The sequence below is a fragment of the Micromys minutus genome (genome assembly GCF_963924665.1).
Source record: "Micromys minutus genome assembly, chromosome: 14".
Taxonomy (NCBI): domain Eukaryota; kingdom Metazoa; phylum Chordata; class Mammalia; order Rodentia; family Muridae; genus Micromys; species Micromys minutus.
The window spans coordinates 27029990-27102078 of NC_137983.1; the positions used below are offsets into that span (position 1 = coordinate 27029990).

Genomic DNA, 72089 nt, shown 5'->3' on the forward strand with positions numbered 1-72089 from the left:
CTGTCTGTCTGTCTGTCTATCTATCTATCTATCTATCTATCTATCTATCTATCTATCTATCTATCAACGTATCTCATTTGCCAGCCAAGGTTTCATTCAGCCCAAGTTATTCTGAAATTCTATATGTAGCTGAGGATAATCTTGAATTTCTGATCCTCCAAAGGGCTAGGATAACAGGCTTTGTTGAGTATGGAGACTAAACCCAAGACACATACTATGTAGCAACTCTGCCGACTTGACTACATTCTTAACCCTCACCATACATTTACATAATTGTATTTTCTATTAATAAGCTTTCCTCAAAATATAAATAGCTCATTATTATTTGTTTCCTTCTAAAGTACCCCAGATTCCTCGGCCATTAACGCATGCAATTATAAAGACAAATTTATTGATATTCTATTCTTACCACAAGAATTATGTTTACAATTGCTACAAATTAATATTTGTAATAACCATTATTTTTTTCCTTTTAGACTATAAGTACAAATAGATTGAATGCTTGGATATTCAACATATAGCTGATATAGCAGAAAATAATTTACTCAATTAAATTAATATGTTTACATAAAGTATATACATTTAATATAATATAAATATTTATCATTCAATTAAATTATATAATATAATTTGCATAGCTATAACTGCTTACTATTGACTAATCTATCCTTTTCAAATTTTAAGAACTGATTTTTATTTTATATAAAAATTATTTCAGTTTACTTGAATATTTACTGTACATGAACTTACTGGATCCTTGGGCTGTAATATTGACTAAGTGCAAATAATATTGAGATCAACTTTTTAATTCCTCATATTCTATGTACATTGGATTACATCATTCAAAACTATACACTGAAGCCAACACATATATCAGCAGTAGACTAGCAGGTATGGACTCAGTCAGAGAAGATGTACGTAGCCCTCAAGAGACTGGAAGCCCCAAGGAGTGGGAGGTGTGGTGGGGTGGAGTGTGGGCGATGAGGACATTCTTATAGAGATGGGGGGAGTAGGTATGGGACATGGACAGTCAGAAGTTAGACTGAGAAGGGGGTGAAATTTGGACTGTAAAAGAAACATTAAATAAGAAAGAAAGAGAGAGGGGCAGAGAGAGAGGGAGGGAGGGAGGGAAAAGAAAGAAAGAAAGAAAGAAAGAAAGAAAGAAAGAAAGAAAGAAAGAAAGAAAGAGAGAGAGAAAGAAAGAAAGAAATCCATAACTACAGTCCTTCATAAAGGAACCTTATGTTGACATGGTGTGTCTACAGGTTTCTGTTGCTGGGATGAAATGCCATGACTGAAAGAACTTGTGAAGTAAAGAGTTTATTTTATCTTACAACTCTCAGGTCACACCATCACTGATCAGAGTCAGGAAACTAGAAGCAAGAATTGTAGCAGATTCCATGATTCCACTGCTTGCTTAGTGACTTATTTATTCCTCATGGCTTGCTCAGCATGCTTTCTTATACAACCCCAAGACAACCTATCCAAGAATGACACTATCTACAGAGAGGGTCTCACTCATCGAGAAAAAGCTCGACAGTGTTGCTATAGGTCAGTCTTATAGAACCATTTTCTAAAGTGAATTCTTCCCAAACAAATGACTATGGCTTCTGTCAAGTTGACATAAAACTAACCAACATATGGTGTCATTATATGTAATCAAATAAGATAATGTTAGCTTAGAGCAGCTTTTCTCAACCTGTGGGTTTCAGCCCCTCAGGTGTCAGACAACCCTTTCACAGGAGTCAAACATCAGATCTTCTGCATATCATATAATTACATTATTATTCATAACTAGTAAAACAACTAGCAACAAAAGTAATTGTATGGTGGGGGGTCACCACAACATGAGGAAGAATATTACAGGATTTCAGCATTAGGAATGTTGAGAACCACTGACCTAGAGACTGAGTCCTGAATCCAATACAGCAAGTGTGAGAGAAGGAAAGAGGGTAAGGATGAAGTACATACAGAGCAGCAGGAGAAGTCAGTGTTGTGTGACAATGAGTTTCATCTGTAAGAGAAGACTGTCGAAGGCTAGGGTCCTTTGCCTCAAAACATCCTTCCTGGGCTCCTTCAGAGGTATCGTGATCCTGTTGGATCTTGGACTTCTGGATTCTAAAACTGTGACAAAAAAAACCAAATGCTTTCCTATACCACCCAGTTTTTTACTTTGTGGCAACGGCCTAAGATTCAAATACTTATATACTATTCAATGCTAGACTCCGTTAAGATTATCTGAGTAAAAGAAGTACCTTGCTTAGCCCTAACCCTATATCAAGCACACGCTGTGATTCTCACCATGCTGGATGTCAAGTTATGGAGACATAGCATTGAAAAAGCAGTTTACTAGGATTGCATGAAGTTTTTATTTCAAGAAATCACACAATACCAATCACACACAATTTTACCTTTTCAAGAACTCCACATCATTGTTTGAATTGAATCAAATGTTTACTGAGTGTCCTTTTCCTTTTCTTTGTTCGTTCTCTCTCTGTGTGTCTCTCTGTCTTCTCTCTCTCTGTGTGTGTCTCTCTCTCTGTCTCTCACTGTCTGTCTCTCTCTCTCTCCCTCTCTCTCTGTGCAGGTGCATGTGTGTGTATGCATGTGCATGTGTATGTATGTGTGTGTACATGTGTATATGTGTATGTATGTGAGTGCATGCATGTGTGTGTGTGTGTGTATGTGTGTGTGTGTGTGTGTGTGTGTGTGTGTGTGTGTGTGTGTGTGTGTGTACTGAATGTGTGCCTGGTGTCCATGGAAGCCAGATTCCATGAAGCAACAGATCCCCTGCAACTAGAGTTCCGCACAACTGTGAGCCTTGTTGGTGCTTATGACTAAACCCAAGTCTTTTACAAAACAGCAAGTTTCTTATCAATGATCCAACTTTCCAGTTCCTGCGCTTTTATTTACCCAACTTGAAACCCTCCAAGGGGATACTCAGCAAGACCCCATTTTCATGGACACAGGAGTGTCCTACTAAGTCAATACTTCTCAGAATGTTTTCCCTGAGACAAATGCTTAATAGGCGCTGACCTAAGAAGGAACCAATGAAGTTGTACCAGCTCTTAAGTCCCGCGATGCTGTAAGATGTCCGAGGGAACTATAGCTAATGGCAAAACCCCTCAGGAAATGGAACATGGAAGAAAATAAATCATCCTTGTATGTCCCTCATGACTTGTTTAATAATCTAATAGAAATGCACTTATTTTTATTGTTGTTTGATTTTTTAAGACAGGATTTCTCTGTGTAGCTTTGGCTATGTTGGAATATGCGCTGTAGACCTGGCTGGCCATGAATACACAGAGACCCACCTGACTTTGCTTCCTGAGTGCTAGGACAAAAGGCTAGTACCAGTACTCCCTGCAAGAAATACACTTTAAAACACAGATTTTTTTTTAACAAGAATGTGGTAAAGAATAATATAAGAAACAGTGTTTGCTTTCTGTTTACTACTAAAAGGTGCTCACAAAATTTTTGAAGCGGAAATGAATATTTATTTAAAGAACACCAAAGCAAGTTGTAGCAAATCTTCCTGGCAGTAATCCTTAAGAACAGATGATTTGCCAACCCTCATTTTATGTTTGTGATAGAAATAGGAATGATGGAAAGGCTCATCTTTAGATGAATTCAGAAAGACTCCAAAAACCATGGGAGGAAAATGGATTTGGCAGACAGTGAGTTGAGAAGCCCCCAGATAAATTAGACTCAGGATAATTAATAGAAGATGTAAATTACTCAAAGAAAATGAGACAAGGAAGATTAAGTTCTCAGTAGAAAAGATGCACAGTAACATGGTAGATGGAAATCATAAGTTGATAATGATCTTGAAAAGCCTGAACAAGATTATCAACCCCAGAGATAGAACCACTTCTCCCAATTGCAGAATTCAGTATCCAGGCTTTAATTAATTGTTAACATTATATCCAAATCTTAGTTACTGTGGTTCCAAACAATAACAGAACTTTTTATCAGTACAGGAGCAAATCCAAGGAAAGTCACTAATGCTAGGGAAGGTCCATTGAAGTCCTATCAGTTCTTATCTCAATGGTGGACATACTGTTGTACTAAAACATAAATTCCAAAGTGCATTTTCTGTTGGGATTCTACAATACTGAAGCTGATGAATAAATAATGCCAATCAATAAAAGGGAATGCCAGGGAAAGTGTGAAGCTAGAAGAGAGCTGTTTTCAAAATAACTGTGGGATAAGTCTGGTAGTGTACTTCTGTTATTCAAAGTACTTGGGAGCTAGGGACAGGATAATGAGGAATCTGAAGCCAACCAGAGCTACAAAGTGAATCTGAGACCAGCCTGAGTAACATGAATCCATATCAAAAAGAAAAAATAGGGCTGGAGAGATGGCTCAGTGGATAAGAGCACTGACTGCTCTTCCAGAGGTCCTGAGTTCAAGTCCCAGCAACCACATGGTGACTCAAAAACAAAAAATAAAAATGCAAAGAAAAGTTGGATACTATGGCACATAACCAAATTGGAAATACTATGGCACGTACATTTTTACTACTGTACACTTTAAGTATAGTGGAAATGTAAGGGTCCCATGCCCAGTAACACTATACTAATAGTATACATATAATTTACTAATAGTAAACATATCCCAGACTATACTGCTCAAAACTACGGCATCTACATGGAGACAGAGACATGGAAAAGTCAAGGAGAATCAATATGTTTATTATAAAGAAGAGCATTAGAAGCAGAGGAGATCTGGGTGTGGAACTCAGCTGTAGTGCGCTTACACAGCGCGAAATAAGAACAAGGTCTCAAAACCCACAATCCCAGCACTCTACAGTGAGACGTGCAAGGTCACCTTCATCTCCTAGTGAGTTTGAAGTTAGCCAGGGACATGCAAGATCAGAAAAGAAATTTTAACATAGTAATAATAATAAGCTTCCACCATGGTTGGTAAACTCTAATTTCCACCAAAAGAGTAAAGGAATGAAGTAGAGGCCGCCATACTGTGGCCTCTCTTACACAGCCTTCTATACACTCACAAGGACACGGTTGCTTTCCTTCATGCTAGCAGAGGTTACAAACAGTTCCTCTCTTGCCTTAATGCTCATTTTACTAAAGCTACAGCCACAGATTTTCAAGATACCAAAGAAGGAAAATGTTAACACAGGTGTGAAAGTGTGAACACTGATCACAGTGCTTTTAGGAGGAAAGGCTGATCATATGATCAGATATTTTAATGCATATTTTTACTATCACCTGCCATAAGCTGCCTTTATCAGAGAACTGAAATATTACCAAAGCTGATCCAGAATTTATCAGAGAATTGTTCTTTTTCAGTATTTGGCTTGGGAATCCTTCATGGCTGGAAGCTGTGGAAGGAAGAAAAACAGGAACAAATAAAAACATTCAGCCTAAAAAAAAATGAAAAAGAAACACACACATACACACATGTGCATAAACACACAAAAGGTTTGTCTGAAGAGCATATAATGAGCAATAATGAACAGTTAATGATCATAAACAGAAACAAAGCCAAAGAGTAACTTAAGTTTAAAAAAAGAAATGAGTGCTGAAAATAAGTGTCTTTCGAATGCTCAGTCCTGTACAAGACATCCCGCAAGGATCAGGGAACATTTCAGAAGAGGTGGATAAAAAGAATCTAAGAGCTGGAGGAGGTGGATAAAAAGAATCTAAGAGCTAGAGGTTTTCCTGAACTTACACAACTAACAATTACCTGCACAAGATTAGACTGTCCTGCAATGAAGGGGGTGGGGCTCATGTGGCCCCTCCCCTCTCTGAGCATTATGGGTAGTTAATAATGTATTTGTGTGAAGTGGCTCGTGCTTCTGTAATCAACCCTTTACCCATGCTTCTGTAAGCAACCCTAACTAAACTCATTGCATCACAAAATGCAAAAAGATGAACGTAAACTGGGAACTAGTTGGGAGAGGAAGGGGATCAGGTGATGGGAGGGCACAAGAGAGTGTAATGTAGGGATGAATATGGTAAATATCATGATGAGATCCACAAGTATAAATATTTAACTTGAGTCATATGTGGTAGCACCCATCCATAATTCCAGAACTCTTGGTGGATGATACAGAAGAATGTTGAGACAAAGGAAAACCTAAGCTAATAGTGAATTCCACACCAGACTGAATAATATAGCAGTACCACCCAAAAAAGGAAAGAAAAATAGACAGGGTGCCAATTTGAGATGCAGAAGTAAAGTTGCTATGATGTCTGAGCCAATGTTTAGTAACCAGATTGGAGGATGTCAGAGTTTTGAGAAGATATTTCTGTATGTTGGAATAGTGTAGGTTTAAGAAAGGGGCCTGGGCAAAGTATTTCCTTATGGCAGTGCTTCTTAAACTGCCTAATACTGTGATTCTTTAATACTGTTCCTCACGTTTTGATGACTCACAGCCATAAATATATTTTCATTCCTACTTCATAACTAATTTTGCTACTGTTTGGGTTGTTGGGAGGGGGGTTCCAGAAAGGGTTCCTCTGTGTTAACAGGTCCTGAAATTTGCTCAAACTGAGAGAAATCTGTGTGCCCCTGAGTCCCAAGTGCTAGGATTAAAGGCGAACACCACCATCACACAAGACACATTTTACTACTGCTATAGATTGTAATGTAACTATCTGCTATGCAGGATATCTGATGTGCAGTCTCTGAACACACTAAAAATCATTCACTTTTGCATTCCCAGGAGACAGTAAAGAGGCTACCGAATTTTTTTTTTTAATTCTTGATTCTAATGTGCATCTTTTCAATACTCGGTTCAACAAAAGCAATTCACCCAAAGTTTCTAAAAAGAAACTATGCAAATCTGCCTTTGCCTTCGCTGCAATTCTAAAAGCAGTCTGGGCTCTTGTCTTTTCGCATGCTCATACCATGACATATGTACTGCAGGTGTTCATGTATATGCATTTATGTGAGCTCCTTTTTGAGAAAATTAAATATTACAAATGTCAATGAGAATTCCTGGGCATCTGCAGATTGCCCAGTTTGAAACTCAATATTATGGAGAGGAGGTTGGAATATTACAAGCCTAGAGCCAAATTAGCTTATTGCAGGCTAGCGTTAGCCCACTGTATAGCCATCCCTTGTCCACCTCTGTAGTAGAAATAACATTCTGTGATTAATAGATTAAGAAACTTTTGGAATCTATTAACTTAGCAGGCCACTAGCTTCCACCAACCGAAAGTCTAAAAATGTCAGGAGTAATAGCTTCAACCTATAAGAGAGATCCCCCCATCTCTGTAACTGCCTCTCTGGTGCACTTTTAAGTTGCCTTGATTTAAGACGTCCTTCGATCTGTAAAATTATAAAACTTGATGAAACTGCTTCCACATTGAAATATGAAATTTGGGGCAACCTAGATCCCTTTCTTAGTCAAGATCACTCAAATTTTGTCCCATAATATTTTTTTTATTTCCTTTAAGTTAAGAGCTATGGATCTTTTGTTTGTTAGCTTTCATTTTTGTATCAATAGAAGCATTTTGTGGATTTCAAAAGATTAATATTCATGCTTCCATTCTTTCCACAGGACAGGTACTTCCTACAGCCCTAGAGTGCCATCAGTGGGCAAACTGGAATGGGGAAAGCCTGCAATCTTGTTTCATCTTTCACTCTTCTCCAGAGCCCACAGCTAAACTCTCCAGCCCTTTGGATATGAAATGAGGCCAAGAGTAGAAGAGAAACGTCTGGTATGGGATGAGGAAGGAGCCTGTTAGCCTGTTAGGGATTTCTCGTCCCTCCCCGATGCCAGCTAATCTTGGAAATTGTCCTTGTGTGGGGGAGGTAAGCAATTTCTGTGAGGAGCTGCTGCCTACAAAATTAGCCAGTGATATCTCTGCACAATAAGGTCCCTAGATTGTTATGTATGCTGGACATATTAACCTCAGTCCCTATAAACAGAAGGGGCTGCCGCAAGACAATAGGTCAACCTGTCAATGCTGAACCCTTCTCTATTACAGTTCATTCCTTCCTGGTATGACTGTTTTGGTGACTCACCGTATAAACAAAAGCCATGCAGGAGACTTCGGGAAAGTGATTGCTTTCATACTTTATGGTTATGACCTAAGCGATATCAGTGCGGTGACACATTCACCCTTCCACATGTACACTTCTCACTCTAGTGGGGAGTTTCTGCTATTCATTACACCCCAGTGCAGAGCCAACAAGATGGCCTGACAATGAAGGCATTTGCCACCAAGTCTGAGAACCTGGGTTCAAGTCGAAGGACCAATGTGGTAGAGGAGGGTACAGACTCCCTCAAGTTTTTCTCTAACCTCTACATGAGCACATGAATGCTGTGGTATGTGGTATGTGATTATACACAGCACACACACATACACACACTACACTGTGATGTTTGCTTGGTTGGTGTTCTAGTGATAGAGATCAGAAGGAAGTCGGAGCTTTGTACATGGTCAACAAATGCCTTAACACTATGCTCCAGCCCCAGACCCACAAAAATGAGCTCAGAGAATGGTTTAATATGATGATTTTATTAAGGAAGTAAGGGAGCATTATTGTGACATTTTAAGTCATTTTTAATAGATAATGTTTCTACTCTGTGAGCTGGGCCTGTGTTTAGTGAGATAAAACACTCAGTTCACTGTGCCGCTGTCTCCTCTTCTGTTTTGTGTGAGCTCCATTTCTGCAGATATGATAAAGGGTCTTTCTGCATCAGATAAGATCTTAACTATAACTTTTTTAAAACCTCTGGGTTTGTTGAGTTCAGACTGTAAAGATGCACAGGAAGAATGGAAAAGCCCAGCCATTGTTTAATCACTCAGATTATCAGCGTGTCTATAAAAAGCTTTAAATGGCAAGAAGATAAAACGTTAAGTGTGAGCAGTAATTACTTCCCTTTATCTTGTGCACCAGGTTGCAAACCTTGCCATATGGGTGTTTGTGCAAGGTTAAATAGCTATCCAAACGTGTAATGAGATACAGGTACTAAAGTGGACAAAGGGTGTAGACAGCATCCAATAGGCCAGGCTGGATTAATCCTGCAGAATAGAACAAAATAGAGGTGATTGACATATCTTCATGGTTCTAATACATATCTTTTGAGAGCCTTTTAATAAATTTAAATGCCATTTATTTGTTTCTATGTATGGCAAAATATGAGGGAAGGAAAAATGGGGAGAGGGATAGACTGCTATCTAAAATATCAATAAAATTGAGAGAATGGAGCTGGAGAGATGGCTCAGCAGATGAAAGTGCTGCATGCAGACTCATTATGAATTACATCCCCAGAGTCCATGATGAAACCAGCTCCCAAAAGTTGTCTGCCATCACATCAGCACAGTCTAACATGTGTGTATATACATATAATCATATATCACAGTCATATATATATGAATCCCCCATGGTATACACATGCTTGCTGATGCATGTGCCAACACGCGTGCGCGCGCACGCGCACACACACACACACACACACTCACACACACACAATTTTACAATATAACCTGCATTAATACTTGATTTGCTGAGATTCTCCGTTCTTGTATTTTAAAATGTCACAATTAGTTTAATAAATTGTCAGATCACTCTTTCTGAAGTTCTTTTATAGCTGTCATCAAAGACACTACAAAATCAAATGCCCAAGACTTATTTCCACAAAACGTCAATAAAGATGACTTCCAGAAAGATGCTTAAGGAGAACAAATACAAATGTCAAAGAGGGCCATTGTAAGCTATGAGTGGTGGGAAGAAAGGTTGGGAAAACATAAGCCACACTGTAAAGAATGGAAGAGTATGTGTGCACATATCTGCACATCTCAGCACAGTGGCTTGTAAACATTTGGCACAAGACAAGAAAACAGAGCAAGAGGGGACTGGAGAGAGAGTGGCACATAAGAACTTGTACTGCACCTATAGAGAGCTGGGATTCTACTCCCAACACACACACTGGGTAGCTCACAACCTCTGAGCATGACTACAGAGAATGCAACAATCTGTTCTCCTTAGGTACCTGCACATATACCCGTAGACAGTCAGACAGACAGATAGACATACAGACAGACACAATTTTTAAATAAAATAAATCTTTAGTAAGAAACCAGAGCACCCTCGGATTTGGTTATTTGGTGCAGGATCTGTTCTCCCTTACCTCCAACCCATAGACTATGTCGACTGCCATATATAGCAAGATTATTTTAAATTAAATTGAAATGTATATGTATCCTAGCAGCAAACTTTGAACTCTTCATAGGAAACAGAAGAAATGTCTGCAGTATATTATTAAATACCAAGACTGTGCAGCAAATTGTAAGACTGCAGTTTTTGAAGCATGTTCAATATTTTAACATACTTGGAAGCAGTCAGACTAGATACTAAACAATTATTAATAATATTGGAAGGTTCTTATTTATGTTAAATGTGATTATATACTTACTGCAGCATTTGTGTCTGTTCCTTTCTAGCATAATAGAGGCTTCATTTTTAATACTGTATCCTTATTTTATATGCTTTGTTGTTTTGTCTGAATGTACATCTGTGTGAGGGTGTCAAATCTTAGAGTAATAGACAGTTGTGAGCTGCTATGTGGGTGCTGAGAATTGAACCCTGATCATCTAGAATGCTTTTAATTGTTAATGCACTTAATTGCTGAGCCATCTTTCCAGCCCCAGGTAGGTTTCTTGTTTGTTTGTTCATTTGTTTGTGTTTGCTTTTGAGACAAGGTTTCTCTGTGTAACTGCACTGGGTGTCCAGTAACTCTCTTTGTAGACCAGGTTGACCTGGAATTTACAGAGATCTGCCTCCCAAGTGCTGTGATTAAAGGTATGAGCCACCACCATCCTGCCTGAGGTTTCTTTATTAGTGAGTACACTGAAAATACTAAACATGGAGCCCAAGGCTAGTGATTTAGTTAATGAAGTCAGTTAATAACATTTGTGTCCCACCAGCATAATGACTGGAGTCCAATCCCCAGTACTCACATGAAAAAGCCAGGCACACTGGTCCAGAACTGGAATTCCAGCACTGGAAACAAAGAGGCAGGAAGATCTCTGGGGCTTTATGAACCCTCCAGGTTCAGTGAGAAACTGTATCTCAAAAAACAAGGTGGATGATTTACTCCCTGGGAAACGGGATAACATTTGAGATGTAAATAAATAAATTATCCAGTAAAAAGAACATCAAGGTGGAGTGTTACTGAGGAAGATTCCCAATGTGGCTCTCTACCCTCCGGGCACAAATGAATAGAACAAGTGCGCACACACAAAAACACTAATCAGTTAACTGACTGATGGATTCATTTTAAAAAGAAAATGTAGAGCCTAGGCAGAGTTCCATGACTCATATTCACCATGTATTAAAAGGTCCAGCACAGTAGGCAGGAGGACAAAGGGAAGGATGGGTCTCGGCTATAGCTAAAGTTAATCATTTGGAGTTGTCATACAATCATCAGGAGTTTTTCTTTTATTTCTGCAATGGAAGACATTCTTTGAAAAATGAATAAATAAATAAATAATGTTTTTATTTATTCTTTGAGAATTTAGCAGATAATGTATTGTGATCATATTCACACGCCCAACTCCTCAGTCCTCCCACACATAACCCCAAATTCATGTTCATGTTCTTTCTTCCTTCACTACTCCCTCCCTTTGTCCTTCCTCCCCTTTCCTTCCTGTCTGCCTGCGTGTTTTCTCTCTCACTCTCTCTCTTCCTTCCTTTCTTTTTTCCATCTTTTTTTCTTTTTTCTTTCTTCCTTTCCTTCCTTCCTTTCTTTTTTCCTTTTTTTCCATCTACATTCCTTTAATAACAACACACTGGGTATAATCTGCAACACTCATATGTTCATAGCTGTCACAATATCCGCTAGAGCAGTGGTTCTCCACCTGTGGGTTATGACCCCTCTGGGGGTCAAAGAACCCTCTCACAGGGGTTACATATCAGATATTTACATTATAACTTATATCAAAATGAAATTACAGTTGTGAAGTAACAACAAAAATAATTTTCTGTTTGAGGGTGGGGTCACCACCACATGAAGAACTATATTACAGGGTCACAGCATCAGGAAGGTTGAGAACCACTGTAGTAGAGAATGAGCCAATCAACAGGGACCACACCCTATAGAAATCTTCCCCTGGTCTTCATCGGCTATCAATAACTATATGGTTAGGATTGAGAAGTTATCTGTCTCTCCCTGTCCAAGCTGAAATATTCGCTGTCTCAGTCTTCTGCAGACCTTGTGAAGGTCTTGTGTAGGTAACCAAAACTGCTCTGAACTCATGGGTATAACAGTCCTGTCTTGTTCAGAATACATTTTGCTGCCTTAGTCCTCTCTGATCTCTGGCTCTTACAGTCTGTCCATAGCCTTTTCTAATAAGCTTTGGGTCAAGAGTATGTAATACAGATGTCCAATGTATGGCTGAGCACTCCACAGACACATATTCTGTGCGTTTCTGCCAGGAATGAGTCTGCATTGACTGTGGTCCACTTATACGTAAGCTTCTCTGCTAGCGCTGGGAGCTGCACTAATCTACAGGCACAGATATACAGATTTAGAAGGCAGTTTCATACTATGTCCATTTAGCTGAGGAATAGCAGTGAGCTCTCCCAAGGGCCTATGTCCTTCCCTAACCACAGTAGCACAAGGCATGTGTATCCTCCTGTAAAAGCACCCTTAAATCCCATCAGAATTCTATTGGTTACACAACATGGATGCTGGGAACCCAACTTGGGTATTCTACAGAAGCAATATGAACTCCTACCCACTAAGCGGTCTTGCCAGCCCCCACATATTTTATTTTTACTTTCTCCTAATCTTCATTCCCCCAAAGAGCGACCAACGGCACCAAACAATCAAAGGGTCAATGGTAAGAAATAATTACCTGAGGCATATTTATCTTTAAGTCAGAGTCATTAATGCAAAATATTGATATGTATAATAAAAAACATATGGCAGATTTTTTTGCGGGGGGGGGGGCAAAGGGTCTCGCTACATGTTGTTGACTATTGTGGAACTCACTATGTAAACCAGGCTGGTCTTGAACTCACAGAAATCTGCTTGCCTCTGCCTCCTGCATTCTAGGATTAAAGGCATGCATCACCATGCCAGCTTTTGACGCAGTGTTATAGGCAGCCAAAACAAAACCCTTTCTCAAAAACAAAAACCAAAAAGGAAGCCCAGGTCCTTAATTTCAAATGTCCTCTCTTATCTTTTTGACTAAATCTCCCACACCCCTGCCTTTCCACCTTTTCAAGGGTGGCCAGCCCGCACTTCCTTCTGAGGCTACACCTGCTCCTCTCACGTCCTAAAGTTTTCTTCTTCTAATAGTGAGTCGGCAAATGTTTCCTCCTGAACATTTGGCCCAAATAACACCATCTCTAACCTTGGCCAATTTAAAACTGCTACTCACTTTAATCTTCATTCTGCTTACACGTCCTGCCTCTTTCTTCTTATGTAGCATTTATCATCCAATCATCTTTCAATTGGCTGTTCCAGCTGCAGGCATCAGGATTCCTCTTTACCCATGGGAGTAGATATCCATTAGCATGAAGACTTCCAGAGGACAGGATGTTTGTAGAAATACGCTAAGTAGACAAGTGTCTAACTCTAAGTTCATAGATTGTGTCTGCTGCCCTTTAGACACTCACTATTATTTATAACTTCTAATTGTCATCACTATTATTTATTGACTTTAGTGAAAGCTACACTAAGTTAGTCATACATTACTTTATAAAGTTCCCTTCCGTCACTCAGAGATTTAGCCACTGGTCACTCCTAAAGCAGTGTTTTGTCATTTCCCATACAGATACCCTTCAAAATACATCCAAGCCAGTCACAGTGATACAAACCTGTAATCCCAGCTTAGAGGAAGCTGAGGCAGGAGGATTGTCAGTGTGCTGGTAACCTTGGTGCACAGTAAGTCCATGCCTTAAGTATATAAGAAAAATTGGGGGAAAAGTGCACATTTCACTCTAGCATATTATGTGGCACATCTAAACCCATTATTCTAGGATAACTTTGGGAGTCAGGTTGGAGTTGAGATCAGATTGCTTTATTATCCTATTTAGAATTTCCATAGCAGTAAGTTGGTTCTTAAAAGTAACCTCTAAATATGTCTCACACTTTTGCTGCTTAAATGTGTCTTGGCTCCTTTCTGCTTCAAGCTGAAGCTAATAGTCCTTGACATGGTGTGCTCAGAAATTCTTTCCTGAGCACATTTCTGCCTGGTATCTCAGTTCTTCCTCTGACAGCCTTCCCTCTCACTAGAACTGTAAAAACCTACATGATTTTTTTTGTTATTTTTTTCATGTTTGCTCTAAGTATTGAGCAATTTGGCCTAAATCAATTCATGCTAATACACACACCGACATTTGATCCTATTCTAAAGCAATTTTTCTTCCTCCAAAGCCAGGCATAGGTTTTCCGGGTTCTCCTAAGTTCTTGCATAAACCTCATTCTAACACGGTCCCTCCAACTAATGCATTGCTGGGATATAACCAGCTCTAAATAAATCCTTCCTGAATAAATTTAAAACAAAAAACAGAACACACTGGTGGGTCTGAGTTTGCAACTTAGCTCTTGGTAATTCTTTTTGCTCCAGTGACTTCGTGAAACACCGAATGTTTCAATGGTTGGAAGATCCTGCTCTCCTGTGAGGGCTATCTCACAACATAGCATGTGCACATATTCTGCACCCTGACACTTTTATTACTGCTTTTGAAGGGGAGTGAGCAGGGAAGTGCCTTGATTCTGTGGAATGGCTGACATCTCATAGATATTTTTGACAAATACTTAAGCCAGAGATGATCTTGATTCTATTTTATGGATTTCCTGATCCTTTATATATGACATTTTATTTCTTTATGAGCTTATTTTACTCCATCTTCAGTCCTCAAATTCAGTGACCAAAGAGCTATAATGGTACGAGCATAGAATACGAGCTCCTGTGTGGAAGAAGTCCGTTTCCACTCCATATACTTACAGCACTTGGTGGAATGTGAGACAGCTCCCTGACTCTGTATCAACCGACAAAGTGATTCTGAGACCTCTTTCTTTTTTTTTCTTTTTTCTTTTTTTTTTTTTTTTTTTTATTTTTTTTATTTTCTGAATGGCTTTTTCTTGAATTTTTATTTGTGCCCTATGATTTAATTAGTATAATTAGCCTTGGACACACAATAGACAGCAAGAAACAAAAAGAGCTCACAAAATTCTACCTCAAAAGCCTGACTCTCTTTCACATCCTCCGAGAGTCTAAGTGTTCAGCTGTCTTCAGAGCTCATAACCTTTAGTCCCCACATCAATCTCCGTGTTCTATCCAATTCCAGCTGCTGTCTACTGAAGAGCAGCGAAGGTTGGGGAGAGTTGTGGGAACGTGGTCGTCACCCCATTCATTTTCATTAGTCAGCTCGGGAGACACAGATTTCCCTAACATTGCCAAGAGTGCTCCTGCATTGTCGGGATGATTTATTGTTAGACATCATACTGCTCCTCAAAACGTGGCTAAGAGAACTGAGAAAAATCATGTGCACGTTTCATCTTAACATTATGTAATCTTATCACCTGTACCCCGAAGTTAGTGACTAACATACAGAGGATAGACTAACACGGGGTGCTTTTCCTTCCTGGGGAAGGAGCCAGCCTTTTTCACAGTAGTGTCGCCATGAAATTATGTCCATGTTCTTAAAAGTAACTCCTCCTTTATTTTCATGTAAGCAACACTGCAATCATCAGGACAGATAGGAACACACAGTAGAAGGGGGACAGTGTTAGAAAGAGAAAGTTAAAAGGCAGGGGCAGGGGGCTGTTACCGAGTCGCCGTGAGGCCAGCACACTGATGTAAATGCGAAGGCCTATCCCCTCGCAGATGCCCACCTCACCAATAAGCTCCGGCTTTGTTCAACAGTGGTGCGACTACAAGCAGCTTCGGAAAGGGGCCAAGAAAGCCACCAAAACCCTTTTCATCCTGCACCTCCTTTTGCTGTGAAGAATGTCCCCTACGTATTTGTACGTTCCAAGCAGGCTTTAAGATGGGCTTGTGGAGTTCCCAGGCCGGGCATTGCCTTGTCTGTTACCATCAAAGAAGGCTCTCAAGCAAAGCAGCAGATCCAGTCCATTCAGCAGTCTATTGAAAGGCTCTTGGTGAAAGCTTTGGCCTCTGCCCTCTCCTGCCTACTCCTACCCTGTTTGTGTATCATATTGTCTGTTAGCATGTACAGTTTCTATTATATTGTAGTACACCGGGCTGTGGGGGGAAGCAGAAGAGAGGGAATAAGACATGATCATGAGGGCTGGAGAGATAGCTCAGTGGTTAGAAACACTGACTGCTCTTCCAGAGGTTCTGAGTTCAATTCCCAGCAACCACATGGTGGCTCATGGGATCTGATGCCCTCTTCTGGTATATCTGAAGACAGCTACAGTGTAGTCATATACATAAAGTAAAAAAATAAATCTATTTTTTAAAAAAGAAAGAAATGATCATGGAATAAAATATGATCAAAATACATCATACACATGTATGATATATGAAAAACAACATACAAATCCATTATAATATATAATGAATATAGGCCAATATTAACCTCAGAAAAGGGTTTTCTGCTGGGCTGTGGTGACACGTGCCTTTAATCCCCACACTCTAGAGACGGGGGCAGGCAGGTCCCTGAATTTGAAGCCAGCCTGGTGGTCTACAGAGTGAATTCTATGAAAAACAACATACAAATCCATTATAATATATAATGAATATAGGCCAATATTAACCTCAGAAAAGGGTTTTCTGCTGGGCTGTGGTGACACGTGCCTTTAATCCCCACACTCTAGAGACGGGGGCAGGCAGGTCCCTGAATTTGAAGCCAGCCTGGTGGTCTACAGAGTGAATTCTAGCTCTGCCAAAACCGCACAGAGAAGCACTGTCTCAAAAAAACCAATACTAAACTGACTAAATAAATAATAAAATAAAACAAAGAGATTGTTTCTTTAAAAATCAAGTTAAAAAGATGTAAACTTTTAAGGTACTTCACCAGCATCAATGTGGAAATGGTAAATTTATAAAAGCAATTGACAAAATTATTAGATGAAATGATCCATCCCCTGCGCCTCAGGAAACCTGAGGGACTAGTTTTCTAAGAACACTATTGAAGACTTCTTGCACCTGGGCCAACCAGACCTCTCATGCCTCATTACCCACAATGCCACTCTGCACTTCACACTTGAGGAACAAGGCAGCAGGCCACTATACCTTAGGATCACCTCCGAAGCTTTTAGAAGTTATCTAGAGAACAGCTCAGTCTCATGAAAGGACCTCTAGTTTCCAAGTGGTCCACACCCGCCCACCCAGCCAATGTCACAAGCTGGCCTCGGCCTCACCGTACAGTCAAAAATAACTTAGAATTTCTGATCTTCCTAGCTCCTGCTCCCTAGTGTTGAGATGGCAGGCATATCCAGACTCAAACCTGAGGCCTCCTGCCTGCTAAGCAAACACTATACCAAACAGTCTACAGCCTCAGCCCTCCTTGTGTTTGCCCTGTGCAAGATATGTGGAGATCTGTGTCTTCTTCAGTGAACTCTTTCTGTCCTCTACCTCTGTCTCCCTCAGTCTGGCTTTATAGTGCCTTTCAGTTTGTTCCCCATGCTTAACTTCAACAGGGCTCTCTTGTAAACATGCCTGTAGGCTTTCCATATTTTCTGAAATCCTCTCCAAGACAGGTAAGTGAGCTGAGAACCAGGCACCAAGCCTCACTGTGCCTGACCTTGTGCAGAGCTGTCCTGATGTGTCAACTTTGGCTACCAAGAGTCTAATGGATTGATCTGTTTCTTTCTTTCGATAGTTCTCACTAATAATGAAGGACATGAAGAATATCCTATCACTGTTTGATCTTCGTGGTAAATTCCCTTTTCAATGTAACACATAGGACCACCCCACTCTGTCTCAGCACCACGTGTGAGCTTTGCCTGGGTTGCAGGTTGAGTTTCTAAGACATTTAAAGGATGAGTAAGAAAGTTCCTATGGCAGCATGCACAGTCCTGCACAGCTCTGGGAAAAAAGAAATGGACACAAGACCCTGTCCCTGACTCAGAAGTAACCGTAGGAGGGGAGGGAGGGAGGGAGGAAAAGAGGGAGGGAGGGAGGAAGGGAAGGAGGGAGGGAGGGAGGGAGGGAGGAAGGGAGGGAAGGAGGGAGGGAGGGAAGGAAGGAGGGAGGGAAGGAGGGAAGAAGGGAGGAAGGGAGGGAAGGAGGGAGGGAAGTAGGACTTGGGTCTGTGAGGGAGTCAAAAGAATCCGGGAGGAGCTGGGGGTAGGGCAAAACATAATCAGAATATATTGTATGAAAAAGTCTATTTTTCATATAAAAAGAAGAAAAGAGGTATATTGATAGAATTTTGTAAATAAAAAATACTTTGGAGTTTGTATTTCATGTGAACTAAGGTTTGTTGTTCTATTAACCCATGGTCTTTTTTAAAGGTTAATTTATTACACATACAGCATTCTACCTGCCTACAGGCCAGAAGAGGGCACAAGATCTCATTATAGACGGTTGAGAGCCACCATGTGGTTGCTGGGAATTAAACTTAGGACCTCAGGAAGTGCTCTTAACCTCTAAACCATCTCTCCAGCCCTTAATCCATGGTTTTCAGTATTGTTTTACAGTAATTTAAATAATATTTTAAAATAAATATTCAGTATTTTAGAGAGAGAGTTGGGGTGAGTCATATACCAAATAATGACAAATAAAAATTTTAAAGCATTCGACTCCATTATCTATTAAATTGTATCAGTAATAATAGATAGGCTAAAAGAAGTAAAAGAGTCATTAAATCTCTTTTAAGATATTTTATTCTCTAGATTATCCCTAGCTCAAGAGCAGAGACAGAAACGTGATGTCTATAATGCGTGTCTTCACATGATTCGAACTTCCTTGAGATGAGCCCTAAAATTAGCCAGCATAGAAACTGCTTTGCTCATTCATTTTCTTAAGTGATACTTTGTTCCACATTTTGCTATGAATTACACAGTTTAATTTAGGCCATAACAATATAGGGGAAAAATAAGTGTGTGTTTTTTCCCTTGGAGCTGAAATGAAGTACTGTTTTTATATGACTGCTTATATTAATTCTCCAGCATCAAGAAACAAAACCACTTATTCTTTGTAAGAAGAGTCATAAACATGAACAGCTGAGGTAGAAACCTCTACCCATAACTTAGATAAGAGGAGAAAAATGTTGAAAAGTGAGTCATACCTAAAGGAACATGGGACACAAATACAATTTGTATTTTTAATAGCCAATGTGATATTTTAAGTTAAGAACCAAAGGAAGAAAGACTTAAATTAAATAGAACAATCTCCTAGAATTTTGTAAGGAAATGTACTCACTCAACATACAGTTATTGGATGCTGTACTGGCTGGTTTTGTGTCAATTTGACACATGCTGGAGTTATCACAGAGAAAGGAGCCTCAGTTGAGGAAATGCCTTAATGAGATCCAGCTGTAAGGCATTTTCTCAACTAGTGATCAAGGGGGAAGGGCCCAGCCCATTGTGGGTGGTGCCATCCCTAGGCTGGTAGTCCTGGGTTCTATAAGAAAGCAAGTTGAGCAAGCCAGGGGAAGCAAGCCAGTAAGTAACATCTCTTCATGGTCTCTGCAACAGCTCCTGTTTCCTGACCTGCTTGAGTTCTAGTCCTGACTTCCTTTGGTGATGAACAGCAATGTGGACATGTAAGCTGAATAAACCCTTTTCTCCCTCACTTGCATCTTGGTCATGATGTTTTGTGCAGAAATAGAAACTCTGACTAAGACAGATGCTTTTTCATATAACAATTCTGATACAGAGTAAGTATAATAAACATGATGTCTGTCTTAAAGGTCTTTTGATATAGCTTGGAGAGCAACAGTTAAATGTGTTAACATTTATAAGTACATGTTTGAGCAATCTGTGATGACAGAGGAACATGCACAGTGTTGGGTAAGAAGAATAAATTCTGAAAGAAGAGCAAGGATCAGTTACATATTCTTAGAGATTACCAAAGGGTAAGGTTTCCGTTGGTGACGGCTGGTATTTCAATCACCTTAGCTCAGCTTAAAATGTCAGCTTACAGAGAGATGGCTAAATGGTTAAAAGTGCTGACTGCTCTTCCAAAAGTCCTGAGTTCAATTCCCAGCAAACACATGGTGGCTCACAACCATCTGTAATGTGATCTGATGCCCTCTTCTGGTATGTCTGAGGACAGTGACAGTGTACTCATATACAAAATAAATAAATATTTTTAAAAAATAAAATAAGATAAAAGACAGCTGACATCTTTCCACATGCAGGAATAGCCTAACAATTAAAGGAGACATCAAATTGGGTCCAATTTCTCAATTCTCATTCAGTGGGTTTGAGTATTTGTGGCTTTTTCCAAGAGGGATTAAAAATCTGAGCAAATGGATTTTTCCAAAGAATCAAATATTATATTTATATTATGGTAGCAACATATTCAGCTTCTGGGTAGTTTCAAAATTTTGTTTTGTTTTTTGGGACAGTGTCTCTCTATTTAATCTTGGTTTTCCTGAAACTCATTTTGTAGACCAGGCTGACCTAGAATTCAGAGACCCAGCTGTTTCTGCCTCCAGAGTGCTGGAACTAAAGGCATGTGCCACCATGTGTGCCTAGTTTCACAATATTTACTTGGTGAGTTTTTTTTTTTTTTTTTTTTCATTTCTCTCTTGTTAGTGTTAAATTACTTGTAACATATTAAGCACAGTAGTTCCTATAGTGAGTTCCTAAACTACTCTATTCCTATGTTAATTTCTATGACTTTAATCTCCATCCATGTGGGTCTGTTTGTTTATAACTCACAGTGTCCATTGCTGGAATATAACACTAGTAGCAAATGGTTGAGACTGGGCTGGCCACAATACTTTAGTGTGTAGAAATTTATATAAAAGTGGAGTGGGCAGGAAAAGGTAGCACATGCCTTTTAGTACCAGCACTGGAGAATATGGGTGTATACAGAAAGATCTCTGTGAGTTTGAGGCCAGCCTGATCTACAGAGGGAATTCCAAGACAGTCAAAGGGTCAGGTTTACACAGCAAAACATGGTCTCAATCAATCAATCAATTGATAAATATTTATATAGATACATTTATACAAATTTTTCTGGAATTTTAGTTTGGAACCCAAAAACTTAAGCTCCCAATCTTTTTCTCATATCTGAAACATTGTTTTCTTATGAGTATATTTTATCAAGAATTTAGAGATAGGGAAAGAGAATCTGGATGTGTGTGTGCATGTGTGTATACATGTTTGTTGACAGAGAGAGAGAGTCAGAGACAGAGATGGGGGTGTCTTATTCAGGGTTTCTATTCCTGCACAAACATCATGACCAAGAAGCAAGTTGGGGAGAAAAGGGTTTATTCATCTTACACTTCCATATCGCTGTTCATCACCAAAGGAAGTCAGGACTGGAACTCAAGCAGGTCAGGAAGCAGGAGCTGATGCAGAGGCCATGGAGGGATGTTACTTAGTGGCTTGTTTCCCTGGCTCACTCTGCTTTCTTATAGAACCCAGGTCTACCAGCCCAGGGATGGCACCACCCACAATGAACTGGGCCCTCCCCCCTTGATCACTAGTTGAGAAAATGCCTTACAGCTGGATCTCATGGAGGCATTTCCTCAACTGGGGCTCCTTTCTCTGTGATAACTCCAGCTTGTGTCAAGTTGACACAAAACCAGCCAGTACAGGGGGTGAGGCAGGAGAGAGTGACACTACTAGAGCAAAGAAAGAAAAAAGAACAGACTACAGAGACCCAATGGGTCCCACAAGGCTGAAGTTCACTATGGAAGGAAACAATTGTTGCCCCCAATTGCCCTTGATTTTTAAATTTGTATAGCTTTAATTGCTTAATTTGTTTACTTAAGAAACACACCATAAAATTCCTTGTAGTCTTGCTTCCCTACTCCCTTTCCCTCATTTCACCTCAGTAGGTCTTCCTAGCTGATACAGAAGAGAGACCCAAGGTCTTCCTTCCTTCCTTCCTTCTTTCCTTCTTTCCTTCCTTCCTTCCTTCCTTCCTTCCTTCCCTCCTTTCTTTCTTCCTTTCTTCCTTTCTTCTTTCCTTTCTTTCTTTCTTTCTTTCTTTCTTTCTTCATTTTTTGTCATTTTCTATAAGGATCTCTGTGTAGCTCCCTCTGTATCTAGGCTGGCCTCAAAATCACAGAGGTCCCTCTACCACTGCCTCCAGAGTGCTGGGATTAAAAAAAGAGTGCACCACCACTGGTAGGAAATATTCTTTTAAATTTTTATCATTTTTTATGTGATGAGAGTTTTGTAGGCATGTAAGTCTGTGCACCTCCTCCATAGCTGGTGCTCTCAGAGACCAGAGGGGAGTGTTGGATCCTCTGAAAATGGACTTACAAAGGGTTGTAAGCCATAGGGTGTATGCTGAGAATGGAACCCAGGTCCTCTAGAAGAGCAGCTGGTGCTCTTATCAGCTGAGCCACCTCCTCAGCTGCTGAGTAAAGTCTTCTTAATACATAAGAAGGCAGGGGATAAATGATCGTAACGACAATCCTCCAAATAATGAAAATAATTAGACATAGTAATTATTACTTGTTCATACACAAGAGCCATATCAACTAAGGACAAATCTCCAAGTAGAACAGGCCCAATTACTCTTCAATTTCCTTCCCTCGTCCTTCTAAAACCAGAAGTCCCCCAGTGTCCTCTAGCTTACTCGGGGAGCAATATTGTCATGATTTATAATGCCCCTTCTGAAAGCCATCAGACTTTAACCGTTAAAATGTTTCCCTTCGTTGTGGGAAATGGACCTGCCAATATTCTCTGGTCCTTTGAAGAGTACTGACTATGTACCTTCTGGGAGCTGGCTGGACAGACAGAAGCCAGTCTTTAATGAGCTAAAAAACCCTCAGCGTAAGAATGACAAGTAAAGTTCTCGAAGAGTGGGTGAGGAGTTCTGAAGATACTGGCATCTCTGCCAATGCCAGGTTTCAAGAAGAAGTGCCAGATGACAGCCTGATAGAAGATGGGTAAAGGACAGGTTCACGTTGAGAGGAGGCAACATTATGTAGCCTGGGGGGGGGGGGGACTTTTTTCTTAGTTTAGCTATGGACTCAGCTATGCAGGTTACTATTATATTGGAAAGTTATCAAACTCTCTTTCAAATTATGAGATGATTGATTTTTGCCTAATCTTGGATTATCCTCAATTATTAAGTGAAAAATCAATCGGAATTTTTTTAATAATTATCCTGTTTTGAGTGTTTTACAACTATAATCTTGATAAAATTAAAATACTTTTTTCATTACAGTGATGGGTTGGAGTATTTCAAACAGATTTGTGGTGATAATTATATAAATCACCATATATATTGTCCTCTACAATAAGTAGAGGCTTACGTGGTTTATAATCTTAACTTGTAGTTACTTCAGTATCCAAAATACTAACAGTACTCAGCTATTCTGCCTAACAAACTAATCTTTGTACTGACCAAATCTATATCACTTTTATACTTGGCTCCATGCCCATATTATCCAGGACACCTTAAACAGCACAGAAAAAAATTCATTTAAACCAAATCATACAACAGAAAACAATATGGTGTTTCATAACACTTCAGGAAAAATGTGGAGGAAACTCATAAGATAGAAAATTAGATCCTTGCAAGAGAGGGTTCAATACAACCAAAACCTTTCTTATCGTTCACATGTCTCCTTGGCCTTGCGCTGTAGGTTGACTGCGTTTGATGGGAGGAATGATAGTGATAGCTTTTAATATGTACTCTCCTGACTCAAAATTGGGGAGGTGGATCCATTTCCAGCCTCCAGGGATCCAGAAAAGTTTGGATTGGCCCTAACTGGCCCACACACATATAGGCAAGTTCCTGTGGTGAGTGAGCTACAGAACTTTTACTTCCTTGGCCAGTTTAACCCTAGAGACCGTGTAGCACTGGACAGAGGGAACATATTAGGCCACCAAGCAAAACAAGAGCAATACATTACAGCCTTCATTTATTCTGTCCCCATGATGTTGCTCAACATATAAGCTGTCTGTAGAGTCAGATCCATCAACGTCTCTGGAAATATGTCCTCCAGCCCATCAATATTTTGTCTTCTACTGCTTACATTTTGCAGTTTTTTGACTTGTCAAAAGGAATGTTGATTTTCTGCACCCTTCTAGAGACATGAAGATCATTGGAAGTATGCAATGAGGCAGGTGGGGCTTCACGACTCCTCGGGACATTACGCTGTTAATTAGAACTAAAAAGGAACACCCTTTGTGTGGCATTACCACATATCACATACAATGCCCCAAACTCTCTTCATGGAATAGTGACTTAAGTCATTAATGCTTCAACACTTTATACCCAATGTCTTGCAATGTCTTTGCAAACTCAAGTTCCTGTTATTTGCCCATCACAACATGCCTATAGGAGATCGGTCCAGCAAACCCATAGAAAAACCAGCAATCTCAACTAAACTGGGCCCTGAGATCTCTCAGACACTGAACCACCAACCAGGCAGCATATACTAGCTGATACAGGCCTCACCGACACATTTACTACAGAGGACTGCCTGGTCTGGCTTCAGTGAGAGGCCTACCTAACATAACCCTCAAGAGCCTTGAGGCCTCAGTGAGTGGGAAGGTCTGATGGGGTGGAAATGAGGGGGTAGGAATTCCTCTGGGAGAAGGGCAAGGAGCAATGGGATAAGAGACAAGAAGGGATAGCGACTGGACTGTAACAAAGATTAAAGAATGAGAGAGCACAATCAAGTGACAGACAGACAGACAGACAAAAGGAGACAGAGAAACAGAGAGAGAGAGAGAGAGAGAGAGAGAGAGAGAGAGAAACAGAGACAGAGAGACTGGTGCCAAAATGAATGCCACATTAGCCATATGGATCTTTAGTCCATTTTCTGCATCCTCTTTTGTTTGGTTGTTTCACAGTGTGTGGAAATAAAGAGCCAAATCTTTCTCTGTCTGAATTCCCCCTCACATTTAGAATCTCATTTTAATTGTTCTTTTTACTCACATCTTTGGTGGTCTTTTATTTCCTTGGGTTGCCATCTACAAATAAATTTTAAAATGTAAGAAGTGTGATCAAAACTCCTAGGAGGAGAGGAAATAAATCAACAGCTGTTTACTTAGACATTGAGCTTTGCCAACGGGAGAATGCTGTAATCTCGTGGAGGATGTGGATGAAAACCGACAATGATTATCTGCATTTTACTTTGACATGTAAAGTAGAATGAAGACATTATGTTCATGAGAAACAAGAGGTACAGCGACTTCTTTAACAAAGGGTATTCCTTTCATTGCAAAAGAACGTTTCCCCTAAAATTAGTGTTAATTTTTCTCCTCTAATAACTTCCTTAGCACAGAAAGTAGGAGAATTAAGTCCTAAGTGCTTTGTGGGAACAGCTTTGTAATTTCAGAATTTTTTTTTACAGCATTCTAAACCTGTTTAAAATTTAAAGAAAGAAAGAAAAAGAAAAGGAAAGAGAAAATTGTGTTGACAGAGTTCCTATGCTTAAGTCTTCCTATTAGTCTTCCATTCTCCCCAAACAAATTATGACACAATATTTCATTAAGTTGAACAGATATCCTATTGAATATATAACAGAATTCCAAAAGCTATTCTATTGTTTTAACAAGGAAAATCAATATTAGGTTTTATACAATTGTTTTAAAAGCAAAATAGTATCTGTGGCTGAATCTTTTCTATTCCCGCACAAAACATCATGACCAAAAAGCAAGTTGGAGAGGAAAGGGTTTATTCAGCTTACACTTCCACATTGCTGTTCATCACCAAAGGAAGTCAGAACTGGAACTCAAGCAGGTCAGGAAACAGGAGCTGATGCAGAGGCCATGGAGGGATGTCACTTACTGGCTTGCTTCCCCAGCCTTGCTCAGCTTGCTTTCTTTTAGAACCCAGGACTACCAGCCTACAGATGGCACCACCCACAATGGGCTGGGCCCTCCCCCCTTGATCACTAGTTGAGAAAATGCCTTACAGCTGGATCTCATTAAGGCATTTCCTCAACTGAGGCTCCTTTCTCTGTGATAACTCCAGCCTGTGTCAAGTTTACACAAAACCAGCCAGTACAGGGAGGGAAGAGTTGTTTTCAACTTATGACTCTTAGGTCATGTTTTGTTGCTGAGGAAAGTCAAGGCAGGAACTCAAGCAAGGCAGGAACCTGGAGACAGGAACTGAAGCAGAGGCCATGGAGGAGTGCTGCTTACTGGCTTGTGTGTGTAGGAGTGTGACTCATTCAGCCTACTTTCTCACAGCTCCCAGAACTGTCTGCCCACTGATGGTCCCACCCACAATGGGCTGAACCTCCCACATCCATCACTAATTTTAAACATGCACACAAGCTTGGCTACAGCCAAACTTGACAGGAGTATTTTCTCAACTGAGCTTCTCTCTTTTAAAATGACTCTTCTGTCAGATTGATGTAACACTAGTCAGCACATTTCCTTCTGTATGATACCTTGGTCATGGTGCTTTATCAAACCATTAGAAAATTAATTAATGTGTCAAAAAAGCATTCATACACATAAAGTAAAATAAATACATCTAAATTTTTCTGAACTTGGAAAATGGATTTGGGCACCCATTTGTTAAATACAATAGTAACTATTGCTGACTTATTAGGTGACTAGGTGACAGTAAGGTATCTGAGACTGAACTACTTCCTCTCTAATATTCCCCAGATTTTCTTGGTAGAGACGTTCACTATTGACCGAGAATCTCTGAAACTCTTATTACAAAGGAGAAACCTACATGGTCCACATCTTAGGCACAACAAAGTGAAGTCACTGTGTGGATATAGTTAAAGCGGGCTTTAGTGCAGGTCACATGGCCAGGATAAAAGCACATGATTCATGGAGACAAAGTCACAACCTTAAATCTGTGTCAGCTAATCACAGCACTACCAAATATAAAGCCAAAGCGGATAAAACGAAAGGTAGCAAACAGATGGTACTAACTGTAGGTTTCAGCATCCCCTCAGTAGTTAGTAAACCATAGGAAGAATCTATAAGGTTTAAACTTGACAAGAAGTGTAGACTACTTGACCTCAGTAGACTATACAGAAGGCTCCACTCAGCATTGAAAGACACACATGGAACACTCGCAGAGCTAGACCAGCAGATGTTGTCCAGTTGGTTTGGTCATTTGTTTATTTATTATGTTTTCAGCACTGGGTATTGATAGAAGCATTGCCTATGCTAGGCAAGTGTTCTCACACTGAGTTACCACTCCATTCCTTTATTTGATTTAATTTTAATTTTAAAAATGTTTTGAGTCAGGGAAGCCCAGGGAAGCCTTGAACTCCTACCAGGCCTCAGCATCCTAAGTAGCTGAAATTACAGACCAGGCATGCCTGTGCCAACAGACCAGCATCTTTGGTATGTTTAAACTTAAATGTTTAACATCGATGCAACACATAGTCAACTAGACAAGAGTACTTAATAATTAATATTCTTGAATTCCAGTTTGTTCTATTGACCATGACCTTACGGCTCCATTTTAAGCCATGTATTAGAAAGAAAGTTATATATTATAAAGATGAAAGAAAGTTAGATTTGAGCCCATCAATTCTGGTAATATCATCTTACCAGGAAAAAAGCCATATAATGTGATGCCTTTTCACATTAATCCCTAAACAAGAAAATACCTCACAGACACGACCATGGGGCAGTCTAATAGAAGCAATTCCTCTTCAGTTTACAACCTTTGTGGACTAGACTTTACTATATGAAATTTGATGGGTCTGATTCTAATTGTTCAATTTGTTATTGACTGGAATTAATGAGTAAAATAATATGTAATGTATAAGCATATATGCTACATTCTGTTTTAGTCGCACATTATGTTATAAATCAGCCATGTGAAAATCAATATATTGGAAGCATACTAAAATATTTTCATTTAAATTACTAATATAAAACCTAGTGATAGAATTTTGTCAGTAAAGTATGGGTTCAAAGAAGTTGAATAAATTCAGGATGCCATTTTAAAAAAGCTAAAATCATGGTATTTTAAATACTGACACTAGAAAAAAAAAAACCTAACTTCTTTTTCATACCTTTTCTGTCCTTTCTTGCTTTTCTCTGTCATTATTTTTTTTCTACAAGCAAAGAACGAATTAGCTGTCTGTAGATAACAGGACTAACCTTAACCTTTTCAAACCTTTAGTAAAATGTTGTATTTCAGAGTGGTAATAATGATTTTTAATTCAACATCTGTTTGACAGAAATTTTCAAATTATCTTAATTTTAGAAGTGCAAGATATTCTTGTTGCATTGCATGTGGGAAAAAAATCCTGTTTAAAAAGATACCTTCTTCGCTGTGGTCGGGGTTCATCTGTGTTTTCTTCCTTAAATTATGCAGAGCTACATCATTAAATTGAATTCATTTGACTGAGGCAATGAAGGACTGCTCATCTCCCACACACCAATTTTAACACCTACACTTTGCTCCACATTTTACATAGGCTTAGTCCCACGGAGATTCAACTATGTATAAAGCTTGCCAAACTTTTCCAAGGATTTCCTCCAGTGTGGTCCAAACAGAAGTTTTCTTTGAAGGTTTCTGACTAACCTTTAAAAGTGCATATGAGGATCAGCAAGATGGGACCTGAGTTTGATCCCTGGAACCCAAGTGGTGGAAGAAGAGAATTTGCTCCAGCAATTTCTTCTCTGACCTCTACAAGTATGTTGTGCCCCAGAGGTACACACACATATACTCAATAATGTCATATTTTTAAAAGAGTTTCCCGGCTGGAGAGATGGCTCAGCAGTTAAGAGCACTGACTGTTCTTCCAGAGGTCCTGAGTTCAATGCCCAGCAACCACATGGTGGCTCACAACCATCTGTAATGGGATCTGATGCCCTCTTCTGGTGTGTCTCAAACCAGCTGCAGTGTACTCATATACATTAGTTAAAGAAATTAAAAAAACAAAAACAAAAAAGAACTTAGTAACATTCATCCTTTTTGTCAAAGAGCATTACAAACTCTTATCCTTGTGTATGCCTAACCTCATCAGAAACATCTCTTAAATGTCATTGTGAAGAATGGAAGATGTGTGTCATGAAGCTACTGTTTTCTTTTTTTTTTTTTTTTTTTTTTTTTTTTTGATGGTACCCTGGTATGGGGAGTGGGACACCTATTTCAGAATTCTTGTCTCAATGGCAATAAGTGGAATCAGGGGTGACCTGTGCATTCAGGGATCTCCATCATTTTGTTTATTTTCCCAAAATGCCAAACTTCAAGAATCATCTCCCAGGCTCTTACTCAGGAATACTAGGAAGCAATGAGGGTTTCTCTGAGTTAAATAAGCCAGTACAAATGAATGAATAATTAACCATGTAGGCAATGTGTTGCTTGTGGAAGGTAAGTTTTCAAAGTTGGAGCAAAAATACTTAGATAATGGCTACAATGAGTTTTCCCCGGGGAAGACAGTTCCACTGTTGAAGATCAAGAATAGGAAAGAGATCCTGTGTTACAGTTTTCCTTTCCTCTTTCTGTGTACCATGAACTAATAATATCCATTTATAAAATAAATGTCTAATCGCTTTTGAGGCATAAGCGTAAGAATAAGATAAAAGGGTGAATGGGGGCAGGGTAAAGAAAAAAAGCATAAAGTTGTTCACTATATAGCACAGCCTGGCCTTGAATTCCTGATCCTACAACCTCTGTTGGGATTAGAGGTGTAAACCACCATACCCAACTATAATGTACTACTTGTTTTTCATTTTTATTAGATATTTTATGTTTTTACATTTCAAATGCTATTCTCTTTCCTGGTTCTCCCCCCTCCCATATTCTCTCTCTCAGCTTCTATGAGGATGCTTCCCCTCTCACCCACTAACTCCTACCTCACCACCCTGGTACTCCCCTACACTGGGAAAATGATCCTTCACAGGACCAAGAGCTTCTCCTTCTATTGATGTCAGAGCATGCCATCTCTGTTACATATGTGACTGGAGCCATGGGTCCTTCCATGTGTACTCTTTGTTTGGTGGTTTAATCCCTGGGAGCTCTGGGGTCTGATTGGTTGATATTGTTGTTTTTCCTATAGGGTTGCAAACCCCTTCAGCTCCTTCAATAATTTCTCTAACTCCTTCATTAAGGTCCCTGTGCTCAGTCTGATGGTTAGCTGCAAGTATACTCATCTTTATCAGTAAGGCTCTGGCAGAGCCTCTCAGGAGACATTCATATCAGGCTCCAGTCAGCAAGCCCTTCTTGGCATCAGCAAATGATGACTGGGTTTGGTAGCTGCATATGGGATGGATCCCCAGGTGGGCCAGTCTCTCCATAGCCTTTCCTTCAGTCTCTGCTCCACTCTTTGTCCCTGCATTTCCTCCTGTGAGTATTTTGTTGCCCCTTCTAAGAAGGACTAAAGCATCAACATTTTTTGTCTTCCTTCTTGAGCTTTATATGGTCTGTGAATTGTATCTTCGGTGTTCTGAACTTTTGAGCTAACATCCAGTTATAAGTGAGTACATATCTTGTTTGTTCTTTTGTGACTGGGTTAACTCACTCAGGATGATATTTTCTAATTCCATCCATTGGCCTAAGAATTTCATAAAGTCATTGTTTTTAAAAGTTGTGTGAATGTACCACAATCTCTGTATGCATTCCTCTGTTGAAGGACATCTGGGTTCTTTCCAGCTTCTGGCTATTATAAATAAGGCTGCTATGAACATACTGGAGCATGTTCCTTGTTTTATGTTGAAGCATATTTTGTGTATATGGCCAGGAGTGGCATATCTGGGTCCTCAGGTAGTACTATGTCCAATTTTCTGAGGAACCGCCAAGGCTGATTTCTAGAGTGATTATACCAGTTTGCAATCTCACCAACAACTCAGGAGTGTTTCTCTTTCTCCACATTGTTGCCAGCATCTGCTGTCATCTGAGTTTTTGATCTGAGCCATCCTGACTGGTATGATTTGGAATCTTGGGGTTGCTTTGATTTGCAGTTCCCTGATGTCTAAAGATGTTGAACATTTCTTTAGGTGCTTCTTAGCCATTCAATATTCCTCAGTTGAGAATTCTTTGTTTAGCTCTCTGTACCTCATTTTTTAAATAGGGTTATTTGGTTCTCTGGAGTCTAACTTCCTACATTCTTTGTATATATTGGATATTAGCCTTCTATCAGATGTCAGATTGGTAAAGATCTTTTCCCAATCTGTTGGTTGCCATTTTGTCCTATAATGCACTTCTTAAATATTTCATTCATCAATCTGTAGAGAAGCTCAGAATGGTAGTTACCAATGCATTAATAACAGATGTTGTCATGACTGAGTGCATGTGTGATTGATTTTGGCCTTAGAAGTGAAACATGTGGGGCTGGAGAAATGGCTCAGTGGTTAAGAAGCACTGAATGCTCTTCCAGAGGACCTAAGTTCAAAGCCTAGCAACCACATGGTGGCTCACAACCATTTGTATTGACATCTGATACCCTCTTCTGGTGTGTATGAAGACAGCTACAGTGTACTTATATATAATAAATAAATAAATAAATCTAAAAAAAAAAAGAAATGAGACAAGTGACATAAATGTAAAGGCTGGGTTAATGTCACCACAGCTTTACATATGCGCCATCCTCTGACAAAGGAAGAAGTTACACCTGTGACTTCACTCATTAGTATGAAAATAGGTCCAGGAAGAGGACTCAGCAGGTATAAGCTGTTGCTCCCAAACCAGAAGACCTTTCATCCCCAGGATCCACAGGACTCAAAGAGAGAAGCAACTCCTACAAATTGTCTTCTGATTTCTACTAGACCCTATGCAGGAAAGAAAGTCAGCAGTAGGGCTGTGTAAAACATCTTTTGCTCTTTCACGGTCTCCCCCATCCTAGGCTAGAATGCATGAAGAATAGACAGCGGTGGATCCCAGTGAAGATATCAAACAGAAACAACACTCTTGAAGTTCACACTCCTCTCTTGGGATTCTAGGTCTTCTCATTCAAAGTCAGGAGGATTCAAGGAGGCTCACTAGGGGGGATGAACAGTAGGGGGTTGTCTCCCCACCACCACCTCTGAATGCAAAGCTCTCAGCTGGACTCCTGTCCTGCAAACTGTTAAAACTGAAGGGAACCCGGGGGATGAAGTGGAAAACCTCATTAGTTCAACCTTTGCCTAAGAAAAACTTTAAATATTCAAGCAGTGACTCTTTCTCCTTGGTCTACCTGGGATGTTTAGAAGGGAAGGTACTGCTCATTATTCATTTTTTATTCTATAGCCATTTAAGTCCATTGCTGCCAAGGGAAGAGGGACTGGCAAAATGACTTCTAATTAAAAATATAGGAACACTTAAAGTGACTTCATAAAGATGCCAGGGCAATATAGTGCATAAGTAAATCACCCTAACTCCCCAGATCGAAGCAAGTAAGCATAATCTATTTCATGTTGGATTTTTATCTTGGGATATGAGTCCTCTGCCCTCTCTGAAGGTCTACTTGAACACAATTTTCCTTCTTTCCTTTGTTCCCAAATAACATATATAAAATAACTTATATTCTCCTCAGTAAGGTGGAAAGCAAACCTTTTCTTATATATAAACACATAAGAATCTGACACCATTTCAACAGTCCTTGTCCCATAAAACCTCTACCAGGCCAACTTTTTACAACATGTTCCTTCTGTCTCCTTTGTGCCCAAAGCTGGCCAACTGCACAAAGAACAAACCTTTTACCTTCTAACTCACTCTCTGATCCAAGTGGATTAAAGCCTTGTGGAAATGTTTTGAAGCACGGGGCTGAGCAGGTGGAGCAGTGAGTAGGGTGTGGGCTACAAGAGCCCAGGAGTTGCAGCATCTCCATAAAAAATAAAAAAGGTGTAAGAGACAGAAAATCTGTCAGCCCAGTTTGTGAGTGAGGGAAGATCAGGACAGGCATAACCTGAGGACTCACTGGCTAGCCTATATAACCACAAGACATCCATGGGAAAGCCTGTCTCCAAATAGAGATAGTTAAGAGGTAGCTTAGCTCTCTACAGAGAACTTGTGTTCAGTTCTCAACACCCACATCTGATGGCTCCCAACCACTTAGTACAGCAACAGATGATCTAACACTCTTCTCAACTCTGAAGGCACCTCTACTCACACATGTGTATGTATGTACACACCAAAAAGAATTAAAAAAAAAAAGAAGAAGAAGAAGAAAAGGAAAGAAAATTGATGAGGCACCATTAAGCATTGAATGAAGACTCTCAACAAGGACGATGTGTGTTTCAGACCAAACCTGGTGGCTCATAGCTATAAATTGAAGCACCCAGGAAATGGAACAGCATACGGAAAGACAGTTGTGTACAAACCTAGGCTACAAGAGTGAGACCTTGTCCCAGAAAAACAAAAATGTGTGTTTTATTACTGTCAAGTCAGAAAATAGATTTGCCTTCCATTCTCTGTCTAATGGCAAGCACCTGTCTTAGACTAGTCATTAGATTCAATGACATCTATGTCTCCACCCTTATTTTTAGCACAACGTGACAATGAATGCTTTAAGCCTTGTTTTGATTATTTGTTCCCCTTAACTCGCTGTGGAGACACTCCTCGGGTCAGAGTTAGTCCTGCTGTCCACTGCGATCATAGAATCAGCCACTGCTTATTTCTTCCTTAGAGCCAGTTAACACCCTTGTAGACTTAGATCTATTACTCTGCTCCCAAGATGCACATCTCTGTTAGTGTCTGCAGGGTTTATTACAATTGAGGATCAACCTCAGCAAGTCTGGTGAGCAGTATAAAATCTTCACACACACACACACATACACACTCACATGAGTTCCTAGGTGCTGCCAAACTGTTCACCTGAGGTCACATGTTGGTTTAAAAATACTGTGTATACGGTAGACTCAGAGAGACTAACAACGTGGACTAAAAAACAAACATGAACCTCCCAGGGAAGAGGAGACAAAATAGTTATTAAGGGTGAACTTGAGGGTGAATAGGGACAGGTACAGGACCAGGAGGGGTCAGGTCGGGGAAGCATAGACGGAGAGAGTTCTGGGAGAGACAACTGACATAAGGGGGGCATTTAGGGGGTAAGGTAGAAACCTCGCACAATGGGAACTCCCAGGAATCTACAAGAGTGGCCATAGCTAAGATCCCTAGCAATGAGGGATAGGAAACCTGAACCGGCCATTTCCTATACCAGACGAGGCTTCCAGAGGAGGAATTGGGCCACCAACCCAGTCACAAAAACAGATGTGCTGGGGTAAGTGTGGCATAGAAATTGATGGAGTGCGGTTGTCAACTAAAGACTTGAGACCCATGTAATGAGAGGGAACCTAACCCTGACACTGCCTGGAAAGCCAGGACCCAGAGGCTGGATAGCCTAGAGACCTAAGGTAGAACCAAACATGACTGGCAAAAAAAGAAAAAAAGGAAAGAGAGAGGGAGAGACGGGGGGGGGGGGGGGGGGTAGGGAAAGAGGGAAGAAGGAATGGAGAGAGAGAGGAAAGAAGGGAGGGAGGGGGAAAGAGAGGAAGGGAAAGAGGGAAGAAGGAATGGAGCGAGAGAGGGAAGAAGGGAGGGAGGGAGAGAGAGAGAGAGAGAGAGAGAGAGAGAGAAGGGGGCAATAAAAGGACTCCTAATGATAGTCTGCTGTAAGGCTTCATCCAGCAACTGATGGAAACACTAGCCTCAGCCAAACACTAGGTGGAGCTAGGGGTGTCCTTCAGAAGATGGGGAAGAGGTCAAGGACACTACAGGAAAACCCCCAGAATCAACTAACCTGAGACTCACCAGACTGAATCGGGAGCCTGCATGGGTCTCACCTAGGCTCTCTGCATATATGTTAATAATTATTTAGCTTGTGTTTTGGTGGGGCTCCTAACAGGGGAAGCAGAGGCTATCTTTGAGGCTTTTGCCTGCTTTAGGATCCACCCTTTTCCTCCCGCTGGGTTACCTCATCCAGTCTTAATGTGAGGGGAGGTGCCTAGTCTTACTGCGACCAGACAAGCATGTTTGATTGACATCCCTGGAGGCGTGCCCTCTCCTGAAGGCAAAGGGAGATGGTGTGGATTGTAAGGAGACAGAGATTCAAGGAGAGGACCTGAGAAGGGAGGAGGGAAGGGAAACTGTAGCTGCGATACGGCCTGAAAAATGAATAAATAATGAAAAAATACTGTGTATTGACCCTCCGGTTTCCCTTTCCCATCGGATCTCGACGCTGGTCTTGATGGTCGTCAAGGACGAAGAGTACACCGAAGCTGGCTTCACAGTGATGCGGTTTGGTGTAGAGCATCAGACCAGATTCAAATATGCCCGGGCTCTTTGTAGAATGAGATAATTTGAGAATTAAAAATGCCCTTGGGTAGTACTATTGCTAAGTTCTGTTTTTTTTAAAGGCCGTGTAACCAGTGAAGCAGATGCCATCATACACGATTTGGTCTACAATTGTTGGGAAAATGCCACAAGAGGATTGCCCTGGAAGCGAGAAGTTTTAATACTTTAATGCTTAGCCAGGCAGCCTTTGGAAGCAGAGCGGCAAGCAGATTTTTGAGTTTAAGACCAGCTTGGTCTACAGAGAAACCTCATGTTGGAAAAGGGAAATACTTTGTAACTTAACAAGCAATTGGTTTAATTTTAAAAAAGACTTTTGAAAATGAAAAAAATACTGTGTATTGTCTTTTGTTCTCTTCTGAAGTTCCAAACAAATGGTGGTCAATATTTTTTTTTTAAGATTCATTTATTTCATGTATGTGGGTACACTGTCACTGTCTTCACACACACCAGAAGAGGGCATCAGATCTCACTACAGATGGCTGTGAGCCACCATGTGGTTGCTGGGAATTGAACTCAGGACCTCTGGAAGAACAGTCAGTGCTCTTAACCACTGAGCCATCGCTCCAGCCCAAATGGTGTTTAAATTATGCTGATTATTTACATGTCATTAATGTCAAATCAGTCTTTAATCAATATTTGTTGAATACAAGGTACAAAGCCTGTAGTAAAATGTTTCCATCTTAGCTTGACAGGTAGTGTTTAATACATTTGCCATTTCAAGATATGAAAGACGCCTCACCAAGATTATCATTGTCTGCCATCGCCCATTCATTGAAGTCATCAGCACCCTCCTCACTCATTGATTTCCTCATTACCAAGTTGGGGTGTTGCTTAATGGTTGAGTTTGGGTTTGTATTTGGAAGATGGTTTTGGTTGTTGTTTTTTGTTTGTTTTTGAACAGGGTTTCTCTGCTCTGGCTATCATGGAACTTGTTCTGTAGAACAGGCTGACCTTGAACTTGATGACCTACCTACCTCTGCCTCCCAAGTACTGGGATTAAAGGAGTTTGCCACCACCATCACTACTACCACCACCACCACCACCATCACCACCACCACCACCATCACCACCACCACCACCTGGCTTGTTTTGTTTTGTTTTTTGATATGATGTTTCATCATGTAGTCTTTGCTAGGCTTCAACTCACTATGTAGCCCAGGCTAGACTCAAGTTTGCAGTTCTCTTTCTGAGTGCCGGGATTGCAGGTGTGTGCCACCATGACCAACACCAAGTTTTAATACAAAATTTGTATTATTAAAATTTATATTATACTCATTTTATTTATTTGCTTACTTACATGCTTCCTTCCTTCCTTATTTTATTTTATTTTTTACTTGGGGGGGACATTGAATGTACCAGGGCATGTGTTCAAGAACAGTGACCTTGTCCTTTACTTCACCATGAAGACAGAGCTCAGGTCACCCAGCTCAGTGACAGGTGCTTTAACCAACTGAGGCGTCTCCCACCTCAGTTAATATAAAATATTAAATTTAACTCTCGACAAAAGTTCCAGGCCAAAGACTCCCTCATCAGCTTGGCTGGACTGAAAACATGCTGTCTCGGCACAGCTTTCATCAGTCACTAGACAACGGAGATCTTCGTGGCAGCTCAGGTGGGTGTTCTAGGGCTTTCACTGGGTGTCACTTTGCAAACCCAGTGGGTATCGAACCATCTCTCATACAGTCGTTAAAGTCTTTACACGGCACCATAAAGGAGATTGGCTATGTGATCACCTTGCTGGAGACAGGTTTCTAGCACCCAAGCAGCAGCTGGGCTAAGCCAGGCATGGCAGCTCATGCAGTTGGGAGTCCAAGGCCCTTGTGTGTGTAGGAACATTCTCTTGGATAAGCCCTTACTGAATCTTCATAAGCACTAAGGAACTGTCTTGTGACTGAAAGGTGAACTACAGAGGTAAATGAGCTATAGATTTTGTCTTCATGGAACTGAGGCACAACTTAAATTGGAAAGTAGAAGTGACCAATTAGGGCTCCTGGAGGTTTAATGTCACTGTGATCCTAGAGACCCTGCTAAAGAGCAGGTTCTGACTCAGTGGGTGCTGGGTCAGAACCAAGAGGTGTTATTCTATCAAGAGATGCCATGGTGCAGGTAGGTTCTCATTTTAGCAGAGTCTTTCTGTAAGAAAAAAACTATGCAGGGCACCCGAGTGATGGCTCAGCTGTTAGACTTGCTGCAAGCTTGGTATGGTGGTGCACACCTTCAACGCCAGCACTAGGAGGGAGTTCCAGGACCTCCTGGTCTACAGAGCGAGATCCAGGACAGCTACACAGTGAAACACTGTCTCAAGAAAATAATAATAATAATAATAATAATAACAATCGAACAACAACAAAAGAACAAGAGTGCTTGTTGCTCCTGGCCTAAGTTTGGTTCCTAGCACCCATATCAGGAGGCTCACAACACCAGTAATTCCAACATTTCTGGCCCCTGTAGACAGCTGCGCTCACATATACATGCCCCTAAGTCTACCCAAACGCATAGTTAAAATTGAAAAACAAATCTTTTAAACAGTGAATGGTGGTAAAGGCCATGAGAAATCTGAGTGGGGTAGGCTATTGGATGAAGGGAAATGCCTCCAATAGTTCGAGGTCACTGCATGAGTTTCTGTATGCTGAAGGGGACCGCGAGGTTGAGACAGGGGAACAAAAATAGAGGGTTGGGGCTCCTTCCAGTTGGGTAAGGCATAAGACCTGATGCTGAGAAGCCGAAGCAGGAAACTAAGGGATAACTCGCTTTCTTTTTCTTCCCTTGCCTTTGCTTCTCTTGAACAAAGTTCCCAATTAAACAGGATGCCTGAAACAGAAGACTACAAGAGATTAAGCAGTAGAGGTGAGCACAGCCGGCGGCTCAGTACCAGGAGGGCGAGCCAAGTACCCAGGTGCAGGTGAAGATATGCTGGAAAGTAAAGCTCGCGAAAGTTCCTTTCTGAACGGTTTTGTTTCTCACTGTAATATGACACTTCGTGGATAAGATTAAGAAGGTGTTAAGGCCAGGGTACGGTGGCACTTGCATTTAGTCCCAGCACTCCAAAAGTGGATCTCAGAGTTTGAAACCAGCCTGGTCTACAAAACGAATCCTGGACAATCAAAAGAGGAGGAGGAGGAAGAGGAAGAAGCGGAAGACAACAAAGAGGAAGCCTTAAGGAAAGAATGACAGTAAGGAATATTCCAGAGAAGGCACAAAGGCTAAGGAAGTTGCTCTTGGCACTATAAGATTCCTCCTTCCCTTTTTCATTTTCTTTTCTTTTCTTTTCTTTTTTTAACTTTATTTTAAAAAACAAAGATAAAAGAACAAATTCTAAGCATTTTTGCATAAATGTATACGAATACATTTTTGTCAGTGCTTGGCTTTTTTTTAAGGTTTGATACTCTGCATTAAGGTCTTACTAGTTACAATGAGCAGAAAGTACATGTAAAACAGGATGTAACCCAGAATTAGTCAAAGTTTTCTTGGTGTGTAAGGATTGAGCATAATGGTTTTTGTTTTGTTTTGTTTTGTTTTGTTTTGTTTTGTTTTCTTGAACTTCACACAGTCTGTGAGTTGTTTCTGGGGTAGTCCGAGCTTTCTGGGGTTAGTATCCCATTATCAGTGACTGCATATTATGTTTGTTCTTTTGTGACTGGGTTATCTCACTCAGGATGATATTCTCTAGATGCAGCCATTTTCTTAAGAATTTCGTTAAGTCATTGTTTCTGATAGTGAGTAGTACTCCACTGTGTAAATGTACCACAATTTTTGTATCCATTCATCTACTGAAGGACATCTGGGTTCTTTCCAGCTTCTGGCTATTATAAATAGAGCTGCAATGAACATTGTGGTGCATGCATCTTTGATGTATATTGGAGTGTCTCTGGGGTATAAGCCCAGAAGTGGAATAGCTGGATCTCTTCCTGCTAGGGTGGAACTCACCAAGGTGGCTGCCCATTTTAAGCATATCCAGAAACATGTTAATGTCCTCTAGAGGGCGACACTACTCTTGAGAGTCTTAGCCCCTCATCTAACCAATGGTCCACAGAAGAGCATCCACGGTAATCTCAGAGGGAAATGTTAGCACGTGGATATATTTCGTTCAGGAGCTTGAATGCAAACTCAGAGGAGATGGAGCTGTCTTTCAACAGGGTGGCAGCTTTACTGGGGCATAATTGGACAGGAAATGGATCAAGGAAGCTTAAGGTTTGAGTGTACAATCCCCACGTGTAGTTTCAAAGTTCCAAGAGATCTTTCAAAATAAAAAGTGGTTTAAAAAAAAAAAGATTGTAAGCAGGTATGTTGGCCCAGCACTCAGGATTAGAGGTGGAAAATCAGGAGTTCAAGGTCAGCTATGGTAATATAGACAGTTAAAGGCCAGTCTGGGATATATAAGATATTGGGGGTGGGGGAAGGAAAGAAAGAATGAAGGAAGAGGGAAAGAGGAAAAGGGTGAGGGCCGGGAAGGAGAGAAAAATAAACTAAATTAGATGTCTTTTAAAGAACTGCTGTTCTTTTTATTATTGTTATTTTTATTTATGGATGGATGGAGTGTTCTGTGTGTACATATGGTGCATGCCAGAAAAGGGCATCTGATCCCATTACAGATATTCAAGAGCCACTGTGTGGTTGCTGAGAATTGAACTCAGGATCTCTTGAAAAGATCTTACTCTTAACCCTGAGCCATCTAGCCCCAAATCAGACTTTTTAATGGAGAATAAGAGGAAACACCAGGGAGCTGAGGTGGCAGAGGGGGTTTGAAGAGGAAGCACCTTCATGGAAGGAAGTAGAGGAGGAGGAGAGTGGGGGGGGGTGGAATAACATTTGAACTTTGTTTATTTTTTTAGGATTTATTTATTTATTTATTTACTTACTTATTTATTTATTTATTTATTTATTTATTTATTTATTTATTATAAGTACACTGTAGCTGTCTTCAGACACACCAGAAGAGGACGTCAGATCTCATTACAGATGGTTGTGAGCCACCATGCAGTTGCAGGGATTTGAACTTAGAACCTCTGGAAGAGCAGTCAGTGCTCTTAGCCACTGAGCCATCTCTCCGGTCCTGAACATTTGAACTTTAAATACAGAAAATATCCAATAAAAATTATCAAAAAGAAAGAAAAGAGGAACCAGAAGTAGGTAGTGACACTTGGACTGTGAACTAAGAATGAACAGAAATAGTTGAGGTAAACTCTAAAGCTCAAGAGTCACCCAGGTGGATTTAAAAATCACTAAAGCCCAGGACATTGTCAGAGTCTTTGAAAACCCAGCAGGGTGGAGGATGTGGCAGGAGGATTGTGAGCTGAAGGTCACCTGGCCAAGGGGAAATAAAGGAGGGTAGGAAAGATGGCTCCGGGGCAAAGGCATTTACAGCCAAGCCTAAAGACCTGAGCTCAATCTCTAGAAACACGTGGTTGGAGAAAACTGACTCCCATAGCTGTCCTCTGACCTCCACGTGTGCACTATGGTACTTCTGTCCCTTCTCCATCACCAATAAAATACAAACATACATACATACATACATACATACATACATACATACATACATTCATTCATTCATACATATATGTTTTGAGGATAAAATTACAAGAAAAAAGTGCTGAAATTTTGTACTTTTGAGGGAAGTTTATTATACTTTAAAAATTCAATCAAAATGATCAGAGAGGCAAATATTATCTAATGGTGCTTCAAGCAGATAAGTGGTTGGCTGGATGTGGTGGCAACATGACTGGAATGCCTGCATTCTGGGAAGTTGAGGCAAAAGAATTATAAATAGGCAGCTAGCCTGGGATGCACAGTGAAATCTGTTGATTGATAGATAAATAGATAAATAGATGATAGATAGATGATAGATAGATAGATAGATAGATAGATATAATATAGATAGATGATAGATAGAGATAAGTAGGTAGTCAGACAGAAAGACAGAAATAGATAGATCTGGGTAGGTAGATAGATGGATGGATGGTGGATTGGTGAACAGATGGACATACAGGCAGACAGACAGACAAATATGAAGGCTGATTTGGAAACAAAAGAGACTGGTCACTTTTGTAGAGGAAGCATAATTACCTATTCAGAGAATCTTTGGTTTCAGAACGTCTAAGCAATCCAGTATCATTAAAAGCAAAATAACCATAATGAAAATAGTGTTAAATATACATTTAATTTTGCATTTTAACATAATTTGATAATACATTTTATTTTAATAATATGCTTATTTGCTTTCTAAGCATACAACAAGGAAGAAAAATGTCTTGATAGAAATCCAGTAGCTGGAATTAGAAATGTGAAAGCTGCAGGCAGGGGGAGTAACACCTAAGACACAGAGACAGAGCAGACAAGAATTTCAGTGACATCACAGGTTTGTCCAACAGAACAATCTGCTAGTAAAACAAAGAACAACTCAGGAAAAAGATCCACAACATGGTCCAGCCAGGAACCAGTGCTCGAGTTATTTCCTCTGGGGTTTGAAATTTACAATCTACAATTTCATAAAACACTCTGGCTTTTTGAGTGACCATCAGTGGAGGAAGGACAACGGGACCTCCACCACCTATAGGTCAGAACTGATTCTTGCCAGCAAGGCACCTCTAAGATTGACAAATGGGACTTAATGAGATCGCAAAGTTTCTGTAAGGCTGAGGAGACTGTCAAGAAAACAAAACGGCAGCCAACAGAGTGGGAGAAGATCTTGACCAACCCCACATCAGATAGAGGCTTAATATCCAAGGTATACAAAGAACTCAAGAAGCTAGACACCAGAGAATCAAACAACCCTATTAAAAAATGGGGTACAGAGCTAAACAAATTGAGGAGTATTGAATGGCTGAGAAGCATCTAAGAAAGTGCTCGACATCCTTAGCCATCAGCGAAATGCAAATCAAAACAACCCAGAGATTCCACCTCACACCAGTCAGATTGGCCAAGATCTAAAATTCAGATGACAGCAGATGCTGGCGAGGATGAGGAGAAAAAGGAACACTTCTCTACTGTTGGTGGGGTTGTAAACTAGTACAACCACTCTGGAAATCAGTGTGGCAGTTCCTCAGAAAATTGGACATAGTGCAACCTGAAGACCCAGTTATTCTACTTCTGGGCATTTACCCCAGAGACGCTCGAACACACAACAAAGACACATGCATCACAATGTTCATAGCAGCTCTATTTATAATAGCCAGAAGCTGGAAAGAACCCAGATGTCCTCCAGTAGATGAATGGATACAAAAATTATGGTATATTTACACAATGGAGTACTACTCAGCTATCAGAATCAATGGCTTAACGAAATTCTTAAGAAAATGGATGCATCTAGAGAATATCATCCTGAGTGAGATAACCCAGTCACAAAAGAACAGACGTAATATGCAGTCACTGATAATTGGATACTAACCCCAGAAAGCTCTGAACACCCCAGAAACAACTCAGAAACTGTGTGAGGCTAAAGAAAAGAAAGAAAAGAAAACAAAACAAAACAAAAAACCATTATGTTTACTCCTTACACACCAAGAAAACCTTGACTAATTCCAGGTTACATCCTGTTTTACATGTACTTTATGGTCATTGTAACTAGTAAGATCTTAATGCCCACTATCAAATCTTATTTTAAAAAAAGCTAAGCAATGACAAAATGTATTTGCATACTTTTATGCAAAAATGTTTAAAATTTGTACATTTATCTTTGTTTTTTTAATAAAGTTCTTCAATTAAAAAAAAAAAAAAGACTCACTCCTGAGCCCTTGGTTTGAATTTGAAATAAACACTTCTGCCAACCCTTCAAATGAGTTAAGACATACCCCAGATCCTCTTCCATCAGATATGGAGTCCTGGATAGTATTTGTCAAAGCAGATCCTTCTAGCAAAGTAAAAAGTTGACTAGCTCCTAGAGTCCTCTAGGACCACTCCACTCCACTGGCTTCTTGATTGCCCTTGCATACTAAAATTTTATATTAGTTTTAGTGAGACTGTATCTTATGCAGCCCAGGCTAGTTTTGAACTTGCAGTGTAGCTGAGGGTAGTCTTGACTAGCCTTGCCTTACTCTCTTATCTCTATCTCCTAGTACTAGAAATATAGTATACGTAAGTGTTCACTGACTAGCTAGGCTTATATAATGAATACTTATATATACTATTCATTTCACATGAATCCTTTGGGCCACCATAGTTGTGAGTCAAGTCACCTCAGGTCTGGGGTCTGTTTTAGGCTCTATTATGTTGCATTTTATCTATCCTTTCATCATTTTAATAAATTATATTTAAAGCATTAAAGGTTGGGGCTGGTATGTAGCTCAGTTGGTACAATGCTTGCCCTGTAGCCCTGTTTTCTAGCAGACAATCCAGCATAGCTTTGTGATTCTAGAACTTCAAACGTTGAGGCAGGAAAAATCAGAAGTGTAATACCAGCCTCCTTTCCACAGCAAGTTTGAGACTAACCAAATAGACGTGAGGTAATTGTCAGAGCAGATCCTTCCAGCAGAATGAGGAGAAGTGACCAACTTCTGGAGGAGACCAGGCCCTATTCCACTTGCTTCCACTTGCTCTTTGCCATTCAAATGCTGCAATTCTATTTTAGGTTTTTTTTAACCTTCTTTCTTTTTTTCTTTACTTTCTTTCTTCCTTCCTTCCTTCATTTATTTATTATATGTAAGTACACTGCAGCTATCTTCAGACACACCAGTAGAGGACATCAGATCTTATTACAGATGGTTGTGAGCCACCATGTGGTTGCTGGGATTTGAACTCAGGACCTCTGGAAGAGGAGTCAGTGCCCTTAACCACTGAGCCATCTCTCCAGCCCTTATTTTAGTTTTACTAAGATAGAGTCTCACTAAACAAATAAGCAAGTAAGATGTTAAATGTAGATATAAATGAAAGTTGACATTTTAATATAATACAGTGCATTCCAATTTTGATGGTTTACTTCCTTGGGAATAGGGTGGTGGGGAGCCAGGAGAATTGAGGAGCTGCACAGTTTCAAATATAAAGTATATCATAAACAGACCCGTTTAATCATCCATGACACTTTTTCTTGTATAACCATATACATAATCAAATTCTTAGAGCCATGTTTTCAAACTTCTGCCCATTAATTCTACCTCACTTTGAAAAGAAGATTGAGCCAGGTGGTGGTGGTGCAGGCTTTAATCCCAGCACTGAGGTGGTAGTGGCAGGCAGATCTCTGAGTTCAAGGCCAGCTGGTCTACAGAATGAGTTCCAGGATCTTGAAAATCCTACCTAGAAAAAAAAAGAATAAATGAATGAATAAATAAAAAAGAAAGAGAGAAAGAAAAAAAGAGATGAAGGAGGAAGGAAAGAAAGAAAGATTGAGATCCTAAAATTCAACATATATGAGAGGTTATCTATCTATATATTATTTATTTATTATTTATTTGTTTATTTATTGAAGTGCATGTGCCATAGCACAGATACAAAACTCAGAGATAACTTGCTAAGGTGACTGCTCTCATTCAAACATGTGGTCCAGGGAATTGAACTCAGATTTTCAGACTTGGCAGCAAGTACCCTTCCTTACTCGGTGAACCATCTCAGCAGACCTAAATAACTATAAAGGTTATATGTAATCACATGTTGCCAAAGTGTTTGTTTTCTACATCTTTCTAGATGTGCTGGAATAAGGTTAGCTACTATCACTAACAAACTATGAACATCATGCATTGTTACCTTTTCAAATATCATACACAAACCAGTGAATGAATGAATAAATGAATGAATGAAAAGAGAGGAAGAAGGAAGAAAGAAAAGAAGAAAATTGATATTCTAAAATTCAACATGTATGGGAAGCCATCTGTCTGTCTGTCTGTCTATCTATCTATCTATCTATCTATCTATCTATCTATCAACCTATTCACATTCTGGACCTTAAGAAATCCAGAAAAGCCTAGAGAGATGTGACTCTTACTGATTTTTCACTTCTCACATATCACATACAAACTCTCTTTTCAAGGCTATATGATATAAAATTTAATGATTTAATTCCAGTTGTTTTAGTAGAGGTAGACACAGCATTGAGCTTCTCAAAGGTTCTTAGGAATTCTCAATTCTCACTGAGATGCTTGCTAAGAGATTAAATCTGAGATTATAGGTAGGGCTAACTGTTATAAGAGTGGTACAAGCACATATATTCCAAGGCATAAGTTACGTTTTTCTGAGTTTGGACTGAGATTTGACAGGGGGTGGAACCGAATGTCTGCCTTATAACTTGATCCTAAATGCAAAATGGCATCCTGGATTGGATCAGATAAAAGTACATTCATGGAAAAATGACTTCAGTCCAAGAGTCTAGAGTTTGCTTAGTAGCCTTATGCCATTGTGAAATTCTTATAGTAAATGGAACTTGGCAATATAATATGTTAAACTTAAGACAGGCTGGTTAAAGTGTGCATGGAAACTCTTTATAATAGCTTTTCAATCCGTGCACGAATTCAACAGCACACTAAAAAGAAAGACAATAATAGCTGAAAGACCATCTATTTGAGCTCAATTCAAAACCCTGAGAAGAAAGTATGAGAAGTGATATAAGTCAGAGTCAGCTCAGGAAAGTCCCCAGGTGAGTCCGGTTTTAGTGGGGTCTTCAGCAGAGCATCTCGGAGTAGTAGGGAAGGAGGTCACTTGAACAAGTTGTCTAAGTCTTCATAGGCTACTATTTCCATAATAGATTAAATCATTCTTAAGCAACAGAAATTCATTTGTACTTCTGGAGGCTAAGAAGTCTCAGACCATAGCAACCTCAGAGTCAAAATCATAAGGATCTCAAGCCCAGTTCCTCTCAGAGATGCATCTTACGTGTCCTTGAGTCACCTAAGAGCTCTCTAAAGCACCTCTCCTCCTTTCCCTGGACACAAAGCTTCACTAGGCACCAGCCCCCACACCACCTCTATCCCAAAACTGAGGACCTGGAGATCACTATGTAAATCAGGTTAGGCTCAAATTCCTGCACCACCACCCAGACCTCGAGCATATTTTAAAGAGTTCAGTTCACATTCATAATATGAAAGCAGGAGGTGATCACCTGCTCAACATGACACCCCTTCTGCTATTCACTGTCCCTTCGCTCAAACAACTTTTTTAAAAGGGTACTGTTCACATTCATAAAATCAGAGCTCTTAGGAGCTAATTGCCTGCTCAAAGCCATATCCTTTCTACCTTTCCTCACGTGCCACCACCCTGCTCAAGAATCTCTTTATTTATTTATTTATTTATTTATTTATTTACATAGATTTTTTTTTCCTTGATGCTTCCCTGGAATGCCCTCAGTAAACAAGTTCCACCTCAAATTCACAGAGATCTCCACCCCACCCCTGCCTGACCAGCCCCTGCCTCCCTAGTGCTAGGAATTTAATCACCTTTTTCTGGGCAGAGGCAGGGAGCTCTCATAGTTCAAGGCCAGCTGGGTCTACAGAATGAGTTCCAGCATAAGCAAAGATACTCAGAGGGAAAAAAATCCTTTGATAGATAGATAGATAGATAGATAGATAGATAGATAGATAGATAGATAGATAGGTTGGGAGGTTATTGTCACATTCTTGAAATCAGAGGTGCCTCACTACTACCATCTTTGGATCTCTCTCTGTCTCTCTCTCTGCTTCTCTGTGTTTCTCTGTCCGTCTCTCTATCTCTCTGTCTCCATCTCTCTCTTATTCTGTTATTTGTTTGTTTGTTTTTTATGTATATATGTGTCTGTGTAGATGTGAACTCCTTATGTGTGGGTGCCTGTGAGGGCCAAAAGAGGATCTTGGATCTCTGAATCCCAATGTGGGTACTGAGAACCAGCTCTGGTCCTCTGGAAGTGCAGCAAGAGCTCTTGGACCACTGAGCTACCTCTCCAGCTCCTGCAGTATATATTTCAATGTGTAAACACTAGAAAAGCATAAACATTTGGACAGATTAAGAGTTCATGAACAATATTGTATGAAAATGCACCCCCCTCCTCAATGTACCAGTAGCAAATCACTGTCAGGGTATCTGACATCTAAAAAACGACTCTCTAGCTTCTGAACTTAGCCCATTGCTGAAGTTTCCAGGAAAAAAAAATGCTTATAGCTTTCATCTAAACAACATTAACATTTTTTGAAAAGATACAACAATGTAATGAGAAGTTTCATTTGCCTCAGCATGAAATACCAAACATTTTCCATTTAGATTAAAAACAATAAAGGGGCAAAGCCTAGAGATAAATGTTCCTTACTACACTCTTGGAAATTATGCTTGAAGATATCAAGTTCCAGTAGAAACATAAATTATGAGATGGTAGACCTCTCTCTCCCCTTCATGGAAACTGAAACTGCATATAGCAAGCTCTTTAAACAATTGGCTGAACTTAGAAAAATTAACTTTACATTTAATGTTTGCATCAAGATAGCAAGACGTGGGATTTAAAGTCTGCTCCATAACCTTAATATTTCTGTGGCTTTGCATAACATTTTATCATTAATGACTTTCTGTTTTCTCATCCATAGGATAGTAATAAGGATTCATAAGGTTTGTAAAATATCGTAATTTACATAGTGTGGTAAAACAACAATTCTAATTTGAATATAAACAGGAAGTTTCCAGACATGGAGTTTGGGTGGGTCAGGATCATCATTATAAATGCAGATAAATTCTAATGAGAATACTAAAACCAGTTTATGTATTCAATGGACTAAGCGCCATATAATACATTCAATTGACATTAGCTAAACCAATAAAACCACTGGAGACAAACTAAGCTTTAACAGCAAAGTGTCATTTCGAAATTACAAGGTTAATTGGCATTCACAGATGATATGTACTTTCTAAATAAGTATACAAAGTGATATTTCACTGAGTCATCCCGTACATATACGGCACTCTATTTTGTTGTTTTTCATTCTCCTCTCTGACTGCCCTCCATAAATTATTTTCCTGCTTGTACTTTCACATTTTTGAGGCAGGGTCTAAAACTCATTATCTAGGACAAGGTTGTACAATGAACTTCCTTCTTCCACCGCGCATGTGCAAGAGCTGCAGGCACGCCCTGCCACGTTGCCCAGTCATTTTCTCTCCTTCCCATCACTGTTAGGATAGAGGTCAAAGGACAGAGAAGTCTCTGACTTTGAGGCCGAATCCCTTTTCCTCTCTCCCAATTTCTTCCTCGCTCTTGCTCTAACTACAGTTTTCAGTCTACTGTGAGGGAGACTCTGGCTTCTACACTCACGGTTTCTTCAATCTTCCTTCAGTTCACAGCAGTTCCTAGAAAAGCCCCCCCAAACTCCTGGGCGATCCCATCAAAGTACCGAACACGTATCCCTCGGTTCACTGCGCCACTCTCACAGGGCGGTTTCCACGCTTCCTTGTCATGCCTGGCTCACGTTCTCTGACTTTGCGCTCTGACCTACTGTTTGAATATTTAGTTAGGATTTTTGTCCTTCAACTTCAACTCTTTTTTTTTTAATGGAACTAAGTATTGTTCATGATGATCGATGAATTCTTCTCGGAGCCCTTAAATTACCTGAAGGCTACCAAATTACCACTCTAATCCTAATTCTGGCTCTACAAATTTGGCCAGTGAATTCCAGGAATCTTATCTCCAGGGCTTGGACAAGGAACGAAGCCAAACCTGTCTGGCCTGACTATTGTCAATGGATAGTGTTTTCTTTTTTTTTTCTTTAATTTTTTTTTTTTATTATTGGACATTCTGTTTTTACATTTCAAAAGTTATCCCTTTTCCTCCTCCCCTCCTACCTCCCCTTGCTTCCATGAAACTGCTCCCTCTCCCAAGTGTTTTGCTTTTTAAACGTTGAATAAAAATATTGCCTAGTCACACGCATACATTGCAAAAACATTTAAAATTTTTATTTTATGTATGTGAGTGATTTGCCTGCGTGTGTGTCTGTACATCACATGTGTCTGTGGCTGGCGGACCAGGAGAGCCAGGAGACAGAGTTTTAGATTGGTTGTGAGCTGCTATCAGGGTCCTGAAAAACAAACCCAGGTCTTCTAGAAGAGGAAAATTTATTTTAAACCACTAAGCCATTTCCCCAGCTGTTTATGCGCTTGCTTGCTGCAGGGTCTCTCTCTCTAATCCAGGGTGGCTCTCGCTATGTTTTGCCTCAGCTCAAAAAAATCTTCCTACAGCTTCAGCCACCCAAACGCTGGGTTTGCAAGTAAGACCCACCAAACGTGGAAACATTCTCTTTCCAGCGCACTTGTAAAGGCAGCCCACTTCTCCTTTGTGGATCAATTGCTTCCCTAACTTATTTTGGAGAAACAAAATTTCCCTTAAGAAAAGTTCATATGTCAACAGAATGCAGTGTGGGGAGGAGGGTCTTGGAAAGGACAGCAACATTGCAATGGGATGAATAAGGAGAATGGGTGTGTGAGGTGGAGCATGGATCTCAGATATTGTCTGATGGGAATGAGAGGGCAGACAATCCTGCCAAAAGAGCGGTTACACATTAATCGAGCTTGTCCCGTGTCTTACAGCTGAGGTTAAGGTCTTGATAACAAAAGGGTGTGGCTCAGGCTCTGAATGACTAAGTGAAAAGAAAGGCTTTCAGCTTTCTCCTTGGAACCTAAACAGTAACCTAAGGGGGTGGGGGGAGGGGACTGAAACAGGGCCTCACTATGTAACCCGGGCTGGCTTCATCTATTAACTTTTAAAAATAAAAATCTATCACACAACACCCGCCCCCCCCCACACACAGTCACCTCACAAAGAAGACCGATGCAAAGGTGTTCAGAGAACTTGTGAGAATGTGCCAATGCATTTTTTTTAAAACGCCTTAATAAGATGGTATGGAGACCTGGTGGAAAGCCATTCCTTTGTCTCCCTTCAGCCACAAACTCACATCAAAGGACCTGCTCTGGGGAAGACAGAAGCAAAGTCTATCCTACTTCCATTCAGAGGAACGAAAGACTTTTAGTGGAAGCGCCTTCATAAGTAGTCATAATAGACTAACTTTTCAGCAGTCGAATTTTCTCTCGAACTCACAGTTGAATTTTATTTTAAAAAAATACAAAAAACTAGAATAAACGGCCAGTTACTCCCTGATAAATAAATTACAGAAAAACTTCAGGTTAAATGTAAGAGGATCTTAAATATTGATTTGGTTTTTGTCTTAATGGTGCCGGTGTATTTATACGAACCATTAAATTTCACTAGACCATAGTAGTCAGTGGTGAACGCTGCTTGACCCATGCTATCAAAATGAGTTGTGTTGCTTTGTGTGATTCCAACAGTCACATTAAGGACTGCAAAGGTTAAGACAGATAAAGTAGATTAACTGTGGTGTGGTCTGGGCGAAGCTGGGATCCAGATTGGGGACAGGACTAACGTGTGAAGGAAGTTTTGGATGCCTGTATGTGGAGGTAGAAACTGCATCCTCTTCTTGCTTTTCTTTTTTATTAGGTATTAAAAGGGTAAATTTGGTTACATGTGTATAATAGACAGTATTGAGATTCCACTGTATCTCCAGGCCAGGTGATCCGGATTCTGGAAAGGTATTTGCAAGCCCCGCCCTCCCAAACTGACCCTCTAGGGCCAGTTTCTCTGGGTGGTCCACCTGAAGGGAGCCCCGCCCCGCCCCGCCCGCCACCCCGCCTACCGCCCCCTTGAGTGTTTCTCCTTGCGCATTCCAGCCTCCACAGCCTGGAGTTTGTTACTCCATAGGTGTGGCCAGAACAGAATCTGTCCTTCTAGAAAGGGAGAAGTCCAAGGACCGAACTCAGGGCCGTCTAGATTTCCGCTGCTGCTCTTGGGCCGAAAGCCAAGCAAGTAGGAAATAATTAGAGTGCATCAGGTAAGTCTTGTTTTTTTCTTATTTAGGATAGGGAAGAGAGAAGATGTACATTAAAGAAAGTTGAAATTCAGGTTGGAATCTCCTTGAAATTGTGTTTTAATTTTTTGTTTCAAAATTTCATGGGTTTTTTTATTTCGTTCCAGCAACCTAGATCTGTTTTATATTAAAATGTTTAAATTAGTGAAGTTACCTACCTATTTCTCTCCACCTACCCCTGTAAATTTCACTAGATTGTTCCAGAAATACAAAGTAGAACAGCTTTTTTAAAATTATTGTTTTTCTTAATTTTCCAGTTTTCTCACTCCGTTTTCCAATTAAACAGCAAGGCGGAAAGAAATTTCTCTTGCTTCTCACCCCTCACATTCCACCCTCCAGATCTCTTGATTATCAAATTGCCTGAGGAGTACTCCCCAATAGTAGATCCAGAGTAGTCGCTAAATTAAAACAGAGCCTACTGCTTCTTTACAACTGAATAATGGTTTCCTTTGGCGTTGAAGCAAAACTAAAACGCAAATGACTTTCCGTAGAAATCCCAGCCTCCTTTGCGCTTGGCTGCTGACCGCCATACTACTGACCGGCTTTTCTAAGAAGTATTTCAAGCCGGGTGGTGGCAGCAGCGGTGGCACTCGCCTGCAACTTCAGCACTCAGGAGGCAGAGACAGGAGGATCTGTGTTGAATTGGACGACAGCCTAGTCCAGAAGGCAAGTTCCAGAACAGCTAGGCTGCCTAGAGAAAAAAACCACGTCCTGAAAAACCAGAGGGGAAAAAGAACGTCAGCTTCTGTGGTGAATATGGCTTCCTCCTGTAGTTAAATATGGCGTCCTTCTGTAGTAAATATGGCTCCCTTACGTACTTAAAACTTCATCCTGAACTATATTTCCCCGACAACCTGAATCAGATTCTTTTTTTTTTTTAAACCATGACTGCATACTGCTTGCGAAAGTCGGGGATTTGGGGGAACCTCTCTCCCAGGGGGGACAGTACAAGGGGCTAGCACTTTTGTCTGAGGAGGGGTGTCCTGGAGAGTTCTTACAGAGACATTGCCTCTCTGTACGTAATCACATACTTGAATTTTTCCTGATCCTTTTTCTCTATCTGAAACCATTTTGTTAATATACTCATTACTGTAAAGCATGGCTCTGTTGTAACCATGGATTTGGGACTTTTTTTTTTCTCCATTCTATGTTATGCACCTGAACATTGTCATGTGATCGAATTATTTCTATTCCTGTCTGAGAAATGATCCATTAGTTTTATTTCATGCCATTAGATTTTGTCTTTCTCTGCCTTGCTCGGTGTTTTGGATGATTATTTTGACTAACTAGAAGTTATTGGGCCATTCTTGGTGGCACATGTCTGTTAATTTCTGAATTTGGAAAGGTAGGGCAGAAGATCAAGAGTTCAAGCCAGTTTTGATCACATAGATTAACACTTTAGTAGATTATTTAACTTTATTTGCTATTCTCACGAGGTTGCATATTGGTAGGGGACAACATAATGCCAAACATCTGATAAGTAACCTAATGAAGAAAAGTAAATGCTATTTCTATGGCTTTGATCCATAGGAAATACCATTCTACTTAAATACCATTTGCAAGCAACTCTTGGATTTTTTTTTTATTAAGTGTTTAAAGTTCTGTATAAATGCCTGGTAAGTTATTATTTAAAATTTCTGAATCGGGTCTCACCAAAACTATAGCTAATGCATATTCATGAACTTATTTCTCTAGAGAAACGAACTCAGTGCTGGGACTCGTGGCAAAGAAGACAGGCTTTTGCTCTCGGCAGTAGAGTGAGTGTACAGTGCAGCCAGCAGGTAAGGCTAAAAGTATTTCCCAGGCAATACCAAGAAGCGTGCTCTTATGTGTAATGGAAGCTGGGAAACATTGAGCATGGGATCCTAAGAAAGGAAGGAAGCTCTGAGGAAGTGAGGTTTAAGCACAGACATGAAGTATTTATGTGGGTATGTTCATGCATACTAACAGTATGAGAAAACAGTGGTATGTTAGTGATGGAGAAGAACATGTAAGGACTAGAGGAGTGCCCTAACTCTTATCTAGGAAGCGTTGTAAATGCTGGGAACTTGTTGCTGTCAGTGTTTGGGAAGCATATGGGTGGGGAAAAGGCACTCTAGGAACCCCGTAAGCTACAAAGGAATACTTCCCAGTTTCTCTTTTTGAAGTTGCTTTGGTTTCTTATTTTGTACATTTATTGTATATGCATGTATTCAAGTGCAAGTGGAATCGTCCCTTCTACCACGTGTGTCACAAGGACTATCCTTAGGTGTGGCAGCAACAGCAAGTGTCTTTTTCTACTGAACCATCGTGCTGTGCTTGGGCCTCTATTATGAAAGTTGTTGCATACAAGTACACTGTCTTCAGACACACCAGAAGAGAGTATCAGATCTCATTACAGATGGCTGTGAGCCACCATGTGGTTGCTGGGAATTGAACTAAGGATCCCTGGAAAAGCAGTCAGTGCTTTTAACCACTGAGCCATCTCTTCATCCCAAATTAAATATGTATATATGAGTATTCTTTATCAGTCCTCAGGCACATCAGAATAATAGGGCGTCAGATCCCATTACAAATGGTTGTGAGCTACCATGTGGTTGCTGGGATTTGAACTCAGGACCTCTGGAAGAGTGCAGTTGGAGCTCTTAACTGCTGAGCCATCTCTCCAGGGGTTTTGGTTATTATTCCCATGTAGCCTAGACCACTCATAGATGAGTACCATGGACATGAGGCTTTATTGCCAGAATTTGTATCAGCCTGGTTATTTTAGCCCCAGATCCTAGTTGGGAATTTAGAAATGCTAATTGACCTCATGAGCCCCTGCTCGGGCTTGTTAAGCTTTTCCCTGTACCCTCACTTCCTGTTCTCAAACAGTCTTGGGTGTGGCTGACCTTACCATGGGATTACTAAACTGACTTCCAGAAGTTGGTTTTTTTGTTTTGTTTTTGTAGCCTGTGCTCTCCTGGAACTAACTTTGTAAGCCAGGCTGGCCTAGAGTTCACAGATCTACCTGCCTCTGCCTCCTGAGTGCTGGAATTAAAGTTGCATTCCATCATTGCCTGTCCTGGTAAAACTTTTTCCAATCAAAGGAGAACTAGGAGAAATAGAAATGGCAAGAAATGAGCATGAAGAAGAAATAGGATCACACCAAGCTGCAACTGCATTGTAAATAAATGTATTGAAAGACTGACTTTTGTTCACCAGGCTAGACTTGATCTTGGTGTGAGTTTGCTAGTTAAATAGTCTTAGATATGGCAGTGATAAATCATCAGTTTAGAGAACAGGTGTGGGGGGTGATTTATTTTCTCCAGGGAATCCAGCCTAAACCTTGGGCATGCTGGACAAGCATGTGACTGTACCACTAAGCTATAACCCAAGCCTTTATGTGTGTATAAAAGAGCGTTTAGTTTAGTTTCTGTTCCCGAGGTAAGACGTGAGAACAATGATAAAGTCTTATCCAGAACACAGCTTGAACATTAAGCAAAGGCAGCTGGGAACAGATTTTGTTTTTTGGTTTTGGTTTTGTTTGTGGGTGGTGGTGTTTTTGTTTATTTGTTGTTGTTTTTTAATGACTGGAAAATAGGGAGCAAGATTTTACCCTGCACCTTTACTTTGTCTAGAATTCATAAGACATTGGGATGCCATGAACTTTATTTTTTGGATTTCAGAGAATCTTATAGTGAGCCAGGAAACTACAGGCCAGGAATGAAATCTTGCCTTTCCTTGTCTGGTTGTCTTTACATCCTCAGTCCTTTTTCTCACTAATTACTTTGCACTTCATCAAGAGACAATGGTTTAGACAGACATGGTGGCCTACCAAGTTTATCTAGCTCTGTACAAAAACAATTTAATAAACATAATAATGAATGGTGATACCAACTCTTGACCTTGCCCAGCATTTACTGCGTGCCATGAACCATGCCGCGCACATCACAGATATCTTTTTTTTCCTTTCACAGCTCTTGCACACAGAAAAAAGCCGGACCTTCTCACTGTTGCCTCTTCGTTTTCCATCAACCACTGCTGACCAAATAGTAGGTTTTCCTTAGTTTTTCCAATTAAAACTCGTATTTTCTGCAAGCCCCCTTATTCCTCTTTCGTACTATTCTTTGCAACTTAATGTTTGGCATGCGCTGCTTATTGCATTATTTGAGGCAGGGGTCCGAATAGCTCAGGAACTTATAACAAGATGCAAACCCTTATGTATCAAGGCTGGAAAAGGCAATAAAAGATCTCAAGAACAGACAAAAAGTCAAACATATACCCACCCCCCAACTCCTACTGTTAGCATTACCACAAAAACCTCTTGTTGAACAACCATAACATGTATGCAAGGGTCCCAGTGCAGACCCATGCAGGTTCCATTGCTGCTTCAGTCTCTGAGCCCTATGTAAGTCCTGGTTAGTAGATTCTGTGGTTATGCTCTCCTGGTGCCTTGACCTCACTGGCTGCTACATTAACTGCCCCTTACGCTGTTCCCGACCTCTGTCTGAGTGTTGGCTGAGTGTGACTCTATCTGTTCTCATAAGCGGCCAGAGGAAGCTTTTTGATTATGCTAGGCACAGATCTATGAATTTAGCAGGGTATCATTAAGAATCATTTGGTTAACTTTTTTTTTAAAGATTTATTTTATGTATGTGAGTACACTGTCTCTGTCTTCATAAAGACATACCAGAAGAGGACATCAGACTCCATTACAGATGGTTGTAAGCCACTGTGTGGTTGCTGGGATTTGAACTCAGGACCTCTGGAAGAGCAATCAGTGCTCTTAACCACTGAGCCATTTCTTTAGCATTTTATAGTTAATTTTATTTTTGCATCTGTTATGTTCTGCTCTACCCTCAATCTCTAGGCTGTCCAATGTCTGGTTCCTGGTCATCCAGGCAGTGTCAGGCGTGGGCTTCCTTTTGTGTGGACCTCAAGTTAGTCCAGTCAGTCATTAGTTGGCCACACCCACAGGTTCTGAGCCCCCTTTCCCCAGAATATTTTTCAAGCAGGATACCCTGTAAGTCTGAAGTTATATAGATAGGATGAGGTCTCAGTCCCTCCACTTGAAGATTACTAGATAGGAGCCCTCCTCACTAGAGTTACCTGGGAGATTCCAGGCAGTCTACTGAAGTCACTTTCTCACCCTGGCTCTAGTACTGGAATATGTTTTAAACTTTGGGTTATTCTCTAAGGCAGGTGTTTGTCTGAGGTGACTCTTGTGAATCAGTGTTGCCTGGAAGTGATTCCTAGTCACTGTTCAAGAAGGAAGCAGCTAAGACAACATGAATGAACAAATGAAGAAAATGGAAAAGATAAGTGGCCAAAAAGGGCCGGGTGGAAGAGCCCTTGACAGAATGACCCTAAAGCAAGACGACTTGATGCCAGTCCACAATACCAGCGTGGAGCCTCCCCATGTAACATACACCGTCCATGACGAAGATATTAGCCTTGAGACTGAGGATTATGATTTCCCTGAAGGATACCTAGAGTGCATCATAAGAGGCGAGTTTTCTGAACCCATTTTGGAAGAGGATTTACTTTTTAAAGCCTTCGAAAGCCTAGAGGAAGCAGAGCAAAACTTTTCTCGCCAGGTTCTGGAAGCAAGTTCCCTTCTCGAATGTTCTTTAGAGTATATGACAAAGGGTACAAAACAAGAGAAAAGAGAGGCCACGCAAGACGTGCCTCAGCAGACTGTTGAAGCTAACTCAGTACCTGGTTGCTCAGACTACGTGGCTAGCAGGAATCTTCCTGTTGCAGAAACCTCGGAAGTTGATTTATCCTGTCATAATAAGCAGCTTGCAGGCTTTACTGGAGAGAAGCCAAAGGGCAGTCTATACTGTGGTGCCATATCGATGCTGGAGTGTCCTCAAGCTGGGTGCAAGAAGAAGCTAAGGGATAAAACGGCCCTGAGGAAACACATGCTGGTCCACGGTCCCCGTCAGCATGTGTGTGCAGAGTGTGGGAAAGCTTTTATGGAGAGCTCAAAACTAAAGCGGCATTTTCTCGTTCACACCGGAGAGAAGCCTTTTCAGTGCACCTTCGAAGGCTGCGGGAAGCGCTTCTCGCTGGATTTCAACTTGCGCACCCACGTCCGCATCCACACCGGGGAGAAGCCCTTTGTGTGTCCTTTTGATGGCTGCGAGAAGAGCTTTATTCAGTCAAATAACCTGAAGATTCACATCCTAAGCCATGCAAAGGCAGGGAAGAAATGCTGAAAGCCAAGACAGATTATCCTCAGGCTGGGTAGGCTTAATGACAGGGGCGCTGCGGATACATGCATTGTGGATTACTTTTTGTAGGGATGAATTCTATGGCTAAAATTACTTTGCAACTCTAGAAGGTATGCGTGTATATTTTATTTACTTCACTATACAATTTTAAGAACTTCTATATTCCATAGCATAGTTCCAACAGAAAAGTCAATGGTGAAAGTTCAAAAGCATAATCTTTAATATATGTGCTACACCATTAAAGGTGATTCTTTTTTTTCCTCATGCCTCATAGAAATTCACTTATTTGTTTTTAATTATGCAGTTCCTAATTGCCTGGCTTTTACCTTTAAGAATGTGCTTCATGGTAAATGTGATAGCCCTAAAGAATGTGGACCTTTGACAGTAGCATAAATGAATGAGTACTTACAGTTTTGATTGCTCTCATTGTGTAAAATTAATCATAGTTAAATGTGAATAGTTACATAATAAAGTTGATCCATCTGAAGATTTTAGGTGTTTCAAAATAAAAAAGAACATAACACACTAGAAATGAGTTAAATTTCTGAGAAAATGGCCAGTCTGAGTGCTACATGCCACTCAGGGAGGAGAGGCAGGCAGGTCTTTGAGTTTGAGGCTAGCTGTGGGGCCAGCTAAAACTAAATAGAGGTACCCTGCCTCAAGAGACAGCATTTCATTATTCTGTAGGGTGGGGTGGTATATCTTTGATCCCAGCATCCGGGAAGTATATGCAGACAGACGTCTGATTTTGAGGACAGCCTAGTTCACAACAGCAAATGTCAGCTCAGCCAGGGCTTTTGAGGAACGAGACTTTCCGAAAAGAGAGTTACTGGTATTCGTTATTGACATCCCAGTCCATTAGAGAGAAGTTGTAGATGCTATCTCAGTATTTCCAGAAGTTCTGAAGTCCACAGTGACAAAAAACTGCCTCAAATACCAGAAATGTATGTTCTTGTAGATGTGGGGACTAGAAAGCTGCCAGTCCAAACGGAGGGTCACCCAGCGTGCTTACTGCTGTGTCACCCAGTGCCATCCTTCCTACTTCCTGTGCGCCGAGTAACCCTCTGCCCTGAAGGCTTCATCTTAACTACCTATAAAGACCTCCAGATAATGTCACATTCTGGGGCTGAGGTACTGGGAGTTTAATGTCTGAATACTGTGGAGGGATACAAACCTATACATTTTGTGCAATACTCTTGGCCCAGTAATTTTTATTTCTCAAGTTCTTTAGAAGTGCTTACAGTCGTGTTTGAAAGTATTTCCTCAAGGATATTAAGGAAGTGTTCTATTGGATTGGAGTCAATTCCTAACACAAATGTCCACTCAAGTAAAAACATTTACCTAAATCCTACTACATCTCAATGGAAAAATAAGCAAATATAGTAGGAAGCAATGAGGGGAAATGGGAGAAAGGGTCATGTCTAGAGGGTACCTATAAATGAGTGGTTGTTATTTTTAATGGGTAGGATAAACTTGTGTGCATGCTAGGGAAGGAGTTCAGAGCAAAGAGGCACGGTAGCCAGAATAAAACTCTAACTCTGTGGCATTTTTAACTTACTTGTATTTGGATAGTTGCAAAGTTATCTGGCCAGAAAATGAGCAGCCATCAAACCTACACCCCTACTCACCAGTCAGTGTACGTTATTTGGTTTTGGTAAAAATGCCACTTGATTTTGAAGATTTATCATATCCCTAGAAATTAAAGCACATTTTAGAAGAATGAACGAATGACGATTAATCTTGATTTTTCTTAATAAATGCCAAAGTTTAAAAGCAGCGTGTCTTTGAAAATTAGAGCTTATAGTTTGACTTAAGTGTGAAGTTTTTGCTAATATGAACTATTACAGAATGCTAACTATTTAGAATGAATTTGGTAGGACAGTTCTACCATTTTTTATAGGAATGTGGATCCTGAAACTCCAGATTAACACCAGTAAAATGGTACACAAAAGCCATTCATAAATTTCCATTTTCTTCTAAGTCTTAACACCTGCATACAGAACTGAAGGCGAGTTTAATCAAGGTGATGGATCATGTGTCTACCTGGTGTTTATTTTTGCCAGCCTTGTGTTTAACTCAATCCTTTATGGATTCTAGTTTCAGAGTAAAGATTAAACACCAATCAAGAGATGCAAAGATTAGGGTACAAACTCCTCAGATCAAGATTGGCTTTCCTTATAAAAGCTGGTCTGCTCTAAACTCATTTCACTAGAAAAAGTTTCTAAAGTTATAAGACATTCATATCTGGATTTAGAGGCCTAGAAAGTCCTGTGAAGGAATAAGATTTCACGTGGCTGCCCTGACCTGTTTGTTTCTTTTCTCCCCAAAGATGTAGATAGAATGGCAAAGGGGTAAGAAGATTAAGGCATGGAAAAGAGGCTAGATATTGGAATATTTTCTAGTGTTTTTGTTTTTATTTCATGTGCATTGGTGGTTTTACATGCATGTGAGAGTGTTGGATCCCTTGGAGCTGAAGTTGTGAGCTGCCATGCAGGTACTACAGCTGCCTCTGGAGGAGTAAGCAGCCAGTGCTCTTAACCACTGAGCCCCTTACATGTTTTGTTTTTTAATGTGTGACATTTTGCCGTCATGTATGTTTGTACACCATGTGAGTGCCATGCTTCTGGATGCCAGAATGGAACATTGCTTCTCTGGGAACTGGAGTTAGAAAGGGCTATGTGCATGCTGGGAATTAAACTCAGGTCCTCTAGAAGAACTGTCAATGCTAGGAACCACTGGGTGAGTCCCCAGCCAGCCCTTTTGTTAGTGTTTTACAAACGAATGCACACATTCTTTTCACATTTATGTTTTATATTTAAAAATCCAAGCAAAACTAAAGGAGTCAGGTTATCTAGATTTTTACATGAATAAAAATACTGCCAGATACTGCCAGTCAATCAGCTTCACAGCTGGCTAATAAACATGCCCACGTGAACAGCCATATTAGATTTTCCTTCACAACTGAAAGCTTATTTTGCCAACACCTGTTCCGTCTTCCTCCCTACATCTAGTGATGCAAAGTACAGGATTTCAGCCTAGCCTGGTGGCACATGCTTTTACTCCCAGCACTTAGGAGTCAGGCACGTGGATCCCTGAGTTTGAGGCTAGCGTGGTCTATAGAGTGAGTTCCAGGACAGTCATGGCCATACAAAGAAACCCCATCTTGAACTCTTCCCCATCCCCAAATAAATTATATTTGATTTTCTTTAATTTTTAATACGTATCTTGTGGTTTAATACGTATCAGTGTGGGTTTTTTTCTTCTGATGGAGTGGTGTCCAAGATTTTCCACACTACAAAAGGCATTTCATTCAGGAAGTAATGCCAGCATGTGTTGCTCTACACCTTGGGTATTCTGAGCAGCCTAATAGGCAAAGGAGTCAAGATACAAGAATGGGGTCACTTCGCTCCACCTCCAAAGTGCGGGGATTACAGGAGCACCTCAGTGCCCCAGCTCTTGCTGTTGTTTTAACATTATTTCCTCCAACCTACGAGCAAGGCACATCTTTATTTTACATATTTCTCAGTTTTATAATTTTCATTGTATGGTTCTTTCCTTGGTTAAATTTCTTCCTAAATACTTTAACATAACCCTAAAGAATAGCAGTAGTCTTTTCCTAGATTAGTGCCAGGGTAGAGAAATGTAATTGGACAAACTAAAAATCAGTGTTAAGGTAGATCCTTTCTCTAGCACTAATGCATAGGGGGTGGGAAGATGGGCCAGCAGATAAATCAGGTACCACTCTGCGGAGGGCTCAGGGTCTTAGCCCAGCACCCACATCAGGCAGCTTACAACCAACAGTCTATAAGTCACTCTGACCTCAGTGAGCACCTGTGCAAATGTGGCACATGTATACACAAACAATTTTTTTAAAGGATGATTAGCTTGTGAAACATGCACACTGTTCCACTTCACCAGGGTTCTTTAACCCTGGCTGCCCTGGATCATCTATGCACCACCACACCCGGCTTGTCCAGTTCCTATATGACTGCCCTGTGTATGCATGTGCAGACATTCGAATGCACTCTGCACTCCTGTAGTAATCACCCCATGCATGCAATGGCTCTGACTGAATAAACTGCATGATTACATCCTGCACTGGACACAGAACAGTGCAAGTTACATTAAAAACCCATTATATTTGCAACTCCAAGCAAGAGACCATAATTAAGAGGCAATTGGATGAAATTAGCTTTAAGAGTACAAGAGCTTAAGCAAGCTTTGGTAAATGAATGTTAATCGTTAGCATGTGGGTTTTATTAGGGGTTTTGTTCCTTTTCTCTGTGACCCCAGAGTTGAATTTCTTAGATGTCAGTGGACCAGATATGAAGAACACCTGTACCAAGCTGTGCTTTACCATATGGCTAAAGTCATATCCATAAAACAAGCTAACATAACTTTTGTGACTTCAGTAAATCAAAGATATTAGGTAGGCTTCAATGATGCCCTGGGCATTAATAAACTATTCTTAGCACTCCTAAGATCATAGTTTCGTGCCATAAAATGATAGTACATGCTCCCTCCAACTCAAAATGATGGTCATAAAATACACATACAAATGAAAGAAGCAATAAAACTGGGAAGAGTTTTGATAATCATCACCATTAAACGTCAAAATGCTGCACACTATGTGTAATTACATCCTATTTTCTAAGAAAATTGGTGCATGTCCAAACTGCTGACCACTAAGCGTGGGGACTCTTTTTGAGTGTGGAAATACTTTGGGACTATCAAGACTGCATTCTAGGACTTTCCATCCTCGATTTAGCGACGGTGGCAGCAAAACCTGTGCCATTCCTCCTATTAAAGCATAAGGTCTTGTCACAACCCATGCCTACTCTAACTATTCTGGAAGGTGAGATAGAAAGACCATGAATTCAGTGGCAAGCCGGGCAATTTAGTGAGACCTTTTCTCAAAATTTTGTAAGAGTTAGAGATACTCAGTACCAAAGCCCTTGTCTGCCTTTCACAGGCTCTGAGCTCTGTCCACCAAAAGAAAAAGTCTTGATTTGGGAATGATGGCTCAATAGTAGTGATTGCTTAATATCTTCAAGACTCTGGGAACTATCCTTAGCACTTCATACACAAATATAAGTAGGTAGATAGATAACTTTTCAAATAAGAGTTTATTAGTCTCTGGGTATGTGTGTTAACTAGCTTAATTTAATCAGCCCACATCTTATTACATCACTTTGTGCCACATGTTTATACAATGGAAAATTATCAGCCTGATTATTAGTATTTGTGAGGCTATAAAATCTAGCTCCCCTGCCACTTTTTAGTGTATATGATCCCAAGTCAATATTCTCACTTGAAACACTAAGAATAGCATTCTGGATGAAGTCTAAGACCTTGACTGGATAAGATGTGTGGGGGAAGTAGACAGAGAAATTAGCCAAAGGTTAAGGGGCAACATATATGAGTTGAGCCATTTTGGGATGGACAGCCATCACCAGCCCACAAGGTATCCTGGTCTGACTTGGGTCCTTTGTGAAATTTCTAACTCACTAAGTGACAAAATAAAATGGCTTTTCCAGATGCTTAAATTTGAGAGTTAGTTTATATAACAGCAAACAACATCAATCGATCAACCTCACTTAGGGTCATTATTTGGTTTGGTCTCTGCCTTACAGTTGTTTGATTTGTACACACAGACATGGGTTATACATAATGTCTAAAGTCAAGTGGAAATCTTCATTATTCTCTGTCCACAGACCCACTGTCTGAATTCAGCCATTCCACAATGCCAATGCGTTGTAAACGGTTGTCACATTGATTGTAAATGATTTTTTGTAGGTTTTGTTGGTCATTTGGTTGGATTTTTGTTTTGCTTTGGTTTGTTTTGAGACAGGATCTCATGCAACCAGCCTGGCTTAAACTCAGAATATAGCTGGAAAAGTCCTTAGACTTTGATTCCTCTTGCCTCTATGTCCTTGTTTCAGAGTGTTTCAGAATATTATGTGCTCTGGGATAGAACCCATGAATTCACACATGCCAGAGAAGCACCCAACAAGCTGTGGCATATAATTTTTTTTCTTAGAAAAATGTATTTAACCTGAGGTTTGCTGAATCTTATGTGGAGTCAAGTAGATATTGAGAGCTTATTGTAATTTCAAAATCTATGTCCTTGACAGTTTTAGAGGTATACCTGTGTATACAGTAAGCTGGAGGGTCCTCTCTTGCAAAACTGGCAAGACTTGGTAAGTGGTCTAAGGAAATGTCAGTTGCCTTTACCAAAATTAAGGCTTGCCACTCAAGACTAGTGCAGGGATGATCTCCACTTGGGACGCGCAGCTTCTCTTCATAACACTCGTTCAGTTTCACTGTGTGGGTCACCTCTCCCTCAGAGAACTCCAACATCACTGCTGCTATGATTTGAAGGCCAGGTCCCTCCTTTATCACTCTGACCAAAGCCACAGCACCTGGCCCTTCCATAGAAAGGAAGGCAGGAATAAAATAGAACTTCTTTTTTTCCATGTCACAGTCTTAAGACAGAGCTATCTGTCCTAGGATTTGAGCTTAACCAAAAAGCACGTCTAATTCATGTTTCTCTGAGATCTGATTTTTGGGTTTTCTCCTGGTTTGTTCACTATGTTTCTTTCCTGAAAGTTTATAGCCACAAATCATGTGACTTCACATTTCACTGTGTTAAAAATACTTGCAACTTGGCAGCCTCAATATACATAAATGCACGTACTCTTGGAGCATGTTGAGGGGGCGGGGCAGGGACTGGTATAGCCAAAGCTGGTCTTGAAATTGTTTGCCAGCATTGACCTTGAATTTACTGAGATTCCAGCAGTTCATCACCATGCCAGGGTTAGTGCTGCGGATCAAAGTCAAGGCTAAACGCCAGGCAAGCATTCCACCTACTGAGCTCAGTTCCTAGTCCTCATTTATACTATGTATGGACTTCTCTTCTGGAACTCCTCCAGGGGATTAAATGTATTAGAGCATTTAATTAGAAATCCTTTAAAACTTCAACATGGCCGTGGAAAACAAACTCTAGGGAGAACTTGCCTGCAGAGGCTGGCAAGCGGCACAGAGTGAAGGTTTTTTAAACCATCATAAGGGCTAAGACTTTATCTTGTGGTCCATAAAGGAAGCACAAGAGAGATTAAGTAAGTGAACAACATGATCAAATTCACTTTTGAGAAAAGTCATCTGGGAGGCCGACTGAAGACGGATCGGTGGGAACAAAAACAAGCAGCTGTTGCAGTAACCCAGAGGGGAGATGACAAGTCTTATTGGGCTTTGTATTTCCAACACAGATCTAGAAGACAATAAATGATTAATGGATGTTTAAATAAGTGCTTGACTAGACATAACTGAAAAGAGTTCTAGCAGCCATAAAAATAGAAAAATTACAAATGCCCTAAACTCAGAGTCAGTGACACAGAGCAATCAAAGGACAAATAATCCAACTTAAAATGGCCATAATGTTTGAGTAGACTTTTTCTGCAGAAAAGATACACAGATAGTAGACAAAAGAAAAGATGTTCACTGGTGGATGTCATTTGGGAAATGCACATCAAACCATGATTGAAGTCACTTGGCTTTCACTAGCAAATGTTTGTCCAAATGTGGAGGAAATTATACCCTCAGCCACTGCTGGTGACAGCCATTAACTAACTTGTGAAGTCATACAAGAGACGGTAGCATCCGATGGCTCTTCATTTACCATGGGTGTCTTCCCAACAAATGAGAGCACTCTGAAATTGACCGTCTTTTGGGCAGGGGAAAGAGACCATGTGAGGGTACTGAGCATTTAAGAATATTAGCCCTCATGTAGAGGTTGGATAATCACCTATCCTATATGAACTTCAAGTCAGCCCTTCCTTCTTCTTCCTCGTGTCTTCAAGGGTTAGGTCACTGAAAAGGACCGGTGCAACTTTTACAAGTGGGACCTACAACAGGAAATATGCAGAGTATGCTAATAGGTACATTTAACGTAGCAGGACAGCCAAAGCTAAGTTTTAAGAATTGATTTTTAATTGACACATAATACTAGAATTCTCAGGTATAAGGCGTTGTTTTAAAGCACATATATCCTAGTATACATTAGAATAGCAAAATGAGATGACTCATACTCTTTCTTACAGTTGCCTTTTTCTTTGCAGCTAGAACTTGGAAGGTTCAACCAGGTTCCTGCTATATGACATGGATACATTGTTTCTGTTAACCACAGTCACCATCTGATACAGTAAATCTAAGTTGATTCCTACATCTCTTCAGTGAAATCTCCCCTGTCCTCTTCATCTCTTGTTATCAGAATTCTACTACTCCACTCAGTTCAAGCTTTTTAGATACCATGTGTCCATGAGCTCATATTCAATCTGCCTTCCTGCAACTGGTTGATTTCACATACATGATGTTCTACAGGTTCATCCACTGGACCCAATATGGTGACTCCCTCCATTTTAAGTGGAATGGCATTCCACTGGGTGTGTCAATGTCATATTTTCTTTATCCATTCGTCTCTGGGTGGATAACAGAGGGCATCTGACTCCATTCTCTGTTTGCCTAGACAATTCTCTATTCCCCTCTCTCAATAATCATATCTGCCTTGGCAACATATTTTGAGATTTTCCTGGCCTGAACTAATAATATTAATCATATCTATTAACCAAAATAAGTAAACAAAAATAAATAGAAAAAATACGAGTCAAAAATAATTGACATGTTATGTCTAAAACAATGACTATGCTCTGTTCAGAATGACCCGCATTGCATTTACATTGATGTAAGTTATGGTCTCTGGGTTTTTCTTCTAATATCTTTGTAACCCTGAGCCTGGCCACCAGGAGATTTTGCAGAGGCACAAGCCTACCCTTGATCTGTCCATCAACAAAAAGAACCTTTTAACCTATATTCATCCTTCGACATATTTATTTTGTTTTTGAAAAATTCATACATGTATACAGTGTATCCATCTTGAGTATATCCACCTCCCTGCTTCAAGTCTTCTTTAAAGATATTATTACCCTAATCTGATTTCAGGCCTATAATTCTAGCTTTAGAAGTATGAGGCAGGAGCATACTGAGTTGGAGACCAAACTGGGCTACAGAGAGATACAGTGTCTCATAAAATCCAATGAACAAATAGGTGGGGACATTTTAGTGAATGTGTTCCTAAAAACTATCTATTTGGGCATAGATGACTCATTAAAGATACCAGCTACTTGTCCAGAGGATACCTTGGTTTAGTTGCTGGAACCCACGTAGGACTCATGACCATCTGTAACTCATGTTCTAGAGGATCTAATATCTTCTTCAGGCTCCATGGGCACCACACACAGTACTTTGTAGGTATAGCCACAAACAAAACACTCAAACATAAATGTTGGCGTCCAGCCTCAACACAGGATTGGAGTTCTCAAGTGGAAGCAAGGATCTATGGAAGGTGCATAATAAATAAACACAGACCACATTTTGGGTACAACCTGACAGGCAGTCTTTAAAGGCGTAAAACTACTCTCTCTGCTCTCTTTCTTGATCGCTCGCAGCTTGAGGCTGCACACACTCTGTATTCCTTTGTGGGCTCTGCTTTTTGCCTGTGTGCTTTTCTGTTCTTGAACTCCCACACTTGTACACACCTCTGCGAGTTCCCTTTTTATTCACACACATACTCTTCACACAGCTCACACACACTCACACACATACACATACACCACATTGGCTCTCCTTTCACACAAACACACACTCTCCATACACACCTCATTCTCTCCTCACTTTTCACACGCTCTTCTCCTGTGCTCTCATTTTCTCTTCACATTCATCTCAAATGTTCTTCTTATACTATCTCTTTTTCTCTCTCATACACATACACACACATATCTCATGCACAACTCACTCTCCACTTGCTCTTCACATGCTTACACATGCTCACACATGCTCTCTAGCTTTTCTCTAGCCCCAGTCTTTTATTGACACTCTGTACTGGCTGGTTTTGTGTCAACTTGACACAAGTTGGAATTATCACAGAGAAAGAAGCCTCAGTTGAGGAAATGTCTCCATGAGATCCAGCTGTAAGGCATTTTCTCAACTAGTGATCAAGGTAGAAGGGCCCAGTCCATTGTGTGTGGTGCCATCCCTGGGCTGGTAGATCTGGGTTCTATAAGAAAGCAAGCTGAGCAAGCCAGGGGAAGGAAGCCACTAAGTAACATCCCTCCTGCTTCCTTATCTGCTCAAGTTCCAGTCCTGACTTCCTTTGGTGATGTACAGCCATGCGGAAGTATAATCTAAATAAACCTCTTCCTCCCCAACTTGCTTCTTGGTCATGCTGTTTTGTGCAGAAATAGAAACCCTGACTAAGACAAATTGGTACCAGCATAGTGGGGTATCTGACTGTGTTTTTGGGAACACTGTGGAAGGACTTTGGAACTTTGAGCTAGAAGAGCCATTGGGATTGTAAGAACTCTGTGGGATGTTCTGTAGGATCTTGGAAGATAATGTTGAGAGCAGTGCAGAAGATGGAGGCCTGGCTTGTGAAATTTCAGAGGGAAGATTAAAGACTCTTACCAGGGCTGTTGCTGTTTTGATTGTGAAGATTCTGTGGTTTGGATTAGCTGGGGCTGAAGAATCAGCTGTGATTAACAAGATACCAGAACTACTAAAGCAAAACCTTTATTACTGAAACTATTGATGCTAGTCAGTCGGAGCCAAGAAATTTGTGGTGATTAAGAAGAGACATCATCATTGAGGTGTAATCTGGGAAGTGTTTTCTGTGAGTACAAGGAGGCTGTGTTCCAGAGATAGCCAAGATTGTACCTCATGCTGTGGCTGGACTTAGTAATGTGTAAGAGTCACCCAGGTTGTACTGGTTTTGAAGGAATGAAGGGGTCATGAAGAGCAGCTGAGGCACAACACTGTGAGAGGCCATAGAAGACCATTGGTGAAGGGGCAGCTTCAGTTGCAGTTAGTGCCCCAGGACTGTCAGTAGTGTTTTGGAGATGCCAGTACCATGAGATGACCACCAAGAACAGCAGTAGCAGTGGAGAACAGGCAGCTGGAGCCCAGAAGACAAGGTGTGTGCTACAAAGGGCAAAGATGGCAAGCCCTTGGAGGAGCCCAGAAGTTAGTGAGTGGATCCCAGACATTGGATGGTTAGAGTTTGATTTTGCCTGTGCCCTGATATTTTTTTCCCTCTTGAAGGAAGAAGTAGAGCCCACAGTTAAGAGACTTTGAATTGTGAAAAAGACTTTGATTTTTTAAAGAGACTGGTTATTTTAAAGGGATTGCAATTTTAATGTGTAAGAATTTGTAAGGACTGTGGAACTCTTAAGGTTATTTAGATCTTGGGGATGAATAAGAAAGTAAGGGTTAAGGCTTAATAGTGTTGTGTTTGTGTGTAAAGTTTACAAGGGGTCAATTGTACTGGCTGGTTTTTTGTTAACTTGACATAAGCTGGAGTTATCACAGAGAAAGGAGCCTTAGTTGAAGAAATGCCTCCATGAGATCCAGCTGTAAGGCTTTTTCTCAACTAGTGATCAAGCCCATTGTGGGTGGTGCCATCCCTGGGCTGGTAGACCTGGGTTCTATAAGAAAGCAGGCTGAGCAAGCCAGGGAAAGCAAGCCAGGAAGTAACATCCCTCCATGGCCTCTGCATCAGCTTCTGCTTCCTGACCTGCCTGGGTTACAGTCCTGCCTTCCTTTGGTGATGAATATCAATGTGGAAGTATAATCTGAATAAACCCTTTTCTCTCCAACTTGCTTCTTGGTCATGATGTTTTGTGCAGGAATAGAAACCTGACTAAGACTCCAAAAGCAGGTTTAAAAAGATACTGCATAATTATTGCTAAATCAAATTTAAAAGAATAACCACATCCCACAAAGAATTAAGAATTACAGTTGCTACCCAAAGTTTTAAGCTTCCCCTGTTCCCAGGCCTGTGGCCAAAATAATAATAATTGCAAACTTATCATTATTTAAACTTTAACTTTTGACTTATTATTCTTCAGAGCTCCGAGGTCTACTTGCATTTTCCCGTGAAGCTCTAATGATAAATGGCATGGGCAAATTTGCCAGGCAGTGGCCAGAAAGAATCAAGTTAACCCTTGACTCAGTAGTTCCACTAGCTTTCTGCTTCTGCACACTGCCCACAGTGACTTTCCTAAGAGTCCCAGTATTTTGATTTAGTTTTACTAGCATAAGATTTTATGTATTCTATACTTGCTTGTCCAGGAACCACTGTCAATTATTGTGCAAAACATATTTCATAACTTCAATAACTTTTTCCTTTCTTGGGGTCCCAATGTTGGCTCTAATTCATTTTCTAATAATTTCTTCAAGCATTAATCTGGAACTACCATTGTGCAATTATTACATTGTTTCTAAGATGAGAACACACAGCATGCACCTGGGCCATTAGGACTGTGCTGTGCTGTGCCCCTGTGCTTCAATTTCCAATTGTTTAAGAATCATTACATCACGGAATATCTTGATGTTTCACAGAATTCACCAGAGCAGAGGGAGAAAGAAATAGGAAAGTCAGATATAGTAGAATAATTATACACACCAAGGCCAACTGAAAAGCAGTCACAAATGAAATCTATACAGCTGTTGTCCAGGGTTAAGATTAACCTCAAATGGGAACAACTTTTTTTTTTTTCTTTCTTTTTCTTTTTTAACAAAGAGCTGCCGTGGGCTACTAGGTGACTTCATCTTGGCCCACTGCAGGCAGTCCCTTATTTAAGATGGCAGAGCCCCTCAAGAGATGTGGCTCCTGTTTCTCAGGGTCCCAGATGCCTTTTTCATTTTTAACAAGGAGCTTGAGATGTCCCTGTCATGGTATGCTGCCCCAACATGTAACAATAGAAATAAATAAAATCTTAAAAACTAAAAACTATCAGTTTCATCAAGTGAACATTAAGTTCAAATTTGTATGTTATACCAAGTATTGTGTAATTGTTCACGTAAGTATGTAGGAAGCAGAAGTGAGGGAAAGACTGGAGAAAGGTCATCTTCAGAGACAGAAATTCTAGACGTCTAGAACCGGTAGCTAGCTACTGTAGAGCTAAGGACAAAAGAGAAGAGTAAACAACACGTAGGCTGCCCATCTGGCCTTGGGATGCACAGGGAAACGGGAGTAGCATCTTGAGGTTTTTAGCTGGGTACCATTGTGCATTGTGATGCAATTAAGAAAAAACCTAGGACTGCTAAAGAACAGCAAAAAGGAGAGAGAGCCATGTAATTTATTGTAAGATTCACTCTATGCACACTGAAGGTGAAAACTCACTGTGAAAGAGGAAATCTAATGAATTTGCCCAGGGAAGCTGAGGTGAACAAAACTCCAATTCCAGAGAAAATCTGCCTCCTGTAACAAAAGCATAAACAAGAGAGGCGCACAGTGCAGAGCATGTGAGACATAAAGGGACTGCATCACATTTCAGCTCCACAAGTGACCAGTACGTCTGACAAAATCACAAGTTGGAGACAAATCAAAGATGCTCTCTCTAGCAGTTGGGCATGTATCTGCTGGAAGACAGACATAATTAGGAATGTCCAGCTAAGCCCCTGAGATAATTAGGGATTCAAAGGCCTGCTATCTAGAAACTTCTCTAGCTGAAGAAATAACCATAGCATTAAAGGAGCTGACAAGTCATTTATTAAAACAGCAGCCAACTAAATTCGTCTCCTTGCCTCAAGGTTACCTTATAAATCAACTTAGAGGGGCAGGGACCTTGTAGGAGATCTGCAGGAGGATGAGCAGACAATTTAAACTATATATTAAAAAGTCCTAAAGTGCATATCTTACTTACAGAAAGAATGAGATTCAAAAGAGTGATAATTAACGGAAATTAACACAGCTGGCATCCAGCAAATTCCAATTGCAAAGATCATATAAGTTGATTTATAGTGTTCCCCTGTGACTAATGAAAGAAGATTGGTGGCCATATTGTTCCAAATGATTGCATTAGAGAACATTATCACTTGCAAGAGGTGCTCATTAATAATAAAATCCTTATCACCAAAGAATAAACAAAATTATAATACAGGACCAACATAAAGATTTTAGCACTCACTTCTTGTTATCAAATATCCTCCACATATTAAATATGTGATTAAAAAGAAAATGCTAAAAAGCCCAGTTCTGTTCTTTATTTTATCAGTCCCCAGGAAGAACTAGAGGATTCCAGAGCTTCCTGATGTCAGCACTTAGAAAGGTTAATTATTCATCCAGAACAATGAAGAAGCAGTCCTGGGTTTAATTGGACACATGCTTCTCCCTTTTAAAGATAAGGGAGTGGATAATGATGTCCCTTTTGTGTCCGGAAAGAAATACGGGGAACCAATAGTGTCTCCCGTAAGTCTTAAAAGATGAAAGTGCAGAGCCTTGCACTTCCACAAATCACTCATTAACAAACATGATCAGAAGAAATGTGGTCTCAACAGAGCATGATCCAATCCATTCGAAGCCGTTACCAATGATCAAATTTAAATATCTCACAAACGATCAATTTGACATCCTAACCTCCAAAGATTAAGAGGACAGTCATATATGTATGCTATCTGGATCAAGAAAAGTGTTGAAAGTTTTTTAAAGGGGAAGGGGCAAGAGGTAGTTTGAATAGGAATTGTCCCACCCAGTGCAACCTCATGTGTTTGAATGCTTGGCCCACAGAGGGTGGCACTGTTAGGACTTGTGGCTTTGTTAGGGGAAGTGTGTCACTGTGGGTGGCAGCTTTGACTTGTCCATGACACAGTTTCCTGTTGCCTTCAGGATCACAATACAGAATTCTCAGGTTCCTACAGCATCATGTCTGCCTGAATGCTGCTATGCTTCCCTCCACGATGATAATGGACTAAACCTCTGAAACTGTAAGCCAGCCCCAGTGGTG

At 40.4% G+C, this 72089-nt stretch overlaps 1 protein-coding gene and 1 pseudogene across 2 annotated transcripts; both read left to right on the forward strand.

Annotated features, from left to right (window-relative positions):
- Positions 1 to 12665: 12665 nt before the first annotated feature.
- LOC308429722 (NHP2-like protein 1) lies at positions 12666 to 51606 on the forward strand (annotated as a pseudogene). Its single transcript has 3 exons — positions 12666 to 12689; positions 15785 to 16096; positions 51547 to 51606. The product of its transcript is annotated as an NHP2-like protein 1 (transcript).
- Positions 51607 to 56304: 4698 nt separating this feature from the next.
- Positions 56305 to 57237, forward strand: ZFP42 (ZFP42 zinc finger protein; the record flags this gene model as incomplete). The annotated part of the gene is made up of 1 exon (XM_080928620.1): positions 56305 to 57237. The coding sequence occupies one exon, from the start codon at positions 56305 to 56307 to the stop codon at positions 57235 to 57237; it is 933 nt and encodes a 310-aa protein (XP_080784746.1).
- Positions 57238 to 72089: the final 14852 nt, after the last annotated feature.